At 47.2% G+C, this 65,946-nt stretch overlaps 1 protein-coding gene across 2 annotated transcripts; it reads left to right on the top strand.

Annotated features, from left to right (window-relative positions):
• The first annotated feature begins 15,865 nt into the window (after positions 1-15,865).
• Arhgef37 (Rho guanine nucleotide exchange factor 37) lies at positions 15,866-58,917 on the top strand. 2 transcript variants are annotated; one of them, XM_006985145.4, is made up of 13 exons: positions 15,866-16,114; positions 29,084-29,280; positions 31,959-32,082; positions 33,960-34,107; positions 42,172-42,371; positions 43,908-44,038; positions 44,682-44,786; positions 45,428-45,538; positions 46,584-46,913; positions 49,549-49,677; positions 51,830-52,025; positions 53,568-53,728; positions 57,201-58,917. In XM_006985145.4, exons 2-13 carry the CDS (start codon positions 29,095-29,097, stop codon positions 57,408-57,410), a joined length of 2,031 nt encoding a protein of 676 aa, XP_006985207.1. In that variant the 5' UTR covers positions 15,866-16,114; positions 29,084-29,094; the 3' UTR covers positions 57,411-58,917. The 2 variants fall into 2 exon arrangements, with proteins under 2 accessions (XP_006985207.1, XP_042119824.1); XM_042263890.2 differs by lacking the exon at positions 15,866-16,114 and adding an exon at positions 16,267-16,375.
• The last annotated feature ends 7,029 nt before the right edge of the window (positions 58,918-65,946 follow it).

The following is a 65,946-nucleotide window of genomic DNA, read 5'->3' as shown; positions in this document are numbered from 1 at the left end:
GCGTGCACTACCACCACCCGGCGTAACAAGGAGTTCTTAAGTATAAGCCAAACTAGGGTTGGCTGAAACATCCATGAGAGTTTTGAAGAAAGGAATCTTAGTGGAGATGTACAGATGCTCTCAGTTGGTGTGGTAGGGAGACTAAGTCACTGATTTTCAAGGGTATGTGTATGGACAGGTACAAGTCTAGCAAAGTCCATAAACTTACAGAAGAGCAATATAGTGTGTTTCATTTCCTAATCTAATTTCACATTGTACTTTATTGAAATTCTTATCTTCCTATATTTGTGTCCTCAGAATACATTTTTATAAAATGATGCTGGAGAGGTGGCTTGAGCTCTTGCAGCTCCTTTATGGACCCAGGTTCAGTTCCCAGCATCCAGATGGTGGCTCACAACTGTCCATAACTCCAGTTCCAGAGGATCAGATGCCCTCTGGTGTCACCCATAGGGTACACAGATAAATGTGCAGTCAAAACTCCTATGCACATAAAGTAAAAGTAAATTAAAACAATCAGATGGCACTGTTTTGTTCTTTTAAATCTTTATTTGGAGAGGTTTAAAAAAATGTCAACTTGGGCCAGGCAGTGGTGGCACACGCCTTTAATCCCAGCACTGGGGAGGCAGAGGCAGGCGGATCTCTGTGAGTTCAAGGCCAGCCTGGTCTGCAAAGCGAGTTCCAGGAATAGGCACAAAGCTACACAGAGAAACCCTGTCTTGAAAAAACAAACAAACAAACAAAAAAAGTTAACTTATATATCTAACCTTTTCCAAAATGAAATTGCCCATCCCTTCCCCACACACACAAAACTCACTTCTGGACCTCCTAGTCTCAATGACTTTTAGAAATGCTTCTGAGGCGCTATGGTTTTTACACAGACCCATGTAAAATAAAGTCTATATATGCAATTTGGTATGTGTTACTTGTTTCCAGAAAATTACAGTCACTATTCTAGTACTGACTAGGTACTAAATATTGTAAAATAAGTGAGTGGCCATGACCTTTGCAGCTGTGATTTCTATTGTGTCTAACGATTTTAAGAAGGGCCAATTTGGTGGGGTTTGTTTCGTTTTGGTTTGCTTTTCCAAGACAAAGTTTCTCTGTGTAGCCCTGGCTGTCCTGGATCTCACTCTGTAGACCAGCTGGGTCTCAAACTCAGAGTTTCACCTGCCTCGGCCTCCCAAGTGCTGGAATCAAAGGCGTGTACCACCACCGGGAGGCTGGTGGTATTTGGTTTTAGTGTGGAAACTGGTTTTTTTTTTTTTTTTAGGTATTCGCTGTGACTCAGTCTATTTGTTTTTTAACTCATGTATCATTCTGCAGAAACTTTCATCCTAAGTTATTGAAGACGACGTTATTTGGGTGCTGGTATTTAAACTGGCCAGTCATTCCATCTGCATTAAATGGGCAGCAGCTTTGCAATAGAAGGAGTTCATACGTGCCAAATACAGTTGTTGGCACTTATCAGGTGAATTCACTAAAATTATGTTGAAAATGCACACAAATTTTAGACCCAGGGGAAATTTACAGATCAAGATTGATAATTGCTATATTTCAAATACAATTTACAGAATGCTTTCACACATACTGTCTGTGCCCTCCTACGATGAACTGGCTTGCCAAAGGTCACACAGATCTTAGTGGAGAAGACAGGACAAGAACCCCAACTCTTAACCAAGAGAAAGAGAACTTTTGGGAAGAGTAGAACACAAATTTGCATGATCACATCCCAGTAATTATACTTGTATTTACTGACAAGTCTAGATTAAGTGGCTACAATCTTTTAAAGCCAACCTTACTCAAGAAAAGTTCCCTGGTAATCAAAGTGTATTTGGGGTAAAATAAGAACAACCACAAGAAGTTCAGGTGGATTCAAAAAAACCCCAAGCAGCTTGTCCATCTCTAGGATCGCAAACCTACAGATCAGTAGAAAACGCAACACCTTTAGAATGCACCAAGCCCTGCCCCGGGTGTTGACTATTAAACACGCCTGAGTAGAGTCAGTATCAGATGCAGGAGTCAACGGAGTGTTGAAAATTCGAGGAAAACAGAAATGTGCTTTTGGGCTAGCGTCACGGTCCATTCTGCCTGTTTCCCAGTGTTTGGCACTGGCAGCCATCTCACGTGTCTTTCTTTCCCCACTTCCTGTTCTTCCCACTGCACGGCTCACAGGGTGTTGTTGAAGTGGATTGCTGTGCGGTCGTGTCTTCTATGGACGACAGGCAGTTACAGCCGCGAAATCTTAACAATATGGTCACCTACACACGACCAGCTCAACGACAACATCTGTTAACACCCGACGTGGACGTGGGAAATCTCAAGTCCCCGCCTCTAGATGAAGGCAATTAATGGCGACTAAAAGAGGGAGAACCAGTCCTCTCTGAGGTCGAGCTCCCTGACAGGTTATCCAGTCCCAAGTGGTGGTCAGCCCTAAACACGTGTACATATGAGCAACGCTAAATAGGCGCAACAGGTTGTGTGTGAGAATGTGCGCGCGTGCGTGCGTGCGTGCGTGCGTGCGTGCGTGCGTGTGTGTGTGTGTGTGTGTGTGTGTGTGTGTTAGTCATATATATGTATATATATGTAGAAGTCATAAAGTTGAGAGGGAGCAGGAGTGACAGGAATGGAGCTGAAGGGGGAGAAGGGTAGAAATGATGTAAACACGGTACACAATACTCAAAGTTTCAAAATTATACTGAATAGCCCTTTACACTTATAGAGTATTTTGTAGTTCACAAGGCCCTTACTTTCTAGTGGGAAGTAAGCTCTGAGCTTGGCAAGAACTCCTAAAAGTGCTTCTCACCTCTATCCACTAGGCAAATGATATAGAGCTAAGATACTTCTACTTACCTTTTAGCTTATATAAAACTCACATTTTGATGTTTTTAAAGATTGTTTAGAGTTTCAAGTGCATGTGTATGTACACATGTTTAATTTTATTTCTTAAAATTAATAAAATGGTCATAGTTTTGTCTTGAGACCTGTTTTTTTCTCCTAATGATTTGCTGGGTGATAAGGTCCCATATAACCAGGCCTCTATAGTATCTCTTCTAATGTCTATGGAAATATGTATGGTATTGATGGACCATTGAACCAATCTCAGTTGAGCATTCTGCTGTTTCCCTGACTTTTCTAGTATAAACAATGCTATAATGAATATTACTCTAGTTAAATATTTGTTATCATGCAACATCAATTGGCAAGAATATATTTCTAGAAATGCTGCTGGCCTCAAAACCCTTGATAGTATAATCAAACAGGTTCAGCAAGACTGAGTCCATATTGATACAATCTGCAGTGATTTTGTTCACTCAAGGGCTATTCTAGCGTCTCACTTACATTTATAATTGCATACTTACATCCAAATCTTTTCATTTCATCTCCAAAAGGGGATGTTAGGTCTTCTTTTCTGAATAACATATTGGTAGAAAAACCTACTGAGTTTTAATTTTGAAACCCCTTTATTTCTTCACCCAGTTTTCAAGTGAGCTAGTGAAAATGTCCCCCTTTGACACAAATGACAGGACAGAGAAGACATTTGTTGTCCATTTGAGAAGCAGCCATTTGAGTTCTACCGTGGCTTTGAGTCATTTGAACAGCACAGGAAAATGAGTTTGCTGGGAAGGAATGGAGACCAACGAACCTCAGCAAAGCAGGAGGGGGTGGCCGGTGTGATGCGGTACGCTTTTTATCCCAGTCGGAGAGAGTTTGAGGCCAGCCTGGTCTACAGAGTGAGCTCCAGTTCTAGGACAGCCGAGGATATACAGAGAAACCAACACTGACTCCAAAAACCAAAACCAACCAGACAAAAAGAACCTCAGTAAAGACTTATAATGATGACATTTACTTGTGATGGACACATTCAGGAGCTGAGGCAAGGATGCTGCAAGCTTAAGATGTGGGAGACGTACGTAGCAAGGCCCTATCTAAGTATATGTATATTCAATTAAAAAAAAGAATACACTCGTGTAATCTCATATTTTGCATGAGCTTATCTTCCTACATATATGCGTGTGTATAGATGTGTGTGTGTATATGTATATATATGTAGATATATAGCTTAGTAGCATGAGAAGCAGGGTTCAAATTGATAGTTCAAACTTCTGTAAAAGTCAGGCAGGTATGACAGACCATCTAGTGCTTTGGAGGCAGGGCAACAGACAATCTCTGAGGCAAGGTGGCAAGTTAGACCAGTCAAATTGGCTCGCTTTGGTTGCAAGTGACCCTGCCTCAGTAAATAAAGTAGAAGGCCATTAATTAAGACACCTGGTACCAACTTTTAGCTCCACATGCACCCTATCAAAGTGTGCCCCCACACATATGAGCATGAAGTGCACATGTGTGCACACAGGCAGAGTGCCAGAAAACTAAACATGGAAAGCCTTGGAGATGGGGGAGAATTCCATTTGTTGCTGTTCTGAAATGAGGTTAATTCACACCTTAGGGCAGAAAGCGTCAGTACTTGAGTTAGACATTTCAGTAAACACTGTTAAATGAGAATGTATGTTCTTGGGCCTGTACAATGAGGAGGCCAACCGTTTCCTTTCAGAGTGTGTGGAGGACAGGGAAGATTTTCTAACTCAATAGAAGCCTGTGGGGCTAATACCAGTGGCAATGGCTTTTTTTTTTTTTTTTTTTTTTTGTCAAAAGAGTTTTGGGGAGTTGGAGAGATGGCTCAGCAATTAAGAGTGCCCCCTGGAAGACCCAAACTGGGTGCACAGCACCCACATCAGATAGCTCATAAGTGCCTGTAACTATCTCCAGCTGTAGGGGATCTGATAGCGTCTTCTGGCTTCCTCAGGTACGTGCACACGTATAACATACACATAAAGACAAACACACACACACATAAATTAAAAAAAAATTTTCAAGTAAAAAAAAAAAACCCAAAATCCACAGATTTGTTTTTCGTGAGAAAAGAAAAACCAAAAAATACATTGGTTGTGTATTTCACTCATAGGTTAAATATAAGGAAATGTGTTTGCCCTAAGAAGTCCTCGTGAGCTAGGTCCTGGATTCAATGACCAACCCAACAAAAGCAGAAACAAGAGCCAGATGGAAGAGTACATTTAAGCTGTGGCTTTACCTAACCTTGCGTATTATCCTAATCGTTCCCGCTGTAATCTCCAAAAAGAGAAGTTGCAGCTTAAAGTTCTAGCTGGCTTTAAATGTATTGTTATTTGCAGACTTTCCGGGTGATCATACAGAAGAAAGAGCCTGGCACACACCTTTCCTCTTACAGCTTCTTCTTTTATCACTGCCTATTCATTGTGTACGCTCAGTCTCTCCTTCTATTGGGTGGGTACTAGGGATCGAACTCGGGGAGTCAGGCTTGACATCGAGTGCCTTTGCCCACTGAATCACCTCTCTGTCCCCTTCAACAGCTTCTTAAAGTCGAGGTAAAACATAATTCAGGTGTCCAGATCCTCATTCATGATCTTCAGCCCTGAACTGTCAGAAAACCAGGTCCTCCGACACAGGAGGTGAGAATTAGAGGGCATGGGAAGTCTGCTCCTTTCTGGACATTTTAGAAAGACTGCAATTCTAACTTCATTTTCAGTATAATTTTCCCTGGAGGTAGGAGAGAGACACAGGTTAAACAACCTCTAAAAGTCCTTTTTTTCCCCCTTTCTGCCTAAAAATATTGCTTAATATAGATGGAAAGGAGAAAATGACTTATACTGCTTAACACAATAAAGTGATGAAATTCAACAATGGAGATCCAGCCAAGTCTCTCCCTTCCTTCTTAGGATTATTCTGAAACAATGCCGGAGGTTTTGACTTGTTTGTCTAAAATGAATGTTCCACAGTATAATACACAAAAGCTGGAAATACATGCTGACAAGAAGGTGACCTTCTCTGCATCCTCACTGACCAAAGCCAGGACTTGAGCATCGGATAACAAAGGACAGTGTGCTGTCACTGGGTAACTAGCTCTACCCTACTCCCATAACGCTGCTTACACCGACCTGACAATATTTAGATTATCAAATTGTATTTTTAATAGTTTGACTCCATTTACATGAGCCATTAGTTCCTGGAAATGTACTGCCCGGCACTTTGGGATGTTTGTTAGCTACTTTTATTGGGAAGACTATCCTTATATTCTAGAGTTTCTGCAATGTCGACGTGCCTTTCTTTCCTCAGTCCCTATTCTCTTCCACTGCATTGTTCACGAGCAAGGGCATGAAGCTGTGCTCCCCCGGGACTCACGGCTCACTCTAGTAATCCACTCTTCTTTGTGAGACTAAATTTGGAGACGCTTGAGTTACCATTCCCGGAGAGAGCTGGTCCTAAAGCCACATCCTGTTAACTCTCAACTCTCCATGCTAATGCCGGGAGGCATTGATGTTTATCGCAGGAAATGGAATAACCGCTCCATTTGGTGCCAGCTGAGATCAACACAGTTACAAGAAGACTTCGTGCAGTGAGCGGAGCCAGCGTGGTAATGTGTGGGTCTGTGGTGGTTTGGGTTGTAGGACCCTTATCCACCAAGACAAAATAGGCAATTATATTGAAATAGTCCTTTACACTGAAGAGTGTTTTGTAGTTTACAAGCTCCTTACTTCCTGTTGGGCTCTGAGCTTGGTCATAACTCCTAAACACAATTCTTACTCCTGCTGTGTCGGTGGGCAAATGAGAGACTTCCTGCTTACCTGGCAGCCCGTTTAGCCCATATAACACTCACATTTTGGTATCTATGAAAGGTTACTCAGAATTTCAAGTTCTGCTATCATTCTTTCTTAGCTTATATTTTTATCGCCTCCCCCCAACTGTGTCAAGGACCACATTGCTCTGCATCTATTGAAATAAGATACGTGAGAGCACTCTGTCTCAGCCACAAACCTCACAGAAATGTGTGCTGCTGTGGTTATTATTAGACCATTCAACAAACGAAAGGTGACATTCTCTAACCTCCTAGTGGGTGGAGACAGGCTGCCAGCTAGCTAAAAAAGGAACGCTACACTTATTGTTTGGTGTCTGAAACGAGAAAAGGCAGCAATTATGACATTTCCCTACCTCGTTGTCCACGTAGACAATTCTTGTTGACAAGGTCCTTGTAGGTGTCTAAATGTGTCACGGGAAACAAAAATAAGAATTTTTAACCTTCTTCCAAAGGCCTCTGAGCTTTTCTTCCACTCAGTGTGACAATACTGGGTGTTCACATGGCCTATACCTGGACTGATTTTTTTTTGTCCATGCTAAGGCAACCATTGCTTGCAAATACTTACTGTATTCATTTTTTTACAATATTTAAAAACTTCATACAATATTATTTTATTAGTATTTTTTTTTAGGCAAGGTCTCACTATGTAGTGGCTAGCCTGGAATTTACTATGTAGGTCAGGCTGGCCTCAAACTCACAGAGATGCTCTTGCCTTTGCCTCTAGAGTGCTAGGATTAGAGGCATTTGGCACTACATCCAATCTATGTGTAATATTATTCTTATACACATTAATTTATGGCATAAATATTGTATTTATTTATGGAATTATTATTATTCTTATGCACATTATCTTATGCCATAAAAACTACATAGGAAAATACTTTCAATGTATAAAACTTTTTGATAAGACAGCTGAGGCTCATCTTCTACTTGAATTCAATTTTTTTTTCACATCAAAGAGAGCATGCTTTTCATTACTCAAGTCCCTCCATTTCAGGATTGCAGAACATACCAAGGAAGGAAACTGAAATTTTATGTGATAATTGAGAGAAGCTACAAAATCAGACATCTACTTAATAGATTCTGGAAATACACCACAAAAGGGAATCTTTAAGAACCCACACAGCGCCTTGGTTTTTAATATTTATACAATGCTGCCATCTTGTGGGTATTTCCTATAGCCAGCTTTCCAGGACGTGCACAGCTAGATTGCCTAGCCTTATCTGAAGTCAAGCATTAGATGCACAGATACGGCCATTTGCACTTACCGAGAAGAAATGATCCCTGAGGAACTACAGTGTTGAACTCACTTTGGAAGAAAATCATGATGTTTATAGAACAGGGTAGACAAAAAAGACCACGTCAGAGCACAATTAAACACTATGCAGGAGGCTACATACTCCCAAAGAACCCTTCCATCCTCTTAATGCAATGCCGTCCCACCGTGTCATAATCACTGTGAAGCACATTCTGTCTCTCAGGAGACCATGATTGACGGCTATCAAGTCTGTTCGTATTTTGTGACTTATATGAGTGATGGACATAGAGCGCACAGGACCAATTCAAAATCAGAGCTGAGCCAGTTTTCTAGACGCCAAGATCAGTCAGTACTCTACCCATTAGACTACATATATTCATGAATAATAAAAGAATATTGGTGACTAAGAAAATTTAAAACATACTTAGCCCTCTAGGTGGCCACTAAGGAGGGTAGCCATTAGGCATGTGTCTGTCTGTGGCTGTGAGCACCGAGTTTATTTACCAAGTACCACTGTGGACCAGTCACTGTACTGAATGATAAAGCTCTAATTTCCTTGCTTTTAGGAGGTTTCCAGTCTAAATTTAGACTCTACTACAATCTAAATGGAGGCTTTCATTATTTGCTGAGGACATCTTAATCCAAGATATGGTCTGACTAAGAAATGCCATTTTGTCTATGGCTTCAGAATTAGTATAAACTCAATGCATCCCACATAATACTATGAGGTGGTTTTATGATCACTCCATTTTGTAGCATTCTGAAGTTTATATTTTCCTTATACATTACTTCATTTTTTTTGTCAATCAACTCTGTGAAAAACAGATTTAGCAGGGAGTGGTGGTGCACACCTTTAATCCCAGCTCTCAGGAAGCAGAGGCAGGTGGATTTCTGTGAGTTCAAGGCCAGCCTGGTCTAGAGAGCAAGTTCCAGGACAGCCAGAGCTACACAGAGAAACCCAATCTCTTCATCCTTTCTGTATTCAGTTGCTTGCTCAACCCTTAAATGTCCAGAGGATAATTTAAGAATTACTAACTTATACCATGGTGAAGCACGATCCTAATCCTAATTTGTCTTATCAATAAAAACCAGGAGTCAGATATCGGGGTGAAAGCTGAAAGATCAGAGAAGCAGAGCAGAAGCCACTAGAGACTTTTTACCTCTATGAATCCTCTGATCAAAAGGGGGCTGAGATCCTGTCTCCACCTGCCTTATATTCCCGTCTCCACCTCCCCAGTGCTGGGATTAAAGGTGTGAGCCTTCCCAGTGCTGGGATTAAAGGTGTGAGTTACCACCGCCTGGCCTCTAGTGGCTAGCTCTGCCCTCTGATCTCCAGGCAAGCTTTATGTGTCAGAACACAAACAAAATATCACACATTTCCCCCTTTTTGTCTAAACAAAAAGACAAGGTTTTAACTAACATAGAAAAACTATATACAATAAGTACAATAACTATATACAGATATACACAGGCAATAATTACATTAACAATGTCTAATCCATTAGCATTTGACAAATTCAGAGAAAATACTCCATTATTTATCCTATCTTGGTGAGTCCAAAGTGTTGTACCTAATTCACCTTCTATCCTAACTTGCATTCCCAACCCAAAACTATCTTTTGATGTCTCTCAACCTTATACACTTTACACCTCTTTTGTGAGAGTCTTTTCTGAATTTGTTAAAAAAGAAAACTTTAACTATAAAGTCTTAAACTCCATTAGAGACCTGAGAAAGATATAATAGTACCTGAGTAAACAGGAAGTGTAGGTAAGCAACTTCCAAAAATAAGAAATGACAGAAATAGCTGGCTGCCTGGACAGTCACCCAAGGTTCCTCTGCAATGTTGGGGCATCCATCTTCAGCCTGCAGGTCTAGTGTATCTGACAGACTTTATTGTGAAGCAGAATTTTTGAAGAACTGTCCCACTCTGTCTTGGTAAAGTTCAGCAGTCACTTTCTTTTCTGTCCTGCTTGTCCCATTTGGACAGCATACCGTCATCAGTCAAGGCAAGGGTAGTTTCTTGCCAAGTGGATAACTTTTGCCACAAAGAAAGTAAACTCTATATGGAATTTCTTCTATGCCTATCATCTTCTCTGTAGAGTAGATTGGTGTGACCAGGAGCAGACATGTCTAATTGTCATTAAAAAAAGGTTATTAAAACATCTTAAATGCCATATTCTGTAGATCTCTGAAGTGTTTGAAGACCACTTACCTATTTAAAATATATCTCTGTTTGACCTTAAAAACATACCTAACATAACTACAAGTTTGATTGTAATAGATGACTAACTATTAACTTGAATTTCCTTATTATCCTAAATAGTTCATAATAATAACTTTCAAGGACAGGAAATTCACATTACATTGTTAGATGAGCTGTATAGGTACAATGCCTTGAACAAGAGTAGAAACATATGTATAGTATGTTCTAGCCAAAATAACCTTAAATTTGTATCAATATACAAAAATCCATATAAATGTAAAATATTTAAAACTAGTAGTTGCTTTTTTGGTTTAAAAGTAGATTCAATAATCTACCATTTAGCCTATCATTTCTATAACAAATATACAGTATAACAAAAATAAACCTCAAATTTATATCAATAGACAAAAATTCAAGCTAATGTAAAACATTTAAAACTAATAGTTTCTTTTGAAAAGTAGATTTAGTAATCTACCTTTTTATTCTATTTCTATATTCCCCTTTTCTCTGTAGAATGAGATCCCTGAATCTAATCTTCTTTGTTCAGCTTTTTCCTTACCATTACCAACAACAACTTGTAAACAACCCCCCAAACGATGACAAATATCCATAATTCACTAAACAACCAAAAACTGCACACCCCACCTCTTGGGAATATGGGCACCATGTTCTTAAAATTACTTACTGCTGTCTGGGGACAGCAGCATCTTTAGGGGACCCTGAAAAAAATTGAGATAATTGTCAAGTCCTGGGAAAGCTAGCTGTATCATTTGTTGTCCAGTCTCTGTGTGATGGGAAAGTGCAGGGCTTATCTCAAGTCCTGGCTAGAGTACTCTGTGAGGCTGGATCATCTCAGCCAGCCACCTTGAAATTGTCCTGAGCAGTTTGTAGAAAAACAAACCTACTGATTAGAATTTAGTATTTATTGAAAATGTTTTTTTAAGACCTATTCATTTTATTTGATGTGTGTGAGTATTTGGCCTACATGTATGTATGTCTGTGCATCACAAACATGCCCAGAGGAGGTCAGAAGAGGGCACCAGGTGCCCAGAACTGGAGTTATAGATGGTTGTGAGCCATGATGTGGGTGCTGGGTATAGACAGGGGTCCTCTGAAGAGCAGCCAGTGCTCTTAACCTTTGTGGCCATCTCTCCAGCCCCTCAAATTGAATTCTTTATGTAAAATAAATAAGAATATCCATCTTATCACCATAGAAATTTACTTCTGTCATTAGTAAACGATATGAAGTTTATACTATTAAAATTTATGCCATCTGATTTCTGACTGTGTTCATAGCGTGACTAGCCAGAGTCCTGCTCCTGCGGTCATACCTTCCTCACCACGATGGTGTGTATCCCTTGGAACTATAAGACAGAAAAAAACCTCCCTTCCCTTCTTCTCTTTAACAAATTTATACCAATAAAAGTAAACATAAACTAGGGGCTGGAGAGATGGCTCAGCGGTTAAGCACTGACTGCTCTTCCAGAGGACCTGGGTTCAATTCCCAGCACCCACATGGCAGCTCACAACTGTCTGTAACTCCCCGATCTGACACCCTCACACATACATACATGCAGACAAAACACTGATACATGTAATAAATAAATAAATAAATGAAAAAGTAAATGGAAGCTAAAGAATTGTTTTAAAGTAAATTTATTTATGATTTGTTAACCTACGCATGTTCGGTTTGTGTAACTATTTTGTACATCTATATATTGGGTATTTTAGGAGAAAGGGGTCGAAAATGGAAAAAGTTTGAGACACCCTGCTCAAGATTCAGCCTTTGTGGCACATGCTTTTAATCACTGCACTCTGGAGGCAGAGGCAGGCTGATTTCTACCAGTTTAAGGTCAGCCTGGTCTACTTACACTGAGGACTTCATACTCACTTCAAATCTCCACAATTGTGTGAGCCAAGCTGTGGAAATAAATTTCTCCCTCCCTCCCCACCTCTCTCTGTGCTTGTGTCTGTACTTAACATCTACTGGTTGTTGTCATTTGGAGAACTCTGATTAATACATTGTTTTTACCTTTTCTACTTACTTTGTTTTCTTTTCTTTTTCTTGATTTTCTTTTTGATTATTTATTATGTATACAGTGTTCTGTCTGCATGTATGCCTACCTGCCAGGAGAGGGCGCCAGATCTCATTATAGATGGTTGTGGGCCACCCTATGGTTGCTGGGAATTGAACTCAGGACCTCTGGAAAAGCAGGGAATTGAACTCAGGACCTAGCAGTCAGCAGCCACTGCTCTTATCCTCTGAGCCATCTCTCCAGCCTCTTGTTTTGTTTTCAAGACAGGATTTCTCTGTGTAACAGTCCTGGCTGTCCTGAAACATGGTTTTTAGACCAGGCTGGCCTCGAACTCACAGAGATTGACCTGCCTCTGCCTCCCAAGTGCTGGGATTAAAGGCGTGCACCATTACCTCCCGGCTCTTTACACTTCTTGCAGATCACTGATAAAATGTTTTCTCCTTAGAGATACTCCCCCTAATATTATGCTTGGGCTTGATAATTAGTTTGACAGGATTCCCAGTCACCTAGGAGACACACCTCTAGGTGTGTCTGTGAGAGTATTTCTACAGATGAATAGTTGACAGGGGAAGACCTACTCCCCTTGTGAGTGACACCCTACAAAGAGTGGCCCAGGTATAAAGAAGTCTGAGGAAAGAGCAGTGTGAGCCTGCCTGTCTGTCTTGGTTGCCGCCCTCCTCTGCTAACATCAGAATCCAGCATTGTCAGCCTTCCAAAGTGGGTTGGTTCCAGCACCTCTCTAGAGTACTTTCAGGCTTTCAGCACTGGATAAGGACTTCAGAGACACCTAGCTTTGTGTACAGGAGCAACCCATCATGAAATGGACGTGCTACACACGTGATCAGGCTCAGGTACATCCTGCAGGCAGAAGTGAGTCACACGAAGAAGTGGCCCACATGCTTATGGTTCCTCTTCTTGCTATAGCATCTTCTACCCCCAAGTCTGTGCCTATGTCCTCATGAGATGTGCCATGTCGATTGCTGAGGCGGAGAAGATTGGTCTATAGATGATTCTGAACACTACACAGGCACAGCGTGGAAATGGACAGCTGCAATATCACAGAGTCTGCTGTGGTTTCTATGTGAAATGCTCCTCTATCATCAGTGCTCATGTTTGAACACTTGCAGCCAACCCCCTCCCGCTACCACCCCCCAGCCCGTAGTATTGTTTGGGAAGGTTATGGAACTTTCAGGAAGTGAAGCCTTGTTGGAGGCTGAGGAGTTACTGGGGACCTTGAGGCTTCATTGCCTAAGCCCCACTTCCTACTCACACACCCTCCCTGAGTACAGAGGGAAGGTAGCCAATCATCTTCCTGTTTCAGCCACCTTGCCTTCCCTTCCCATGCCCTGTCTTGCCTTTCCCGGCATGATGGACTGGATCTCTCCAAAACAGTAAGCCAAAACAAACTCTTTCTCCCATGAGTTGTCAGAATATTTTATCACAGCAACTATAAAGACAACATGAAACCACACTTTTGTTTTTAACGGGGGCGGGGCGGGGGACCGGGGCAATGGATCCCAAGAACTCTGACCTCCTCTGTGGATTAATCCGCTGATGAGTCCGTAGAAGAATAGGCTATCAGGAGGTGGGATCTAGTTGGAGGGGGTGGGTCTCTGTTCTGGATCCCCCTCTCCCTTCCTCTCTCTCTTTCTCCCACTCCTTCTTCTCTCCCTACTGGTTTCTCATAGGTAAGTTCCTTTACCGTGAACTTTCCTCCATGATACTTCTACCTTACCGTGGGCCTAAAAGCAATGCACTGAACAGCCGTTGACTTAAACCTACGAGATCGTAAACAAATAAAATGTCCTCTCTTAAGCTATTTGTCACAGCAGCGACAATAACAACAAACCTAATGCACAGTTCATCTTAGATTGTGATGCAAGAGAGAGGGGGAATCGAAGAGAGGGAGGCAAGTCATAAAATTATTCCATCAACTGTACTGAATTACAATGAGGTGTCATTTGGTCCTTGTTTGCAGGATGACAGCTGGGTCAGCTATAACAGCTCATCACCAGAGCCAGAGCCTGGTGATGGGATAGCCATACTGCCAGTGTTCAGATTGGAAGAGCAGAAGGTTTCTTCCGGTGGTGTGGTTTCTTCGTGGACCTGATCCTCTGGCTTAGTTGTTCTCAATATTCTTAATGCTGTGTGACCCCCAGCCATAAAATTATTTTGTTGCTACTTTGTAACTGTAATTTTGCTACAGCCTAGCTGGTCCATCATTTCTAGATATATTTAACCCCCAAAAAGTATGATCTTGCAGTTTAAATATCTCTAAATAATACATTTTGCAACTGGTTTGGGAGTTCTGTCTGGGTTCCTTTTAAGTTTTGTATGCCTCAGGAAAAAAAAAGAAACAGTCGAGGATGGGTAGCTGTCTTTTGATTCTCAAAATAGGTCCCATTTCAAATCACATCTCTCCCTGACTTTCACAATTCTTGCTTTGTACTCTCTTATCCACCCACTCAACAAACACTAAGTCAGCACTCACTGTATCTATGGCAGTCTGCCAGGTACTGAAGAAATCCAAAGATCAATGAGAAACAATCCTGAGAACATGCTTTTGAATTGTGAATGAGACAAGTGTGTTTTTCAGTAGGTAAAATTTAAAGATTGATTACTATTGAAGAAAGGAAGCAAAGGAGAATTCTTTTTATCTTTGGGTTGCTGTCAGGAGGGGCAAGGCGATGTTCATTTCTTTGTAAATGTTCAAGAAATCATTATTAAAACAAAACCAAAACCAAAATCTGGGCCAGGTGTAGTGTACACACCTTTAATCCCAGCACTTGGGAGAGGCAGGCAGGTCTCTGTGAGTCTGGGACCAGCCTGGTCTACATAGTGAGTTCCAGGTTAGCCACGGCTCCATAGCGAGATCCTGTCTTTGGATAAATAATACTAGGTAGAGCTGGTAAGTGCCATCTCCACACACAAGCTTAGGTTAGCCTGGTAATGTTCTGTGGTTTCACAGTAATTTGCACTTCCAACTATGAGTTCAATGTCTAGGACAGGAGGCTGAGGTTACTGGGGACCCTGTCTGTAGAATTAACGTCTGAGTCTTCAGTGTCTAGAAGGGACTCTCACTCAGTGTGATATGAAATAAAATACCAGCATGTCCAAGAAGAAACTGCTGGTAGCTTTGCATGCACAGAGCCTTGGGGCAAGAGCCAGTGGTGTTCCATAGGGGAACTCACAATTAAAAGTCCCAGCTGGTTAGGTTTTGGTTGACTTGACACAGACTAAGGTCATCTGGGAAAAGGGAACCTCAACTGCGAAAATGCCTCCATCAGATTGGTCTATAGGCAAGTCTGTGGGAGCATTTTCTTGATGAATGATTGCTGTCCTAGGGCCCAGCCCTGTGGGCGGTGACAGGCTTGAAACCCGGGGTCGTAGGGGAAAGCAGGCTGGGGAGAAAGCAAGTCAACAGCATTCCTCTACGGTCTCAGCTTCAGTTCCTGCCGCCAGCTCCCTGCCCTGACTTCCTTTGAGGGCGGACTGTGATCTTGACATCTCAGTCCTCTCCCCAAGTTACGTTTGGTCCTGGTGTTAATCGCAGCAATAGCATGCAAACTAAGACACGGCCCTCAAGCTCAGTGATTTGGGTCGCCGCACAGAGACCCTTTCCCAGGAGGAGGGCCCACGAGCGGGCTCGTCCTCCCAGTGCGTGTGTGTGTGTGTGTGTGTGTGTGTGTGCCTGTGAGCGGTCGGGCAGGTGAGTAGGCAGGTACGCCGCTGCCCCGCCCTCAACCGGCAGAGGCCAGGCCGGGGCACGCCCTCGGCTGCTGGGTGACTCAGGGAACGCGCGCGGCAAACAACCTGGCCTTAAGAGTGGCAACTGACAAAGGCGGGGGCGCGCCCTGCGCGTGCACAGCAGGCAGCGGAGCCTCCCAGGGCCCTGCAGCCGGAGCCCGGCGGGCGCGACTGACACCGGAGGGCAACCGGCGCGTGCGCGGTGAGTCCAGCCCGGCGACGCGATGCTGCCAGGAGGGCTGCGGGGTGTGTGTGTGTTTGTGTGTGTGTGTGTGTTGGGGGCGGCGGGAGTGGGGAAACAGCTGCTGGACAGATGAGGAACGCGAGGTGGGGGGCAGAGAGGCGGGGTGAGGCCGGATACCAGACCCCAAGGTGCTGGGTCTCCAAACTCTTAGGAGCTAAAGCCACCCGATCCAGGTGGCCTCACCGCGCCCCTTTCTGGGTGGGAAACAGGTCCAGGAAGGTAAGCTGGGCTAGAGCAAACGATTACCGTTTTGCTTTTTTTTTTTTTAAATCTCGTTGCTTGTGTTGGATGTGAGGCGGCTTTTCATAAGAAGCCATTCATTAAAACAAAGGAAAGATTCAAAAGGACGGTAAGGAATCCAGGCTAAAAACTACACTTTTGAGTAGACCCGCAAGGCCAGGGAAGAAAGGATCAGAAATCCGAGATGCATTGATTGAATTGGCCCGATAGAAAAATGGTATCAGAACTGGGTCCAGGAGGCAGAACTGTGGGTCCAGGAGGCAGAATTGTGGCTCCTGCGTGCTGGCCAGTTGGAGGTGGAGAAGCCCACCCCAGGCGCAGGTGCTGGTTCTTGGTCCTCTGGAGGTCAGTGGTCCGGAGGAACAGCTGTCCACTGAACGTTCAGACAGAACTTCCGAGAACAGCTCGTTCCACTGCAGAGAGGGAGCCGGTGGCGGAGCAGGCAGCCTCCTGACCTCCTATGTGAACTGGGAAAGCCCAGTTCGCCCTTTTCCAGGCCCAGCGCCTTGCCTTCCAGGTTGTTTTGAGTGGAAAGTCTGGTCACCTGGCACGCAGTACATGCTCAACAGAAGGGCTGATGCTGATAATGCTGTTAAACACGACTGTGCCAGTTAGGAACGACCTGGAAGGAGCTGGGCTTTATCCAAAGTAAAATAACACGGACACTTTAAAAAGTGTGTACATGAAGTGGAGCTGGGGAGGTCGCGCGACTCGTAAAGCCTTGCAAGCGTGAGGGGCTTGAAACAGGATCCCCAACATGATGCACTTAAAAGCTCGGCCCTTCTCGGAGAGTCTGTAACTCCAGCCCAAGGGGTGGGGCAGGCAGAGATAAAGGGCTCCCTGAGGCTTGCTGGCTGACCACCCTAGCCAAATAGGCGAACTTCAGGTTCAGTGGGAGATTGCCATAAAATAAGGTGGAGAGAGACCAAGGAAGACATCCTGCCAGGACCTCTGGCCCCCACTCACATGTACCACCCCAAAGACAAAAATGTACCCATGAAAGTTATAATAAAATCAACGATATCGTGACTAGCAAAACACAGCTCATACCCTGGTGAGAGTACATCAAATAAGGGTACAGTGAAGAACTCCATTCACTTTTATTTTTTTAAGTACTTCTATTTATTTTAATTATGTGTGTGTGTGTGCCTGTGCACGGGTATGTGCATGTCAGGGCAGGTACTCTCTGAGGTCAGATGCCTTTTATCCCCATGGAGCTCGAGATTACAGGTGGTCGTGAGCTGTATGCCATTGGCCAGAGCAATTGAACTCAGGTCCTCTGGAAGAGCAGCAAGCATTATTAACCTTGCCCCCTCTCCAGCCCCTCAGTTCACTCTATGACCCAAAGTCAAAAGTGGAAATGGAAACTACCAGATATTCTGACAAGGATGGCTCCTAGGCGTCCCTTGCCTCTTTCCAGTGGAGCCAGAACCTTATGGTGTGTTTTTAAATGAGGAAAGGAGGACATGAACTGGGACCTGGCAGCACCATTCTTGTTCAGACACACAGGCTCATTGAATTTCTTCCAGGGTGCAGGATTCACCAACAGCTGGCTCGCATCTCCCTTGGCTCAGCGGATTACCGTGGTAAACAGTGCCTCGGTTGATTCTGCTCCAGCTCAAATCAATGGCTTTTTATTTAACGATGGAGGAGGGGGTGTGTCCCAGTGCTGTCACCAAAGCAGCATGGCATGTATCAAGGTTGACACTCCACAGCCTCGTGCTTGTTTATTGACGGGCTGAAGAACTTTAAATCTGTGGATCTGGAATTATGAAGACACAGCCTGGTCAGACCCACGGATCTATAAAAAGACGTGCTCTTAAAAAAAAAAATACTGTATGGTCTCCTTTCTCTGTCTTTCAGCCTTCCAAGGAGAGCCAGGAAAGGGCAAATAGCTGCTGTTGTTTAACTTGGGTTAAGACCCATACCACCTGTCTGCCCTGTATTTACAAAGAGAAGAAAGTGTGTGTGTGTGTGTGTGTGTGTGTGTGTGTGTGTGTGTGTGTGATGTCTTTGCTCTTTCCCACCTCTGTATCACTGTTTCCTTAACTCGTGGGGGTCCCTTTTTCTTCGTCATGGTTATTTTGGTAACTTATGCTACGATTTTGTTTCACAGTTATTTCTTTCCTTTCCTTTTATTTTATTTTATTTTTTTGGTTTTTTGGGACAGGGTTTCTCTGTGTAGCTTTGCGCCTTTCACGGGACTCACTTGGTAGCTCAGGCTGGCCTCGAACTCACAGAGATTCGCCCTGCTCTGCCTCCCGAGTGCTGGGATTAAAGGCGTGCGCTACCACTGCCTGGCTCTTTCCTTTTATTTTATTATGTTGTGTATATGGATGTTTTGCCTGCCTGTATGTCTGTATACCATGTGTATGCAGTGTCCCCAGAAGCCAGAAGAGGACACCAGGTCCCCTGGAACTGGCTTTAAAGCTAGTTTTGAACTGTCATATGGGTGCTGGAGATTGAATGCAGGTCCTCTGGAAGAGCAGCCAGTGCTCTTAATAGCTGAACTATTGCTCAACCCCCTCCCCCCCACAGTGGTTTCTAACATTTTGAATTTTCTTTAGAGGACAATCTATAGCAAATATGCTTTGCGTTTCAGCAAAAGTCTCCTCCTTACTTGATAACTTGGTGTGTGCCCCACCATCCCTCCCCAAGACCCACTTACTCCATTCCCAGTAGAACAGAATTTCTCAAGAAATGATTTATAGAACACATACATCAAAAGCTCCTAGACATTTGCTAAGATGCTTCAGCCTAGCCCACTGAATCAAAACCTGCTAGGGTGAGTTCTGTACCTAACATGAATGTGTTTCTGATGATTCTCATACCCTGTGGTTACCTGTGTGCTGTGGGGTGGTGGTTAGTGTGGAGGACTGTGCCCTCTTCTTTACATCCTTCTGTGTGGTTTACTTACTTCTGTCATGAACAAGTGCCTCTTTCATAATTTAAACATTAAGAATTTAAATATCATACATTGAAATTCTATTTAAGTTTTCAATTGTATTTTATAATTTTATTATAAGTTTATTTAATTAATGAAATTACTATATAATTTAAATTTAAAGATGTTGTTCAAGAAAATAGATGAGTAGCAGTTAAGTGCTTGAGAGGGTACTCACGGTTATCAACCCCAGAGAAAGGAAAAAGATGGACTGTGCCAATGGTTACCAGGAAGCAGAGCGGATGAACTCACTGCTGGCGGGAATGTCAAACCAGAAGACTTTACAAAGAGCTTAGCATTTCCGTGTAAGTTAAGGAACCCTGCCATGTGACCCAAACATTCCACTACTAAGTCCAGCTCTGTGGTAAGAGAGGAACAAGTCAGGTAACAGGAAACAACAGGTTGTTTATCCAGTATGTTGGTAATCATATTGTACAGACAAACATACCCATAACATATGTATATCTATAGCAACACATGTACGTCCATAGCAGAATATTATGCAGTTGTAAAGAGTGGTGAGGTTTTACTACATGCTCCTGCATGGTCAGACCTCAAAGTAATTTTTCTGAGAGAAAGACAGCCATAGAGAGTATATAACATCTAGTTCCCTCTTGTATAAAGTTCAAGGGGAATTGCTATTCCTTTTCTGACCTCAAATTTTCCGGTGTCTTCCAGGAAGAACCAAAGACTTGTATAAGGTCATACTAGTCTAACTCTGCTTGCAGCAGCGTCATTGACAACTTCATCATGGTTCTTTGTGTTCATCTATATCACTTATTCAGTTTATTAACAGCACACATATCCTGTGCTAACTCTAGAGCAGACAATAAGTGATATGCTAATGAAAAAAATAAGACACGATCCCCTGCCCTGGAGAAGTTTATATTTTGTTTTATGAACCACTGCATAATAAAACAAATAAATACATTTGTTATTGAGGACAGGATTGACTCCTTGGAAAGGGAATTGGAGTCAAGGAAAACTGGTCTAGATTTTTGACTTTTAATACTTATTTGTGTGTGTGTGTGTGTGTGTGTGTGTGTGTGTGTGTGTCCAGGACAGTTTCTCCATGTTGGCTGTCCTGGGAGCTTCCAGGTGATTCTCCAAGCTCCACCTTGCATCTCAACATGAGAATGCTGGGGTTACAGATTACATGGGTTTCGGGGATTGAACTCAGATCACCAAGCTTGTAAGGTGGACTATGTTCACAATCCCTGTCTTTTAGGTAGAGGAACAAGGTGATCAATATCATGGTTTTCTGTTCTGTGGTGTGTGTGTGTGTGTGTGTGTGTGTGTGTGTGTGTGTGTGTGTGTGTGTGTGTTGGGCATCAAACTCAGGGCCCTGCACAGGCTAGGCACAAAACCTCCCCTTGAGCATACAGCCCAACTCTAAGTCTCCCCTTATGATTTTATTGAAGATGTATCTACTTTTACATTTTATTTATTTTTGTGTGTATGAGTGTTTTGCCTATTTGTATGCCTATACATCATGTGTGTGCCTAGTCCTGAGAAGGCAAGAAGGGGGTATTTATCCCCTGGGATTAGAGTTACAGACAGTTGTGAGCTGCCCTGTGGGTGCTGGGAATTGAACCTAAGTCCTCTGGGAGAACAGCCAGTGCTCTTAACAGCTCATCCATCTCTCCAGCCCCTATTAAAGATATTTCTCAAAAATGAGTCCTAGCTGTCACGTTTGAAAGACCATGGCTGCCATGAATCCGGTTAGGAGTCTGTCATACTCCTCCAGGAGGAAAGGTGGAATTTGAACTCAGATGGTCCCTGAGATAGGAAACATTGGAGGAATTAGTGGCTATTGGTAAATAGGACAGAACTAAGAAGTTTTTCCAGTTCTTTTTTTTTTTAAGAACTAAAAAAAAAAAAAAAAAATTAAAAAATAAAAATCTATTTCACCATTTCATATGTGCCTACAATGTATCTTGATGATACATGCACCTAACTCTCCCTTTCACTCTCTCTAGAACCCAAACCCCCTTCCTACTTATGTCTCCCTGGGTTTGTTTGTTTGTTTGTTTTTGGTTTTTCAAGACAGGGTTTCTTCATGTTGTTTTGATGCCTGTCCTGGATCTCAATCTGTAGACCAAGCTGGCCTCGAACTCACAGAGATCCGCCTGGCTCCGCCTCCCAAGTGCTGGGATTAAAGGCGTGCGCCACCGCCCAGCTACCTCCCTGTTTTTTAATACTCCTTGGTGTTTAGTTAGTTGCACCTGCATGTGCATGTGTATGTAGCCATCTGTTGGAGCATGTGCAACCTGCCAGTAGCCACACCCCTGGGAAAAAAAGGCAACAACTGCCAATAATTCTTCTAAGGGTGGGGCCTCATGATCCGCTCCCCGACTGACCGGGGATGGAATGCTGACTGTCTTGAGCTTGTGTGGGTGGCCCCCAGCTGCTGTGAGTTTGTGAATGCATATCATTCAGGCACGTCCTGTCCAGAGCAGACTTTTCACAGCGCCCCTCCCCCTCCTCCAGCTCTTACTCTCTTCTGAGCCCTGCAGAGTGTGATCTGGATGACGCATTTAGGAGTCAGCAGTCACTTATCCTCAGCCATCAGTGATGATTCTCTGCGTTCACTTTGGCCCACTGTAGAAAGAAGCTTCTCTTGCTAAGGTTGAGAACAGCACTGATGTATGGGTATAGACGTAGACATTTAGAAGGCAGTTTGACAACATGTTTATTTAATAAAGCAAAAGTAGTAGGATCCCCACTAGAGCTTATGACCTTCCTAGCCATGGGCTTTTGACAGGGTTACAGTGCCAGGCCTTAGTTCCTATGGGGCGGGCCTCACAGGCAATCAGAAATCAGTTGGTCACTCACTAACTGTCACACCGCTGTTGCACCAGGAGGCACATCTTGCTTGGCAAGTTGTATCATTTTTTAGGTGCACATGACTGCCTTTCAGTGCATTTTCCCCCAGCTTCCACAACCACATTTTTTTTTTTTCTTGTTTTTAAGGATGTCCTGAGAGAATCACAAGACCTGGCTGGGCCAGATTGCTGGACTACATAGGCTACAACATTCCTTTGATCTACTGATGCAGCTGACTGTCAGGAAGGGAATGAGGATAGTCTGGCATGACCTGTTTTTTTTTTGTTTTTTGTTTTTTTTTTTCTTAACCCTTTTATTAGTCCGTGCTGACTCCCAGTGACCTGCTTCCTTCCAAGGGCTAAAAAACCATTCATTTTAATCAAGTGGCAGAAATCCAATTCAGAGTGCCTTAAGCCAAGGTGGAGGTAGAGAAGAAAAATATATTAGCTCTTGTGACAATACCACCCAAAAAAAGAATCAGTCTCCATTATGACTGGATTGAATTACATCCCCAGCACTCAGTCTCTCTCAATCTCTCAGTTCGATTTTTGAGGCAATAGCTGCAATTTCAGGTTATAGCTCATAGTTCTTATTACCAGTGATGATGATGATGATAATGATGACGATTATCATTTTAGTCATGAGTAGCAGTTCTGACTCTATTTACCTGAATTTAAATGGTTACAACTAAATCAATCAGCAAATACCTTTATATAACTTTTCATCTGCTTGGCCAATGATAATAACTAGTTTTCTAGTTTAACCAAAAATAGTAGCAAACCCCTTCCCCCCAAAACCAAAAAAACAGACAAGAGCTTATTATGTTCCAGGTACTCTACTAGACATTCTCTGATGAAATCTTCTGAGAACCTAATAAGGACGGTTAGATAAGCATGCTGGGAAAGCCAGCAAATTGATCACAGAATCAAAATTTCAAATCAGCAGCTGGGCACGGTAGAGCAGCACCTGTAATCCTGATACTTGGGAGGGGGAGATGGGAGGGAGGGCCAAGAAGTCCAGGTCAAGAGTGGCTGTGTGGGAGCTCAAGTCAGCCTGGGCGACATGAGACCCTGACTCAAAAAGCCTTAAATTTTTTTTTTTTTGAAATTAGGTTTTCTTGGATCCAGGCCTGGTCTCCAAGCCTTCAACGGTCCCCTCTCACACAATCATTTTTAGGATCAAGAAGACAGAGCAGGAACCATCAAGTCATGTGCCTGTTTGGGAGTACAAATATTTTTCTCTTTTATTGAAAATAGATTTTTTTTTCTCTCATATGATGTATCTTGATTACAATTTCCCCTCCCTCTGTTCCTCCCAGTTCTTCTCCACCTCCCCTCCCATCCGGATCCACCCCCTTCCTGTCTCTCTTTAGAAAACAAACAAGCTTCTAAGGGATACTAATAAAATATACTGCAATAAAGTAGAACATAATAAGAAAAAAAGAAAAACTACTAATACATTGGAATAGGACCAAACAAGCACACGATAGGGAAAGGGCTCATTCATACACTCAGGAATCCCACAAAAACACTAAACCACAAGCCATAATGTATACACAAAGGACCTGAGGAGTAAGAAGAGAGAAAAAAATATAAATAAAATAGGAATTAAAAATAAGATAAATTTAAAGAGAAAGAGAGAAAAAGGAGAAGCCCCGACATGGGATTATGAGACAAGGAACCTCCAAAGATGCCTTCCAGTTTGTTTTCTGTTGACCCTCTGCTGCCGGGGACAGAGCGTGAATCTTAAGAACAGTTTTAGTAGTGGGATTTCAGAGATGGTTCATCAGGTAAGGGCACTGGCTTCGCCTTCATCAAGCCCAGTGGCCTCAATTTGACCCCCAGAACCCACTCAAGAAGCTGGAACGGCATTCACTGGGAATGCCGGCACCTCTGTGGTGGATGGAAGGTGGAGACCGGAGACTCTTTGGAAGCTCAAGGGTCAGGTAGCCTGGTGTACAGGGCCTAGTATCCAACAACAGAGACCCTGCCTCAAACGAGGTGGAAGGCAGGGACTGACAGCCGAGGTTGTCCTTTGACCTCTCTACCTGCGTGTGCCTGTGTACACACACACACACACACACAGACACACACACACACACACACACACACACAGGAAAACACTTGATAGTCATAACAGGGTAATTGTGTGATTTTTTTCAGTCTCAGACCCTTCTGAGTTTGAGAGTGGAAGCTTCTAGTATAGGATGTGACTTCTGACAGCTACAGGGATCTCATCAACCATGCCCTTTAGCCAGGGTCCCCACCTGGCCACTATTGATTGTTCTTATAGGTGTTCACTCCCTTTATTCCTCAGTAGGGTCTTTTACTATCATGGCTCCTAACCTTCACCCTGGACAGCCTCACGTGAGCCATCCCGTACTCTCAGACTTTAGGTCTCATGCTTTTTCTTTATTCTTGGAAACTGAACTCGGGTCATCAGGCTTGGTGGCAAGTACCTTTACCCACTGAGCCCTCTGGCCCTCCATCCCTGTGCTTATCTAGTGGCTATGTCTCATTTGAACGCTGTGAAATACTCAAGTCAGGAAATGAGCATTAGTATAATATTGTATATGAAGCCAGGCGGTGGTCAAACACACCTTTAATCCCAGTACTCAGGAGGCAGAGGCAGGTGGCTGTCCGTGAGTCTGAGGCCAGCCTGGAGTACAGAACTAGTTCCAGGTTACCCAGGGCTACACACAGAGTAACCTTGTCTTGAAAAGGAAAAAAAAAGTATGATTATTCCACACCACTTTATCGATTGATTTTTATTTTGTTTGCATTGGTGTTTTGCCTACATGCATGTCTGTGTGAGGGTGTCAAGATTCCCTGGAACTGAAGTTACGGACAGTTGTGAGCTGCCATGTGGGTGCTGGGAATTGAACCCAGGTCCTCTGTAAGAACAGCCAGTGCTCTTAACCGCTGAGCCACCTCTCCAGCCCCTGCACACCAGTTGTGAGCTGCCATGTGGGTGCTGGGAATTGAACCCAGGTCCTCTGTAAGAACAGCCAGTGCTCTTAACCGCTGAGCCACCTCTCCAGCCCCTGCACACCATTTTATCGTGTGATGGATTGCATTACCTCCACCTCAACTTGGATACAGACTCTTCCCCCACTGCATAACGCTCCTTCGTGTTTGTGGTAGTCCCATTCACTTGCCTTCTAGCCCTGTCCCTAGCCAGGCAGCCACGAATCTGTCCTCTCTCTCTGTCATTCCCTGTGTCATTAGGTGGAATCACCGAGTACAGTGACCTGCTAGGTTTTTTTTTTTTTTTTTTTTTTTTTGGTTTTTCAAGACAATGTTTCTCTGCGTAGCTTTGCGCCTTCCCTGGAGCTCACTTGGTAGCCCAGGCTGGCCTCGAACTCACAGAGATCCGCCTGGCTCTGCCTCCCGAGTGCTGGGATTAAAGGCATGCGCCACCACCGCCTGGCTTAGGTTGTTTTTAACAGTGCCATTTTCTTGAGAGCCGACCAAGCCAATGCCATGCATCAGTAGTTCATTGGTGTTCATTTCTGGTCATTCAGCGGTACCTGATGTACCAGTTTGCCCAATCGTTCAGCTGTTACAGGGCATTTTTATTGTCTTCAGTCACTGATACTGCAAATAAAGCTCTATGAGTGTATTCACATGCAGATTTTTGGATGGATCTACACTTATTTTCTCGGGGTTAGGTACCTGGTGCGTGGGGGGGAGGGGTTAATAAGTAGATGTCTCATTTTAAAAGAAACTTAGAAGTTATTTTCCAGAGTATTGTACCCAGGAGGAGTTGGAGCCACGAGGAAAAGGCAGATGAAGGGTACTTGTGGTGGAATGTTCTAGATCTTGGCTCTGTCAACGTCAGAGACTAGACTGGTAGCTGTGTTGTGTATGGTTTTGCAGCTGACCGTGTGAGACATTGTATAAAGGGCCCAGGTCACTTCTCCTCGTGTTTCTTTTTATCATTTAAAAAGTACATGTGTTTATTGCGTGCACGTGGAAGTTAGAGGATATCTTGTAAGAACCGGTTCCCTTCTTTCACGATACGTGTCCTGGGGACGGAACTTCCGTCTTCAGACTTGGCAACCAGGGCCTTTACCCACTGAGACACCTGCTCACTGGTCCTCTGTTTCTTGTCACTGCATGTGAATTTGAACTACAGATCCAGCTCATAAGTTGTTGTTTTTTTATTGTTAATTTACAGAAAAATTGAAAAATTTCACTTTTCCGGTTAATTTGCAGTTTGCATCAAGGTTATAAAAATGTAACTTGGGCTGAGAAGTTGGCCAAAAAGCATTTGTCCCCAGGCCTGACAGCTTTCACATTCCCCTCGGAAGGTGTGATACTTGAGTCTTCTGAAGTAAAGTGCCAATGGATCAACAGGAGAAGATCTCCGCAGGTGTATTTGGTCATAGTTTTAACCTGACATGGAGGCCCCAGACTGGGAAGCTATCTGACTTTAATAGCTATGTCAAGATATGACTGGAGAGAACAAGACAGGAGCCATTGAGAATACACCGAAGGGGAAGCCCGGGAAGCCTGTTCAGGCACAAGCTCTATGTGCACAATATTTCTCCCTCCAGAAATGGGACAAGATTCTCTTGTCTCTTCTGCACAAAATTGCTATAAAATGTTTTGATTTTAGTGGTTTCTTAGTTTTTTTTATGGCTTGTCTGTGTAAATGCCCCCAATTAAATACCAAATTCAATACTAATGCAATAAACCTGTTCCCAAGATATTTTCGAACCTTCCGAACTTCTCTAGCCCTGACTGGATGGAGCCAGCTGTCAACTCTAGTATCCCCGCCCCCCTGAGGATTCCTTTGGCTCCTCTCCAGTATGTCAATCAATATTCTCCAGCTTTCTCTTTCTGGATTTCTTTCTTTGGTGGGTGAATTCTCCCCCTGGACTCCTCATCATTTCACGGAAGGAACTTGTTTCCTGCTAAGTCCCGGGTTGGCTGAGATGGGCCTCCATGATTTCCTTGTCCCCCTCCACTGGGGACCACAATGGCAGCAGCTCACTCACCCCTGCTCTGATTTCGATCCCCGGAGATTTCTCCCATGCTTTTGTAAGCCCTGCCCTGCAGTTAAAGCTACATCTGTTTTTGGCATCTCTAAGTGTTTGGTAGTGGAAAGGTTTTTCAGGTCGTCTTGTTCATATGATTGCCCCATTTATATAGTTTTAAAATCTAGAGACAATGAATAGGGAGGAATTTCAGAGACTCAAAGGGTGAGGATCAGGAATGTGCTTAGAAAGGAGACATGCTGAAGGGCGGTGGCTTGGCGGGCAGGGGTGGGGTGGGGGGCACAGCAGGTGTAGAAGCACAGGGGTATAGACAAGCACTGCCTTCTTTCTGGCTGGAGGAGAGAGTGAGGCTGAGCAGGAGGGAGCCATGAATGCTGTGGGCATCAGGGAATGAATGCCATGAACACAGCTTGCTTCGGGGACTTTAACCCGGAATCACATCCTGGACAGTGAAGAGAGGTCTCCATTCAGAAAATGGTCCTGGAACCTTTGAAAACCACCTGGCAAAGCTGGGCGTGGTGTCTTAAGCCTTTAATCCCAGCACTCAGGAGGCAGAGGCAAGTGGATCTCTGAGTTTGAGGTCAGTCCAGTCTTCATAATGTGTTCTAGGACAATCAGAACTACATGGAGACCCTGTCTTGAAAAACCAAAAAAAAAAAAAGAAAAGAAAGAAAATCACCCGGCCATGGGCTTTATGTTGTGACTGAGAATGGGAGCCAGGAACCATGGGGAACAAAGGGAAGAGGACTTAGCTGATCCAAAAGAAATCTAGGTCAACAGCTCCGCCACTCCTGGGCATTCACCCACAATACTCGGAGTCAGCACCTCCCAGAGATCCGTGCACACCAGGGTTTACTGCGGCACTTTTCGTGGTAGCTAGGTTATGGAAAGAAGCTACACGCCCACCAACTGAGGGCTGGCATGGCTTAGATACAATAGGGTTTCTTTTTAGCCCTAAGGAAGAATGGAGTTGTGACGTCTGTGGGAAAATGAATGCACTTGGGGCTCTCACGTTAGGTGGGTCTCAGAAAGACAGGCATCATGGGCATTCGCTCACTCATGGGTCTTAGGTTTCCCATAGGTACAAAGGGAAAGACAAGATACTTATTACTGTTTAAAATGATAAGAGGCGCTGGTTACCGTGAGGAAAGGTCATGAGCCACGACAAAACCCAGTATCAGAGCTTTATTGTGGGGTTGGGGTGGATAAAAGAACCAAACCTGGAGAAGAAGCACGCGCAGAGAGAGAGAGTGGAGAGAGGGAAAGAGAGAGAGATAGTGGGGGCAGGAGAGAACAGAGCAGAGAGGAGGGGGAACCTGTGTCTGGCTTTTTAAGGATTCCCGAGCACATGCTCAGGTAGGCTTATGGAGCTATGCCATGCATGCGCTGATTGCTGATTACTGATTGCATAACCACGCCTCACGCACGTAATCACTAGCGTGCACTGATACAAGCTCCCTTGCTTAGCTCCTGAACTGGCATATGCAGTCATGCAGCTGGAGTGGGGGGCAGAATCCTAACAGTTACGAGGAGGAAATGTGATTAGAATACATGTTTATATCTGCATGGGCATGGCCTTATGAACCCAGCATAATATATTTTTAAAACGAATAAATGATGAATAAATGATTCTGGGTCAAACTGGGGGAAAAAAAATAAAAGAAATTTCAGGAAAGCACGTTGCCTGAGTCCTGGGAAATGAATTTCAAATGTCAGCAACAACCCGAGCTGTTTGTTTATCCTCTCGTATTGTCGAGACACTGCCCACAAATGCCAACAGTTCATTGACTCTGTTTGCAGCTAATGATGTTTCAGCCCACATGATGAGTAGTCTTCAAGTTAGGGGCAGCAGTTCCCAGGAGAGGTAATGAGGAGACCTACCTTACAAGTGAATGGTTTGGTTTGTTTTCCCTAGAACCTGTGAACATGGCTGACTCCGAAGCAGATGAGCCCTCCTCCAGGTCGGAGAGTCCTGAGCCGGAGGGCAGGAGCTCTGAGGACAGATCACTGCTCCATCAGAAGCTGGCCATCAGGGAGCTCATTGACACAGAGTTCTCCTACTTGCACATGCTCCGACTCTGCACCTCTGACATCAGGAGCCGCCTACAGCAGGTACTGATGCAGACCCTACCACCTGTCTTTATAGGAGCAGGTGTGGCTGCCTCTAAGATCTCTATTATTCCTGGGCGGGATTGTTGGAAAGGACCCTTGGTAGGCAGGAGCCTGGCAAGCCTGGATATAAGCCCCAGGACTTTATTTATTGTCCATGCAGCCTTCAGCAAGCCCTTGAATGACTTATATATGTCCAACTTATAGCCTATTGGCCATTTGAGGCCAAGGATAGCTGTGAACACAGCCCAACATAAAATCATAAACTTACTTAAAACATTATGAAAATATCATTGTTGTATGCTTTGTAACTCGATTTTTATAGGGTTTTTTTTTTAAAGATTTATTTTTATATGTATGTGCTGTGGGCTGCAGGAATATATCATAAGAACTCAGCTGGTTATGACAAAGTCACTACCTGGAGGGATCAAGGATTTCCTTCAGAGGAAGCCAAATTACAAGGAGTTTTTGGTGTTATTTGGCTTGTTATATATCAGCTGTATTATGTTATGAAAATCATGTGTGCCTTCATAGTTTTCCCAGTTGATTTTTCCCTAAAAAGAGCTAACAGTGTGGACTGATCACTCTCTGGACAAACACACCCAAGGTATTTGGAGAACAGCTTCAGGAAAGGCTCTCTCTGGAATCAGATATCTCCCTTAGCCACTTTCAGTAATAACAGCCCACATGCAAGTCTCCTGATTTAAGGTAAATCCCACAAGGAGACACCACGTACGTCAGGTGGACGTTAAGTAATAGCTTTACACAATTTAGCTCAGTCCCTCCCTTCTTATAGACCACTAACTCCTTACCTAACCACTTCTAGGAGTATTTAGATAACCTGTGCACTAACAGCTATGCTCAGCCAGAACCCCAGTTCAAGCCTCCCTGTAATTATCATCATTGGTAGCATCCAGCCAGCCAGGTCCATCCCCAGTTGGAGAAAGTACCTTATCAGAGATACCTCTGTACTCTCTAAGAACAGACTTAAGCGTCCAGGCTACCGTTTGAGAAGGCCTGGCAGATGTGCCAATTAAGCCTAACTTTCTCCTTTCCCAAATCTTTTTTTTTTTTTTTTTTTCTCAAGACAGGGTTTCTCTGTGTAGCTTTGTGCCTTTCCTGGAACTCGCTTTGGAGACCAGGCTGGCCTCGAACTCACAGAGAACCGCCTGGCTCTGCCTCCCAAGTGCTGGGGTTAAAGGCATGCACTACTACCGCCCGGCTCCTTTCCCAAATCTTACCTCTAATTCCAGTTCTCCCTTTGACTATCACCAGAGACAATTAGCTGTACTCAGGTTTCCCAGTGACCAAGCACATTTTCCCCCACCCTGCAGAAAAATAGCAGATAGCTCGGACAGATAGGAGCCACAGGGGGAAAAAAAGGCAGTTTTATTTTCTCCCATTGATTCTTAATATTTTCTACCAATCACATTTAAGGTTATAGTTGAGCAATGAGATCCCTCTTCTTAGATATTACCCGAATTTAGCCTTTAGTTGATTCATTTCCCCATTGGTCACTTCCCTTTTGGGGTTGCAAATGATAATTAACAGTTATTGCCCCTTTATGTGATTCAAATCACCCTTCTGTTTGACCCTGGAAGCCTGGCTTTGCACTGCCAAGGGATTACTGCTTGTAAATGTATATATACCGGGACTCCCAGGGCATGTGGAGGACAGAGAGACAGAGAACGGGGAGGAACAAGGAGGATTTTGACCAGAGAGTATGTGTGGACAAGATGAAAGATGAGGAAGTCCTAGCTGGGTAAGAACAAGGTGAAAAGGACCTAGATGAGGCAGAATTAAGACAAGAGAATTAAGATAGAACTTAGAGGGAACAATAGATAAATATAGAGAGAAATCAGGCAAGAAAGGAGCTAGGCACGAGAACAGAACTGAAGCTGTGTATGTAGGATGATATCCCAGAGGAATTAAAGCAAGTGGACTATAGAGCTCGGTGTGCTGAGATTCTATTTCCCAAAAATAGTCCTCGCCATTAGTAGTTCTCTCTCCTGAGCCCCTGAGATGTATAATATTAAGGCTGAACCCTCTAATATTATACAAGATGTTTACTTTGTTTGTGTATTATTCCCTGTGTATCCCTGGTGCCTGCGGAGGCCAGAAAAGACGTGGGATTCCCAGGAGCCAGAGTTACAGGTGGTCATGAGCCACCATGTTGGTGCTGGGAACCTGGGTCCTCTGCAAGAGCAGAAAGTGATGGATTAAATGAGCTACTGGATAGGCAAAAAAAAAAAAAAAAAAAGTAGGAAGCAGGCCATAAAACCTTCAAGTCTGTCTCCATTAACTAACCTACTTGCTCCAGCAAGGCTTACCTTCTAAAGGTTCCATAGCCTTTCCAAATAATGCCCCCAGCTGGGGAAGAAGTGTTTAAACACATGAGCCTCCAGGGAACATTTCACATTCAAATCACAACCCCAAACCACCCCCACCCCCACCCCCATCAGCTTTCCTTCCATGCTGGACTTGATGTCTCTCCTTTTCTTGTAGACTACCGAGGAGAACTGACTTACAAGATGCCCAAATCTTTCCAAACATTGCATTGGGCAGTCAGTCTTCCCAAGAGCAGCAGTAGGATCCCAGATAGCGCGAGTGCTCAGGACTGTTCCCTAAAGCACCCCCATCAGACGTCCAGTCTCTGCCCATAGCATTTTTCTTGCTTCCAGCTGCCACCAGGAGATCTGGATGTCCTGTTCTCAAACATGGATGACATCATCCAAGTGAGCAGCAGATTCCTTCAGGGGCTGCAGGAAACAGCCTGCAAGGAAGAGGACCAGGCGGACCTGATTGGTAAGCAAAGGGCCCCGGGATCCCTGCCTTACTTTCCCTCAGCTTTGCCCTTAGCTTGAGCTTGCTGCAGAGCTGGCTGGAGCTCCAGGGAAAAGCAGCAAAGGGGGAATTGGGGCATGCCAGAGGCAGCAGGGCCCTGGCGGGGTGTCTGATCCTCTCAGCAGCCTACTCAGCTCTCCCTCAAGATGAAGCTTTTAACACACGAACTTGGGAGGATGCGTTGAAACCACAGTGCCTCCTGGTTTAGTCTCAGTATGGTACTGATTTATTTTTATTTTTATTTTTTGTATGTATGAATATTTTGCCTGCATGTATGTCTGTGCACCACTTGAGTGCCTGGTGCCTGTGGGGGCCAGAAGAAGGTGTCGAGAATCTCCTGGAACTGGAGCTACAGATGGTTGTGAGCCCTCACGTGGGTGCTGAGAATTGAACCCAGGTCTCTGGAAGAGTAGTAAGTTCTCCTGACTGCTGAGCCATCTCTCTAGCCCCTAATTTTTGCTAATTTCTATAAGCACTGTTAGGCTTATAGAAAAAGCAGCCACGGTAACCAAGAATCAGAATTATCCTATCCCAAACCTTATTATTATTATTTTATAATTTATTTATTTTTAAAAAGATTTATTTATTTATTTGATGGATATGAATACTCCATCTGCATGTATACCTTTATGCCAGAAGAAGGCATCAGATCCTACTATAGATGTTTGTGAGCCACCGTGTGGTTGCTGGTAGATAGACCTCTGGTAGAGCAGCCAGTGCTCTTCACCGCTGAGCCATCTCTCCAGCCCAATTTATTTATTTTTATTTCATGTACATTCATGTTTTGCCTGCATGTGTGTCTGTGTGAAGGTGTCAGATCCCCTGAAACTGGAATTACAGACAGCCGTGAGCTGTCATGTGGGTGCTGGGAGTTGAACCTGGGTCCTTGGAAGAGCAGCCATTGCTCTTAACCACTGAGCCAACTCTCCAGCGCCCCCCACACTCTGAACCTTGTTTTTAATAAAGTCGTCTTCTCTGTCTCCTATCCCTATAGTACCGCCCCATTCCTTTATTCTTCCCAGCCTGTTCCTGCTGTTCCCTGTAAGTAACTGGTTTCATAAAGACACAGAACACTTTAGGATATTGCTCTGGGTCTGGTTCATCCCCACCATTCTACCTTTCCTGTGCTTGCTCTTGAAATTAAGCTGACGTGAGAGCCCAACTCAAGCCACTCCCATGGCTTCCTGCCACCACGGGAACACCAGCTGAGTGCCTGGCTGCGCCCCACTTACTCTGATGCCCCGTGCGACTTGGCCTCAGTGTTCCATTTGTTTCCTCCCCTCCGTGCCTGGCCCGCTCTGTTCCAGACACACCAGGGTCCGTGGCTGTCCTTGGGCCAGGGTTACCTGACTCTGGGCCTTGCCATTACCGGTTTGCTTCAGAATTAGTCTCGGGTTGCCCTGTGTTTGGGAACCTTTTACTCTCCCCCAACTTTTCTAGACCCCACTTTCAGGTCTGCAGCCAGCCCCCATCTGGGGGTCATGACCTACAGTTTAAGAACCTGGACTCAGCCTGGCGGTGGTGGCACACACCTTTAATCCCAGCACTTGGGAGGCAGAGGCAGACGGATCTCTGTGAGTTCGAGGCCAGCCTGGGCTACAGAGTGAGTTCCAGGACAGCCAAGGCTGTTAAATGGAGAAACCCTGTTTCGGAAAAACAAAAACAAACAAAGAACCTGGACCGTTACTCACCCACTCAGCAACTTTATGAAACAGATGAAAAACAGAAACAGGAAGGCTAGGTAGCTTGTATACAGTGACAGGCTGGCAGCCTCCCCATTCCAAGCAGGGGACTTGCACACTTGCCCTTGGTAACTCTTGCTGCTTGTTCGCCATCAGGTAACTTGTTCCTGGCATTCCAAGAGGAGTTTGAACAAGTCTACAAGGTCTACTGTGCCAACTACGACCAGGCCCTGCTGCTGGTCAAGGCGTACCGGGAAGAGCCGGAATTGCAGAAGACGATCCAGAGCATCATCGAAGCAGCAATGTGAGTAACATGTCCAGAGACAGCTCAAGTCTGGATCCTGCTCGGGTCTGCTCGGGTCTGCTCGGGTCTGCTCAGGCTGCCTCGGGGCTGTGTCAGCAGCCAGGCCCCTAGCAGTCAGGAAGGTTTTAGTGCCAAGCAGTGCTCACATGGTCTCAAGCAAGACTCCACATCTTTCTAACGCTCCTATGCATTACAAGTAGTTACAAATGTATAATCTTATTTTTTCTCTCTCTCTCCCTCTCTTTTATTTTCCCTTCGAGACAGGGTTTCCCTGTGTAGCCCTGGCTGTCCTGGAACTTGCATTGTAGACAAGGCTGGCCTTGAACTCAGAGATTCGCCTGCCACTGCCTCCTGCACCACCACACCTGGCTAAACTTCTAAATGGAAGCCAGCTATTTCTATCTCTTTCTTGGAGGTCCTTCCATTTAAACACCTGTCATTCATCATCATTTGACCCTCAGCATCCTCTTCCTCCAGGTGGTCATGCCAATTGTTTGGCCCATGTCTGTGGGTAGTTATTTGGTTTGTTTCCAGTCTCTCAATATTATAAGCGGGGCTACCGCGTTTTTTTCAGGCTCTGCAGTCATCCTACTCTGCTGCAAGGTACATTCTTCAGAAGTGGAATGGATAGATTAAAGGAGTTATGTTTGGATAATTTTGATAATTGAAACCTCCCCCGAAAGTCATGTCCTTTTCTGTTCCTGTCAACAGCAGTTGCCTGTCTCCCCACAGCCTTTCCAGAGTGGTGTGCTCGCCACCAAACCTCAGGATGCTTGCCCTGGGTTAGGTCAGGATGAGAATCTCTGTCTGGTTTTATTTTGCATTTATCTTATGATAAGTTGGCCATTTCTTTGGACATTTAAGGGTTCTTTATGGATATTTTCTTGTGAATCTTTCTGTTTCCTTTTCTATATTAAAAATTTGTGTGTGTGTATGTGAAAAACAGGTTTCTCAGCTGGGCGGTGGTGGCGCACACCTTTAATCCCAGCACTCAGGAGGCAGAGCCAGGTGGATCTCTATGAGTTTGAGGCCAGCCTGGTCTACAGAGTGAGTTCCAAGACAGCCAGGGATATACAGAGCAACTCTATCTTGAAAAAAAGACAAAAAACTAAAACCCAAACAAAACAAATCAGATTCCTCATTGTTTATTTGATTTATTTATTGTTGGTTCTCATCTGACCTTTTCCCCTTCTATCACAAATTTAGTAGTCCTTTAAAAAATTACATTTTTTGATAATTTCATACATGAGTGTTGTATTTGCATCATTTCACCCCACCCTCCCCTGCCTTCAGCTCCTTCTGGGTCCCATTTAACTCCCTTTCAAACTCATGACCTCTTCTTCTTTAATTATTATTGTTATATATATATACACACACACACATATGTTACATATGTATGTTACATACATGTAACAGTAATATATGTTGGTTTGGTTTGGTTTTTTCAAGACAGTTTCTCTGTGTAGCTTTGGAACCTGTCATGGAACTCACTCTGTAGCCCAGGCTGGCCTCGAACTCACAGAGTTCTGCCTCCCGAGTGCTGGGATTAAAGGCGTGTGCCACCACCGCCTGGCTAATATATGTTTAGATAACAATAATATGCATGTAGATAATAATAATATATGTATACAATACATATACACATATATATCCTGCTGAATGTATTTAGTGTTGCTCATATGGATATGAGCTGAGATCATGTGTATAAATGAGGGCTAACCTCTTGGGACTGGACAACCCAGCAGGGGCTCACACCTGGAGGAGTCTGATTCTTCCTCTCTTGGCAGACATTGGTTGCCTCTAACTCCTCATCTAGAGGGTTGGGTTTTTTTGTTTTGTTTTGTTTTTGTAAGAAGCCAAAGCAGGAGGATTGCTGTGAGTTCAAGGCCCACCTGGGCTACATAGCAAGACCATATCTCATAAAATCAAAACTTGTCTGGGTATGTTGGCACACACTTTTAATCCCAGTACTCAGGATGCAGAGGCAAGAGGATCTCTGTGAGTTTGGTTCCATAGAGAGTTCCAGGCCAGCCAGGGTTACATAGTAAGACCCTTTTTATAAACAAAACAAAATACTACAAAATCAATAACAATGAAACCCCAGAAACAACCACAAACCTCCAAACAACATTTTAAAAGCTTGCCAAGTGGTAATTGATGGTCAGTTTTTAGAAACCAGGCTGGAGGAGGGAGGACGGAGGGGTCATCGGTACCTTCCTCAGGTGTTCCTTTTTTTTTCTTTTTTCTTTTTTTTTTTTTGGTTTTTTGAGACAGGGTTTCTCTGTGTAGCTTTGTGCCTTTCCTGGAACTCACTTGGTAGCCCAGGCTGTGCCTGGCTCTGCCTCCTGAGTGCTGGGATTAAAGGTGTGGCCGCCGCCGCCGCCACCACCACCGCCACCACCACCACCTGGCCAGTAAATGTTTTGCTTTTTTTTTTTTTTTTTTTTTTCCCCCAGAGCTGACGCCGGAACCCAGGGTCTTATGCTTGCTAGGCCTTGTGCTTGCTCTCCCACTGAGCTAGATCCCCCAGATGTTCCTTTAAGCCCGAGAAAAAGAGGGTGTGTGCAGGTGACATCATTTCCTGTGAAGCCCCGCCAGCCTTTCTCATTCCTTATCGTCCACTTCTCAACCTCTGTCCTGCTATCAGAGTCTCTTTTTCAAGAACCCATGTCCAAAAAAAGAAAGAAAAAAAAAAAGATATTTAATTCTCATAGGTCTCGGAAATGTCGGCTTTTGCAGAGCCGTTATAGGAGTGAGGCAGATTACAGAGGCCGGGAAGCTAGAGCCCAGTATAAGGGTAGTGGAGACTGTGGGAAAAGAGAAACAACAGACCCTGTGTGGAGCATGGCATGGCCTTAGGAGATTGTTGCTGTCAGTGGCTGTCAGATAACCACCCCAAACAGTATCTTAAAACAACATGAACTGGGCTAGTAGGGTGGCTCAATGGGTCAAGGCATGTGGTGGTTTGAAAGAAAAATGGCTCCTATTAGGAGGTGTGGCTTTGTTGAAGTGGGTGTGGTCTTGTTAAAGGAAGTGTGTCACTGTAGAGGCAGGCTTTGAGCTCTCATATACGCTCAAGATACTGCCCAGTGTCTCAGACAACCACTTCCCGTTGCCTGTAAGATATAGGACACTCAGCTCCTTCTCCAGCACCACGTCTGCCTGCATGCCGCCATGTCCCACCATGATGACAATGGACTAAACCTCCGAAACTGTAAGCCAGCCACCCTAATTGAATGTTTTTCCTTTATAAGAGTTGCCGTGGTCATGGTGTCTCTTCACAGCATTAGAAACCCTAAGGAAGACAAGGTACTTGCCTGCCGCCAAACCTGACTGCCTGAGTTCACTCTTCAGAATATAGCGGAAGGACACTACAGACTCCCACAAGCTGTCCTCTGGCCACACACATGTGCTGTGGCTCACCCATGCCCGCATACATGCACGCACAAATAAACACAAAAATACTAAAAATAAGGCATTTACTTAGCTTACACTTTGCATATCATCAGCTTCACTGGGCTCAGCAAATGAGCCTTCTGCTCCTGGCTGAGCATTCCCATGTATCTGCCATCAACTGCAGGTCCGCTTTGCTGATTTTGCTGGGCTCCTCCAAGTATCTGAGACCCAGAGCCAGCTCAGGTCTGGTCATGTGGCCTGGCTGCTTCTTGCAGCTGTTTTGTTGATGGTCACAGGGCTCTAGAGCAAGGGGAAGGGCAAGCCATTGGAAGTCTTGGCCATTGAGATCAGTTTTATAGCCAGTCCAGAAAGGACTAGGGAAATGGACAGCATGGGTGGAGGGGGCTTCAAAGGAATGTTGCAGGAAATGCAACATTTGAAGCCTTTTTCCTTTGCAAAACCGTCTGTGTATGTTGTGTCTAGGAATGTGAGTCCCCTCTGGCCAGAGCCGCTGATGTTTCCAAAGCAGCAGGAACTTAGGTGGGACGCTTCCCACGTGTTCTGTTCTCTCCAGCCATGCGTGAAGCAATCACGAGGTGGCGGCGAGGCTGCTGTTTGCCCTGTTTCTGCAGGTCTGGAGCCAGGCTCGCATGGTGGCAGCTCTGGCTCAGCCCCTTCCAGTGAGAGCCATTTCACATCCCCAACCCAGTTTCCTTATGGGTCTGGCGGGAGTCCTAACGGCACTTGGTGGAGCGTAGACACACGGCACAGGGGACACTAAATATGTCCCAGCTATTCTAGTCAGCGCAGCCAGGCAGGAACTGTGTCACACTGCAGTGCTCCGTCTTGTCCATCCCAAAGCCTCCTTATACAACAGATATTAGATGTATTCATTATCCGGCAATAAATCCTGGAAAATGGACCCTACCTGTATGTGAACCAGGGAAAAGTCAATATAACAATAACTATGATATGAAGGAGGAAGAGAAGGAAAGCATTCTCTGGTCATGTGGGTTTCAGTGGGCACCCAGGCACCACAACGCCAGAAGCTGTGAGGAAGCGCTCTAAAATTAGCTTGCCTCTCTGCGTAGCAAGTTAGCCTGGAGGTCAGAAGAGAAAGTCCCGAAGCTGTCCTGCTCCAGAAGAACAAGCAAATGAAGGAGCGGAGGGGGGGTGTGCCCGAGGGCGGCAACCCACAGGGCAGGCAGTCCTGACTTCCTCGTGTAGGAGGCACTAAAGAGAATACGATGGCTCACCCGCCTGGGAGGTAGGGAAATGGGAACGGATGCTATCCTCGCCAATAGCCCGAGTCTCACATATAAAAAGGCTGCGTCAGAGGTCTGCCCAGTGTGTGACTGGACAGAGTCTGGAGTCCCAGAAGTATTCCGTTCTGGAAATCACAGCACATTTTGGGGCCCCCTGTTCAGGCGCGGAGTGTTTAGAAAGACACGTGAGATCCCAAGCCACTCTCCCTAGCACAGGTCTGTATGCAGGGCATTGCCATTCCCAGTTAGCTTTCTCTCTTTGCCTCCAACTTGCGGATCAAGATGTGAGCTCTCAGGCTCTTCCTGCTGCCATTGCCATTCATTGTTCTAACGCTCTACACCTGTGAGCCCCAAATTATTATTATTTTTATCCCGTAATTTGCCTTGGTCGTGGTGTTTTGTTGAAGTAGTAGAAAATTAAGACAGTGCTCAAGATTCTCTGTGATTTTAGAATGCGGACTGACGCCTTTTCACCTTTGTGTGGATTAGCAGTCGGGGTAGCCCGCGCTTTAAGACAGAAACACAGACTAGGCAGGGAGCGCTGTATTGGGAAGGACCTTTCACAGAGTGGGTGGGAAAGGAGGCTCGGCAGAGGCCGCTCAGCACTGGGAGCCGAAGTTGTAGAAGGCTGCCTGGTGCAGCAGTGTTTGCAGAAGGCAAATCACCTCTGTTTTCCGTTATCAGCTAGCTGTATTTATTTTAAATATGAAAGTCATATTCAAATCATACTCAAATACGTGAAGTCTGTTTTCCATTGGCTGAGGGGTTACCAGCCTCTGTTCAGTTTTCTTCTGTAGAGTTACAGACAGAGGGATGCAGAGGCAGGGAGAGAAGCAGCTGGAGGGGTGTTGTTATTTTTAAAGAGACTCCTATGCTATTCTAGAACTTTCATTTAATGGTTGCTGTAAATATTGTCTCACGACAGTGTGAAAAATTCTTCCATGGTCCTTCCAGGACAGCTCACACAGACTCTACCCACCCATTCTTTTACTGTTAGATCTTTATTTATGCAATCATAGAGTTGCTGAATAGCTTACCTCTATCCTTGTTTGCTTGAGCCAAGATTTCTGTGGGTAGATGTTGTGTAGGCTGGGGTTGGTAGAGCAAAGGATTTGTGTATTTCAAAAATTGCCCAACTGTCCAAGATCTCAGCCAGTGACGCTCCCATGAGAACGTAAGAGGCCCTCTTCTGTCACGCTCCCCCAGCCTTGCAGGGGCTATTGCGCCGTCCTTATCCTCTATCTGAGAGGCTGCATACAGTTTTCCTCCAAGTTACTTTAAGAATGTGAGTGGCATTTTGTACTGGCTCCTTGATAATGTTAGAAAAAAAAATGCAGTCATCTCTCTAAGGACCCCTCGGCCTCTGATTTATACTATGGTGACAGTTGTGCCTGGGAGGCAGCTGGCTCTTTCCCATGGATTGTCAGCATAGAATGGAGTTTCCGAAATGCCTGCCCACAGTTATCTGAGCTCAGGACACCCTCGGGGAGAGCAGATGGACAGTGCAGGCACAGTCCACCCGCTGCCACCCTGGGGCTCCCACCTGCCATGTCTATTCTTAGTCTCTGAGCAGTTTCTTTCCAGAGCATTTGGTCTGAAGGTTTTCCCTTAGAAAGGAATTGAGGGCTCCATTATAGGGTTCTGGCGGCTGGCCCCTAGGAGCATTTGTGGGGCTTGTAGGAAGCACACTGAGACAGTTAGGGGCTGGAATTCTATATGCCTGCTGGAGCTGCTCCCCAGTTGCCCTTGACCTGGGGAATCCTGATGAAACCCCAGACACCCAGCAGTAGGAATCTGGTGGTCACCTGCGCATTAAAGCCATTCCTCACAATGTTTTAAAAATTTTTTTTCACTTATTTTTACTTATTTTTTTATTTTTGGAGACAGTTTCTCTGTGTAGCTTTGTGCCTTTCCTAGAACTCACTTTGTAGACCAGGCTGGCCTCGAACTCACAGAGATCTGCCTGGCTCTGCCTCCCGAGTGTTGGGATTAAAGGGTTGCACCACTACCACCCGGCCAAAAAAAACATTTTCTAATAAAAATTCCAAACTTGGGGCTGGAGAGACGGCTCAGAGGTTAAGAGCACTGACTGCTCTTTCAGAGGTCCTGAGTTCAATTCCCAGCACCCACATGGTGGCTCACAACCATCTGTAATGAGATCTGGTGCCTTCTTCTGGTTTGTAGACATACATGCAGGCAGAACATTGTATACATAATAAATAAAAATAAATCTTTTAAAAAAATTCCAAACTTACAGAAAATGAGGATGATGTGATGAATATTCTCACACCTACCACCTTAAAAGAGAAAGAGTTAACATATAAGTATCTATTTTTATGTTAAACTGTTTAAAGGAAATTGTGAGTTTTCCCCATATATTCTAAAAATTATGCTCCCGGGGTTTTTCAAAACATTTTTAGATTAAAATTTTTACACTTATTCACTTATTTATATTTATTTAGTGCATGAGTATGTGTGTGTGTATGTGTGTGTGTGTGTGTGTACACACACATACATATGTCATATGTAGAGGTCAGAAGACAACTTGTGGGAATCAGTTCTCTCTTTCATCATGTGAGCTTTGTAGACTGAGCCCAGGTCCTCTGGCTTGGTGGTAAACACCTTTACCTGCTGAACCATCTCACTGGCCCGCAAATCTCTGTGAAGCAACAACCCTATTTTGTTAAGTAAAAAAATCAAGAGGATGACCTCTGAGAGTTGTTCTTGGGACGTTACCTGAGTAGAAATATGAAGTCACAGTTGAAGGCAGTTGAACATGTGAGTCTGGAGCCCTGGGGAGAAGGTAGAGATGGAAATGGAGGCTGGGTACATTAAAAGCTGTAGGACCGCTGGGCGGAGGTGGCGCACGCCTTTAATCCCAGCGCTTGGGAGGCAGAGGCAGGCGGATCTCTGTGAGTTCAAGGCCAGCCTGGTCTACAAAGCGAGTTCCAGGAAAGGCACAAAGCTACACAGAGAAACCCTGTCTCAAACAAAACAAAACAAAACAGCTGTAGGACCACATGAAGTCACCAAGGAAGCATGGGGAGGAATGCTCTAGCATCCAGCAGGAAGAGTAGCCCATGGAATGAGAAGACACTGGACACAGGGTCTCTGGGTCCTCCTGAGTAACACCTGCCAAGGAAGAGTGTGTGGTCAGCCATGTTTGCTCCTGAGAGAGCGGATAGGGCTGATAGATCACTAGATTTTGTATAGACCGGGAATCCAGTCCCAGGAATGGCTCTGTCTGCCTGGTCTCTAGACTCTGTAAATTACAGAAAGGACCACAGGGAGACAGTGGACTGCCTGACCTCACACACTGAGCTAAGGCCTGGGCCACCACCCCAAGCCCCTTAGTCCCCTAAAGGATGGTTTTTACCCACCTAATAGCAACCTTCTCCCTCAGGCCGCAAGCTGGACCTTCAGGTCTCAGTTTCTTACTTGTAATTCCTCTGCAGAGGATTACCAAGTACCCCCTCCTGCTGCAGAAAATCCTGGAGAACACACCTATGGATGCCAGTGCCCACCCTGTCCTTCAGAGAGCGACTTCTGCCCTCCAGGATGTGAACAGCAATATCAATGAATACAAGATGCGCAAGGAACTGGGTAAGGACTTGTGTGCAGGGGTGCATCAGGGACAGAATTTCTAGTTCCAAAACTCATCCTTCGATAGCTTCATCTAGAATGAGAATGTGGGGCTTGGGTGAAGTTCAGCTAATGGGGTGCCTGCATGTGTGAGGCCCTGGGTTTAATTCCCATCACCGCTGGGAGGTAAAGTGGTGTGTATAAACAAATGGGGTGCATCCACCTCTTAGGTTGCTGCCCTAGAAAAGTTTGCAAAACGAAGCAGTGTAGCCAGGCGGTAATGGCGCACGCCTTTAATTCCAACATGCAGGAGGCAGAGGCAGGTGGATCTCTGAGTCTGGGGCCAGCCTGGTCTACAGAGCAAGTTCCAGGACAGGCTCCAAGAGCTACACAGAGAAACCCTGTCTTGGAAAAAAAAAGGAAGCAGCTACCATGCATCAAGGAACTCAGTTGCCCACTAAAAGCATGATCCTGAAAATTGAGCTCATGTTTACTTTTTAAAAAGTATTTTTTATTTTTTGTGTGTGCGTGTTCTGCCTACATGTATGTCTGTGAACCATATACTTGTCTTGGAGGCCTGAAGAAGGTGTCAGCTCCCCTGGAAGGAGAGTTACAGGTGGTTGTGAGCCAGCATGCATGCGCTGGGAACCAAACCCAGGTTCTCTGGAAGAAAAGCCAGTACTCTTCTATCTCTCCGCCCCTCATGTTTAGTTTTAAGATAATTACCTCAAATTCACAAATACCTGTGGGGCAGAGTGTGATACTTCTTTGCACATATGCAATGTCCAGGGATCAGATGGAGTGGTGCTCAGTATGGTTTTTTGTTTGTTTATTCTGGTTTGGGTTTTTGTTTTTTGTTTTTTTCGAGACCAGGTTTCTCTGTGTAACCCTGATTGTCCTGGAGCGCGCTTTGTAGACCAGGCTGGCCTTGAACTCAGATATCTGCCTGCCTTTGCCTCCTGAGTGCTGGGGTTAAAGGCCTGCACAAGCACCACCCAGTTGTGTGTGTGTGTGTGTGTGTGTGTGTGTGTGTGTGTGTGTGTGTGTGTATTTTTAAGGCTACTTTTGCTATGCCTTTTTCCTTCAGCATCTTATTTGATCCTTGCAGCTGCTGAGGTCAGCTCTGTTAGTCCCACTTTCTCGCTTGCTTCATCACCCATGTGCAGAGGGAGAGGTGCTGAGTGGGGAGAGAGGAATATGGTTTTGGTTGGCCTTGATAAAATTGGCTGGGGAACCCCAGAAAAATGTCCCTTTACACCTACTGTCTTGGGTGACCCTCCCAGCAACTCTACAAGGTGGAGTCCTCATTTTACAGAAAGGAAAACCGGGGCCCCAAGGAGTGGTGACCTGTTAAAAGTCCAGCAGGCAGAACACTCCTCAGCCAGGGCTCATACCTGGGACAAAGAGGAGCTGGGTCCTGGGTTTCCCTTTGAGACTTACCGTTCTGCTGGATGTAACTTGGTGGAGCAGAGGGTCAAGTCAGGAGAATGTGGGGCTGTTGGCTCACTGGGTCAGCCTCAGTCACCCACCGTGCCCTTTTCTTCCGCGTCGCGGCAGCTTTAAAGTATACCAAGGTGGAGCAGCTGAGCCTCCGGGAGCGGCTGGCCCGTATCAACACACACACTCTTTCCAAGAAGACCACCAGACTGAGCCAGCTGCTGAAGCAGGAGGCGGGGCTGGTACCCAGGGTGAGTGTGTGTGTGTTGGAGGGGAAGACCCAGGGATGAAAGCAGGGGGAGGTACCTTTGGAAAGCGAGACAGCTGAGGCTGAGAGTGAGGGACCACCAAAGCGGCACACCACCTTTTTGCTTATAGAAGAGCTAGGCTCCGAGCGTGGGCGGAGCGCCAGTCTGAGCGGTTTCTAGTAGCTGCTCAGGCTGAGCGAGTACTTCTTCCACAGCGGTAGTGTTGGAGCCATGGGGCTAAGTATGCATTCTTATCTCATTTTCACAGAAAGAAGCAGAGCCTCCCCCCCACCCCCACCCCCCAGCCACACAGCCAGGAACCAAGTGAGCCAGGACTCACTCCAGTGTCTGATTCCGTGGTCCGAATGCAAAACTACCAGACCACACTGCTGTTTGCTTTGGAGACAAGGCCTTGCTGTGTCGTCCAACTGACCTCACCATCCTCCTGCCTCAGTCTCCTAAGGGCTGGGCTTACAGGCGCACGCCACCATATGCGCTTTACACAGCGTTTTCACTGTCCCACTCAGTTGTAGAACTGGACGAACCAGCTTTCCACCGTCCCAGTAGCTTTCTGAGGCAGGGCGAACAGCTGCACACTGCCCCCGTGTGGATCTTCTTAACCTTACACGCATGGCTTGACTTACAGACAGAGGACAAGGAATTTGATGACTTAGAGGAGAGGTTCCAGTGGGTGTCTCTGTGTGTGACGGAGCTGAAGAGCAATGTGGCTGCCTACATGGATAATCTGGAGGTGAGAACCCTCCAGAGTTCGAAGGCCAGGCCCACAAGCTGCAGGGACTCTGGGGTGAGGTGCCAGCCAGGAAAGCTGGCAGGCACACTGTGACCCGTAGCCACAAAACTGGGGTCTAAAGGCAGCTTCTCAGCCCACTGGAGTTTCCGTGGGCCAGGGTCGAGGATCCCCCTGGAACTGGAATTACAGATGGTTGTGAGCCACCACATGGGTGCTGGGAACCGAACCTGGGTCCTCTGCAAGAGCAGCAGGCGCTCTTAACCACTGAACTATCTTTCCCGCCCCTGGCCTTTTCATGTTTAATGCATTGATTTGAATAGGAGCAGCTCATTGGCTTACAGAAAAACACGACTAGAATCTGTAGACCACGCTCCTGGCAAAAGAATCACCCAGGGGCATACAGATAGGTGTGATGATCACAGGCCCCAAAAGGAGGGAAGAGATGAGGATTCCAGCTCAGAAAAGCCCTTCTAATTCCCCAGGGTGGGCAGGGACAGAATGGTGTATGTGCTTGCTTGTTATAGGACAGTATGTAGAGGGCCTGGAGAACTGTTTGGGAGGGCTTCTGAATTGGGGGTTAGGAGTAAGAAGGCCACGGTGGGACCTAACCACCTGTCTCTGTTGGCTGGCCCTGGGCTCAGGCTTTTCTCAGCTTCCGGCCACACGAAAGGAGTCTGGACATCCCCGGGGGACCTGCGGAGCAATACTGCAGCCTAGCAAGGGACCTTCAGCTGGGAGCTTTCCTGCAGTTTGTAAGTGGGATTTCTATCTCCCATTCCCCACGCCCCTCCCCGTGCACGCACACACGCTCCTTTGATAGGCAGGTGGAGGAGCTGACAAGAGCAATATTTGGAAGTCAGGCACTTATACAATTGTCATATCCAGCAGGGAGGGAGTGCTGTTCCTGCACTTACTGATAAAAATAGCCCAACCGATGTGCAGTGAGCTGCACCCTGTACCAGGCACCATGCCCACCTCTTCCATTCTTGACCTCATTTACCCCTCGACGCGTGCTTTGGGTGAGACACTATTAATAGCCCCATTCTGCTAATGGGAGCTCAAGGCCCAGAGAGCGCCATCTTCTGGGTCATTTACACAGATGGGGTTTGATTCCCCAAGTATCATTCTATGCAAAAATCTATTTCAAGCTCTTTACATAATAACAACACTAAGAAGTGCCAGGGATTGAGAACTTCCCTGGGCTGCACTCTGTGTACACTACGTACCATCCCCATTCTCAAACCGTAAGCCGAGACTCGGCGAGGTTAAGCAAAGGCTTCTGAAGCTTTTTCATATCAACCTCATTACCCGAGGAACTTTGATGTGCTCTGGATATATAGGTATATATAATAGGCATACAAATTTACTGATAATAAATTGTAAGGCATTTTATTTGAAAACAATTATTTGGTATGCATATAATTTGATACGGATATAAGATCTCTAGACACAGAACATCTCCAAAGGGATTCGGAGTTGATGAACATTTTGATTTTATAATCATCCATGCTGAGACCATCACTTCACATAAATACACATTCCAGGATTAATTTTGGGTCATTGTACGTTCAGAAAACTTTCTCTGTTGCCAAATCTTTTCAGCACCGGTATTCAGTCACAACCCTCCATGGATGGCAATCCACAGGTTAGGCAGCCGGAGATGAGGATACGCTACAAGTTACAGCTTGTCACTGGAGGGGGCCTGGAACCCCAGCTCCCTGCCTCCAGCACCCTCCCGCCAAGCCCCTACCCTTTACCACCTCCTACCCCAGCTCCCAAGCTCCCCTCTCCTTGCAGAAGCAGCGCCTGAAAGGCTTGGTGTGCCAACCACTGTGCAGCCTGGCCAGAGCCCTGGCTGGCCCTCAGAACTTGATCAAGAAGCGTCTGGACAAAGTCTTGGACTTTGAGCGCGTGGAAGAGAAACTGTTGGATGTGGGCAGTGTGACCTACGAGGAGCAGGCGGCCCGGCACACGTACCAGGCACTCAACTCCTTGCTGGTGGCCGAGCTCCCACGGTTTAACCAACTAGTCATGCAATGGCTGAGCCAGATCCTGTGCACGTTCGTGGTCCTCCAGAAGGACCTTGCCGATCAGGTGCTACGGAGGGCAGAGAACAGCGTGGCCCTGGTAAGGCTACCGGGACTAAGGCCGCTGTGGAGCCTAGCCAGGCAAGGCCCTAGCTGTTGTCAGGGCAGAACTAGAGATAAAGGGAGCTAAATAGGCTGCTGGGACCCCAGGACCCAGCGGGGACCCTCGAGATGTCTCACGTGCCTTTTCTCTCTGCTTCACCAGAGGCCAGGCTGGACTCTAGGCCATCCTAGGTCATCCTGGGACTCGGGAGCAAGAAAGTTCTGCTGAGAAAACAGCAGCAGACCCATCCCCTGGAGGTTATGGAACGAGATAGTGCCAGAGACAGGAGTCTCTTCTATATCGTCAGGATTTAGATGTGTCCAGCTGGGATCCCCAGCAGCACTTCTAGCAGCCGTTTCCTGGAAAGCGCTTGCTCTATGGCTCTTTGGAGCGGTTTCCAGGCGGTGCCTCACTCAGTCCTCAAAGCAGTTCTATACAGCATGTGGTCCTTTCGTAGCAAGCCAAGGCCCAGAGAGGTAAAAATGGCTCATGCAAAGATTTGCAGGTGACAGTAGGTTCTGGTCCCTGACTGTGTAGCGACTGAACTCTGAACACAGTGCTTTCAAAAGGAACTATCAGCTGAAGGCATGAGTAGATCTCAAAGAGCTCCTACACCAACCCCCACGTGCAAACGCGCAGTGGAGAATTTAGGTCTGAGTTGGTACAGGAGGGAATTGGCGGCGGTTCCACATCTTCTTAAAGTTTTTTTTTTTAGATTTATTTATTATGCATATAGTATTCTGCCTGCATGTATGCCTGCAGGCCAGAAGAGGGCACCAGATCTCATTACAGATGGTTGTGAGCCACCATGTGGGTGCCGGGAATTGAACTCAGGTCCTTTGGAAGAGCAGCCAGTGCTCTTAACCGCTGAGCCATCTCTCCAGCCCGCGGTCCCACATCTTGCTCTGTAATGTCTATGTCAGAGCTGAATGGCACACAAGCCAGGCCTCGGGAGCCATTTCCACGCTCTCCATTCTGGCATTTGATTCCCCAACCCCGACTCTCCCTCATCCCCACTCCTTACCTCCCCCCACTCCTGCTAACTTTCCAGTCCAGGGCCCTCATCCCTCCCTCCAAGACACGGCTTGAATGTCACTGTGCCTCTTTCTACTGACTCCTCTTCAGCTTGGAAATAATACCTCTTCAGCTGCCCTCCAGGCCTCTCTCAATGCCTGGCACACAGTGACAGATGAGGCAGCCTTTTCAGGAAGCATTCCGAACTCTTGCGGCTCTGGAGCGGTGGGAACTGTTCCCCTCCCCACCCTCAGTACACCCGCAGAACTTAGGACACATTACGGCTTGGTGCTTGCCAGAGCCTGCCTTCTGCTGGAGCGATGGGGAGTCGTGGTTTCCCTCGGTCGGGGGCAGGGGGGAGGGCAAAGGTGTGAGTGGTTCCTCTTTTGGCCCTCAGTATTTAGTATGTATATATATATATATATACACATACATATATACATATATACACACATATATGTATACATACATATACATATACATACACATACACACATACACACACACACACACACACACACACACACACACACACACACACACATATATATATATATATATGGCTCTGCCTCAGGCATACTTTTCGAGTTTAAGTAGGCGCAGGGCTGTGCAAAAAGAAGAGTGAATCTGATTGGATAATCCTTTTACTATCTTCCAATTCCTCCCCTCCCTACCAGTCTGCAGTGTGGGTGGGCAGGGCTAAGGATGCCAGCAGGGGGGAGGTTTGCAGCCATAGGAAGTGTGTTGGGGGGAGTGATGGGGGGCAGCGGTGTCGGTGTCACCTGATTGGTCTGTGCTATGGACGGCCTGGGCCCGCCTAGGCTTGCTGCCAAACCTCCCTTGAATGTGTCCAGTGGGTCACTCACCCGGCCCCACTCCTGTGGTGCAAGGCCTGCGCGGTCAAAGCAGTCTTCTCTCTGCAGCCCAGGAGAAAGGTTCCGCGTCACAAGTAAAAGCAGCGAGTCTGGCAATAACCCAGAGGGCTGGACACGTCTGCTGGCTGTGGGGTCTCACTCACTCTTGAACTGTCTGATGAGAATGTGGGAGAGCCTTAACAGGGTGGGGAGGACCTCATGGGAGAACTCAGAACTCCCTGGGTTGTAAGCAATATAAGCCATGCCGAAGTAGCTGAAGCAGAGAGAACAGAATGACCTGACCCTGGGAAGGGTCAGCGCTCAAGCCGCTTGTAGACCTGTAATGTCAGGACTCTGCTTTTCTCTCCCTCTCCTGCCTGTTTTCCTCTCTGGCTAGGCTGGTTTTCAGGCAGGCTGTGATTCTGTGTGGTGGAAGACAGGAAAGGCTCCACGCCCGTACCTTTACCCCTTGGAATCCGAAGGAAGCCTTCACACACTGCATCCGACAGAAGGGGCCTGGTCCAAGTCCATTGTTCTCCCTTGATCTAATCTCAGTAGCTTAGGGGAAGGGATGCCAGACCTAAGACTAGCGTGCCATGACGGCAGAGTAGTCCACCCCTATGGACAGATGCTTTCTTAATAGAAAGGGGCTTGGTAGGCAGACAAAAACAGCAGCCAGACGTCTGGGACTAGAGGGTAGGTGCCCAGGGATCCCTTGGCCCCTTCTCCTGCCGAGGCTCTGCTGATAACATCTTCCCACCCAGTTGCCTCACCACCACGTCTCGGAGCCGGACTTCCAGAAGCTGCTAGAAGACATGCAAGGCCAGAGCAGCAGCCAGCTCCGCCTCTTTCAAGAGAACTTTGAGAAGGTGCTGCCGCCCCCCACCACTCAGGTGTGTGTCTCTCATCCCTTGACGTCAGCTGTTCTCATGACGTCGTGGGTGAAGCGTCATCCGCTCTTCTCTCTTATTTCTTTCCCCCGTTACACATGGAAACATTTCTTCTTGTCTCTCTTTCTGTGAAAAGAAAACCCATATCCCAACACACGCGCACACACACACACACACACACACACACACACGCACGCACGCACGCACGCACGCACGCACGCACGCACATGCACAGTATCTTCCAATCTACTTGAACAGCATACCTAGGCACCCTGTGCTATTGCCTTTTATTTTACGTTCTGTTGGTTATTCTTTAAGGATAGGTTTCCATATCCCTCGAGCTGGCCTTGAACTTGCTACCTAGCTAGGGCTTAGGACAAGACAGCTGGGATAGGGCTCCAGGAGTCTGGCAACATCTGTATTTGAGGAGACGGAAAGTGCATTTCGTCACATACGAAATGTGAAATCCCACGCCAGCACCATGGCTCCCCAACAGGGACCAGAGGCTCCAGGGTGCAGAGAAGCCAGGGGAGGGCCTAGCAGAGTGGGGCAGGTAAAGACGGCCTTCATGGCTGTCAGAGGGCAGAGGGTACAGTGTGGAGGGCTGAGGGCAGCCACTCGGGGGAGGCTACCTCCTGGGGCCCTCTACTCCATCCTCATTCCTCAGTGAGGTTAGCGGAGTTCTCACAAGGAGGCCACGGGCCCTGCAACCAGGGGGAAAGGGAGGGGACGTGACTTCTTTCTCTTTCCTCTTAAAATCTTTCTGGTTGGAAAAGCAATTCATCCTTACTGCAGAGAACAATTACAAGTCACGTGAAAGCAAAGCAAAAAGAAGAAACCCAGGATCCCCTGTGTTGCAGTCTGTAGGGAGGGACACCCCTCTCCATCCTCCCTCCCCGCACCACAGACCTCTGAATTCTTCCCTGTTCTGACTGCAGGCATAAAAGCCAAGGGAAGTGAGGTGGCCCTGGACAGGAGCAGTCCTGGTTGTCTTTGTGTACCTTCTCTGGGGACTCCCAGGAGCTGCTCTACTCTGAACTGGTTGAGACTGGATGGATTTGAGAAAGAAGGCACAAAGTCTTATGTCCCTGGTTTTGTGATTTGTAGTGACTGGTTTTTTTGGTGGCTTTTGAGACAGATCTCACTCTGTAGCCTAGGATGTCCCTGAACTCAGATCCGCCTGCCTCTGCCTCCCGAGTGCTGGGATTAAAGGCGTGCACGCTGGTTCTTAATGCTGACTCTTCATCAACACTAGGACGAGGGTCTATGCCCAGATGTCTCTGGTGGACATGGATGTCTACTTGCCCTATACCCGACCCCTCCCTACTCCAAAATAGCCATATGGAATGCAGTGAGTACACACATACATACATACAGTGTAAGTAGAGAATATGGTAGATGTATATATTCACACATTTGGGTTCTCCTTGGTTTTACAAAAGGGGATGATCACACCTGAAACCCTTCTTGATGGTACTTTTGATGAAGATAGTGAATGGAAAAACAAAGGAAATGCAGCTTGGGAATGAACTGAGATAGATCCTCATTCCCAAATCTCTCTCCCCAGCTAGATGGTAACTTCTGTCTGAGCAGAACTCTGCTGTCTGTCCCCGCTGCGCCGGTGTACAGTGTCCTTCCTGCGCTGGTGTATAGTGTCCTTGCTGCTGCACTGGTGTACAGTGTCTTTGCTGTACAAAATCTACTCTGGTGCCTTGCACACAGTAGGCGCCCAATACTTGTGGAGCGGAAGCTCCCCGAGTCACAGCTAGCTGTCCTTCACCCATGGTGTGCCAGCAGCTAGCATGGTCCTGTATTGGCCTCTGAAGATGCCAGATGGCTAAGGCCTGGCATACCATGGAGCCCACAACCTGGTGTGGCTCAAAGACCTGGATAAGACATTTCCTGTGGAATGACTTAGCTTGGGGCCTATGCACAGAATTTAGGGCCCAACCCTACCAGTTCTGTAACTGACAGATATCCACACTTAAATTAATTGGAAGTTTCTTCTAAAACGCCATTGGAAACCACAGTTGTCCCCATCAGTGGACCCTTCGGTGACAGCGCCAGGGCCGGACAGGATCCCCAGCTCTCAGCTCATGTTGACACCAGCCTTGACTCTTAACTCAAGCTCCTGTGCCTGCCTCTGTCCTCCCAGCCGCTCCTCCCAGGCTCTGAACACCAGCTCCAGGCTCTCCTGAGCAGATACGGCCCCGGGAAGCTATACCAGGTGACGAGCAACCTCAGTGGAGCTGCGACTCTGGACCTGACGCTGCCACGGGGCCACATCGTGGCCCTTCTACAAAACAAGGATACCAAAGGCAACCACGGTCGCTGGCTGGTGGACTCGGGGGGTATGTGGGCCTCTGTAAACCCCTTCATCTCCTTTTGAGAAAGCCAGCTGCCGGAAGCTGGTGGTAGGGAGGCGTGGATGCTCTGGTGTGCCAATCTGGCTGTGCAGATCCAGGAGGGATGAGCCCAGGGACAGGACGCAGTAGCTCAGTCAGCTCATAGTGTCCCAGTGGTGCATGGAATGTCGATAAGAATCAGGGTAGCCTCTCCCGTCCAGTTCGTGGGTGCTGTGCAAGCAAGACCAGCCTTAGAGAACCTACAAACTGTTGGGTAATACAATGTGTGGAAGGGACTCGAAGAGTACCTTGAAAAATACAGCTGTGTGCTGAGAAGGGATGCTTGGATTGCAGCCACACTCTTAGAATCTGAAATAGGGCCGGGACAGTAAGATCTCTACTGGTCATGGCCTTGGCATGTGCCACTAAGGCCTGGGGGGTCATGTGTAACTGGGGTGAAGGGAAGTTGTCCTGTGAGCCCAGGATAACAGAATAGCCCAGCAGCGTATTATAAATGTGGGGGTTGCACAGGATTATTGACGGAGACCCACAGGCAGTCGTTTCACGGCTTCACGGTGATATAATAGTTACTTAAGCACTTTTATGTGTGTTATAAAAAAATGCAGCTAGTCCATAAGCTCATGATTACATTGATATTATTGTATGGCATAAAGCCAAGCTTTAAAAAGCAAGCCAGTTTTTTAAAAATTGGGTAGAGCCATGTATGGTGGTACGGACCTATAATCCCAGCATTTGGGAGGCAGAAGCAGGAGACTGACCGTAAGTTCAAGGCCAGCCTAGCCATGTAGAGGGATCTGGGAACTATACAGTAAGACCTTGTCTAAAATAATAATAATAATAATTTTAAGAAATAAATAAAGTAGAAAGTGCTACAGTTGAAAAACACGTCAGTGGGGAAATACCACAAGGAGTATTCAAGGGAGATCTGGGGCCCTCCTAGTTGGGTGAGCTCAGGGAGCGTGGACCTTCTCTGAGCTCAGCTGCATGAGCAAGAGACAGAGGCGGTGACAGTGTCACAGCCTGACCCCAGATTGGTGTGAAGACTGTGACCATCTGGGAAGCAGGAAGCAATGGATACTCATGATGGCAGCATCTGGCCAGTGTGAGGGTAGGTGCTGGTGAGAAGGAACCCGGAAGGGACAGCATCACCAATCCTGGTCCTGAGGGGAGCTGGGGAAACAGCCTTGCTCTGGGTGGCCACTAGGGGGCCATGAGCAGTAGCGCCACCAATGGGAAACAGCTGTCATTCCAGCCCAAGGGTGAATTTCAGCCGTCAGGTGCTTCAGATCCTGTCGGTGGGCGGTCCCAGTGGAGAGAGCCTCCGTCACTGGGGATGAGCAAGCAGCAGCTAGGAACAGCGAGAACAGAGTGAGGTGGGGGTGGGAGGGAACTCGCAGGGTCCCTGGATGACCTTGAACTGTCTCTTTAATGCTGGGGAGCCAGGCACTCACATTTACTAGCTTCTCCCCACCCGCTGAAAGCATAGGGGGTGACTGGCAGCCACTGAACCCTCTGCACGTTTCCTAGGTCATCGGGGGTACGTACCAGCAGGAAAACTTCAGCCATACCACCATATCATTCCCAGTGAGAAGGAGCCCAGGGGCCAGCCAGACAGACATGAAGACTACTGCCTTCCAACTGCAGAGCCCACCCAACCCTCTGTCCCCACTGTCCCAACCATGACCCAGGTGAGTCTGTTAGAGGGCTGAGGCCTTGCCCGCCTCATCTGCTTAGACGAGGGCTCCGATTTTTCCTCTACTGTTAAGGGGCCTGCTCCCTGTGGGCCCCCTCCTTGTGAGGTCCAGCCGTGACCAGTGATAACAGTGATAAGTTCTTATCCTGGCCAGGGGTGGGACCCAGAGAGAGGGACTTCTTCCCATGTAAATCCCAGGGAGTTAATCCATCACCTCCATCAGCCCAGCAGAGGGGAGTCCTCCATTCACTCAGCACTTGCCAGGTGTGGTACTAAATGAGGGCGAGAGTGATAGACCAGGAGTCGTGGTCCTGCTCCAGCTTACAGCCTCAGGGAAACAATAATTCGATTATCATTGGTGTGAGTAAATGCAAGGTTCCCTGCTGTGGCCAAGTTCAGAGTTCCAGGAATAGAGAGGCCTTCCTAAGAAGAATGTGTTTGCCTCACCTAGGAAGGGTACAGAGGAGTTAACTGGATAAAGGGGGTCAGGTGGGGTGCCTGGGTATGAGTTCTCAGAGAGCACACATGGTACATGAAGAGGCCCAGTGATAGGCGAGGAATTGATGAAAACAGAGCCTGGGGGCATAGAGAGGACAGGATGTAGTGAGGCGCTCCAGGTGAAGACTGTAGGGCCAGGCTAGCAGGACCCTGTGGTCCTTGAAGAAGGTGTCAGTCTTCCACACGGAAGCACTGGGGAGCACAGACACACTTGTTCATGGAAGCATTATTCATAAGAACCCAAGATTCCATCAATATAACCAGGTAAACCAGCTACGGTAGAGCCATGTGTTTTTAGAACTCTTTTCCTGGAGAGGTGCCAGCAAAAGTCTACTCCCTCCTCATTGGCAAACCAAAGTCTAGTTCCACCAAAGTCCAAAGTGAGGAACTGTGACTTTATTGGACTTACTTATAGGAGATGGATGAGCTGTTGCTCTTAGGAATGTGGGTGGTCCCAAAGCAGCTGGAAAGTCTCACCCCACTGTAGATGATGACTTCCCCAAAGCTGTAGAGATAGAATCCCCCCTTCAGTTAACGGTCCCCTGTCTACATACTTTAGCACCTCCAGACACCATGAGACCACATGCAGTTAGGGCAGAGTCACATCCAAATGGCTGCGAGGTATGGGGGAAAGTCGCTGGAATCTCAGAGGAGGCTCCAGGGTTCTTCCTCACACTCCTATGAACTTGTGTGCCTCTTGCAAGTCGTTACAGCTGCTCTGATGAAGACAATAGCTCTTATTACTGGGGGATAGGGGTCTATTTTGAAATAAAAATGAACAAAGTGGGTCGGTATTGGCATGTTACGACAAGGATGAGGATGCTAAGTGAAAAAAAGGCCAAAACACATGGGTAGGATCCCATTCGAGTGAATGTTCAAACTAGGTAAATTGGTGGAGAAAGAAAGTAGGTTTTGTGTGTGTGTGTGTGTGTGTGTGTGTGTGTGTGTGTGTGTGTGTGTGTGTGTTGTTTTTCGAGACAGGGCTTTTCTGTGTCACATCCCTGGCTGTCCTGGAACTCGCTTTGTGACCAGGCTGGCATCAAACTCACAGAGATCCGCCTGCCTCTGCCTCCTGAGTTCTGGGATTAAAGGTGTGTGCCACCACACCTGGCTAGAATGTAGGTTTTTGGTTGACAGAGGCTGAGGTGAGGGGGAGTGGGAGAGATTGCTAACTGGTATGGACTTTCTTTTGTCACGATGTGTTTTGAAATGATACAGTGGTGATGGATGCATGTATCTGTGAATATACTAAAAGCTACGGAACTGTATACTTGCCAGGGATGGCTATTATGGGATAGGAATGCCATCAAAAGGAAAGAAGGAAAAAAATAGAAAGATGTGTGGTAGAGGTTCTGCTCAGTGGCAGAGTGCTTGGCCTGGGCAGAATAGCCCTTCAGATCTGGGGAGGAAGAGGCTACCGAGGCCCTGGCGCTCAGTCTCCAGTCCCCAGTGCACTGAAGGGTTTGGCTTTGCAGGGCCAAGGACCTTGACCCCCTCAAGCAGCCCCTTAGGGTGTCTTGGGAGGACTGGGCAGACCAGTACAGCCAAATGGGTCCAATCGTAGATGTTCACAGGGTCTGCTTTCAGCCACCCGCAGTCAAGGGAGAGCCGTACAGGCAAGGGATGAGTGACAGAAAGACTTTGGACAGAGTGGGGTGGGTCTGGAGATGCTGAGGATGGGTACGGGATGCCTTGGGTCAGGGCACTGTCGAGCTGAGAGCCCGTGTCTGGGGAGGTACACAGCTCCCACCATACCTACCTCCTTCAGTGTCAGCCAGACGTAGTGCACCAAGGACAGCAAAGAATCTTACTAGGGACCTGCCTAGCCTGCTCAGCGCCCCTCCCCCACCAAGGAAAGTGAGGTAGCCACCATCATCCAATCGTCCAGCTCTGGTGCACGTGGATGGAATCTCCAGGAAGCTCTGCCTAGGATCTCAGTGGTCCATCTGGCCCTTCCTCCCTTTCTGGATTCTCCGTGGGACTCTTAGGGTACCTTCCCATGATGCTTATTGCTCTGAGGCTTGGCCAGCATCAGTCACAAGAATGGTAAAGGGTTAAAGGAAGCTGCATTGACCGGGCCCCTCCTTATTCTGCAGCAGGCACTGTGAAAAGCCTGCTCGGGCACTCATCCGTTCTGCTTCCTCAATAACCCAGAGGGTAGGATGCTGTTATCGACACTTGGAGATGATGCAATGAGGTATAGAGAAGTCAGACAGTGGTTTGTTTAATGCCGTCCCTTCTTACTGTTTTTTTTCCTGTTCAATGCTTTTCCCTAAAAAGGAGCCATGTCTCCAAAACCTCACTACTCCTTGGTTAGAACACTGGATCTGACAACCTCCCTAGATCTGGGTAGGGAGAGGCTGCTGAGGCTACCCACTGATGTGGCTGCAGGGGTTCAAGGACACCTCTTCTGCCAGCAGGTGGTGTGGTACACACCTTTGATCCTTTAATCCCAGCACTCGGGAGGCAGAGGCGGGAGGATCTCTGAGAGTTTGAGGCCAGCCTGGGCTACAAAGGGAGTTTCGGGACAGCCAGGGCTGTTACACAGATTAACACTGTTTCCGGGGGGGGGGGCGGGGGGGGGGCCACGGCGGCGGGGGCGGGGGGGGGGGGGCGCCTGTTCTGAAATCAGGCAGGCCTGACTTTATGGCTATGTGATTGGTGTAATTTGTGAGGAGTCCCCTGACTTCTCTAAGCCTCAATTTCTGGGGAAAAAAAAATGGGGGCAAATACAGGGATGTAATTGTAAAAACCAAAGCCTAGAAAAGTGCTGGACCAGTGGTGGCCACACAATAATTATCAGCCAGAGTCCTGGCGGGCATGGCGTCTTTAGTGCTAAGAATGTGCTTGGGAAGTGGTGTATGACCTGCAGTAGAGACGAGGTGTGTGAGAGAGTGGGACACCCTTGATGGACTGAGCTCCCCTATCTACCACCCTGAACGTTTCCCGGTCACCCCCGTGTGTTTCAGGTGGTGGCAGCGTACCCTTTTGTGGCCAGAAGCACCCATGAAGTGAGCCTACAGGCAGGGCAGCCTGTAACCATCCTAGAAGCCCGGGACAAGAAAGGGAACCCAGAATGGAGCCTGGTGGAAGCGAACGGACAGAGGGGATATGTGCCTTCCAACTTTCTGGCCAGGACTCCGAGCCCAACTCCCTGGGGCTGGAGTCTGCCCTCCTAGCATGCCCTCTTTGGAGACACCCCCCCCCCCAGCCCCCATTCCCGACGAAAGGGAGAGGCGTCAAGGCTGGGTGACCTAGCGGGCATGATGCAAAGCACGGTGGGAATGGGAGAGGTGAGAAGGGCATTCAGAAGGCAGCAGGAAGTGGTGACTGGGCCTTACAGAATGTCTGGTGTGGGTGGCCACAGTGGGTGGCGCCAGCATTATCCTGTCTACACAAGGAAGCCGTCTATCTCAAAGCCACCGCTGATTAGCTAGGGCTTGTCCCAGCTCCAAAGCTGGTCCCACCTGTGCCTCTCGCCTCCTTTATGTCTAAGATGAATGTTGCCATGTGTCAGGTCGTTGCAGGTCGGAGCATCCCGGAAGAAGAGCTGCCTGGCCTGGTGGCACGCTTGCCCCGGCTCTGCCGGGAGCCACCATTGCTCCCTAGTCACCTCTTCGTTCTTGTTGCCTTGGCTTGAGCTGCTGCCGACAGTGAACTGTGGAGAATCCTGCTCAAACGGGAAGCCCTGGGCCCAGGCGATCTCTGCCGGCTCTGGGAGTGGGTATGACCGATGCACAGTTCCGGAATGTGTGTACAAACCCAGAGGCGATTCCAGGGAAGGGGGGGGGGTTGAGGTGGATTAGCGGGCTGTGTGAGGCAATGGTGTATTCTACTGCTGTTTTCTTGGGACTGGGAGAAAAAGGGACTTGGCAGTCACTCATGGAGGAAGCCCTGTGAGATACGTGACTACTGGCCTGTTGGGTAGGTGAGGAATAGATTGGTTTTCCGGTTCGGGATTGAAGAGCCAGGGGAGCCCAGGTGGCCTAGGTTTCCCTCTGAGGCTCTGGAGGCAGCAGAGAGCTGAGGTTAGTGGATTTGGGCCTCAGACATAGGACGTAACCGCAGTTTTCCACCTAGAAAGAACTAAGTCACAGGATGCAGTAAGGATGACACGAGGCTGAGGATGCGGAGCCCCCTTGTCAACCAGGAAGTGTGACACCAATACCAATATGGTTAGCAGTGTCAGGATGGCCCGGCCATTGGCTGGCCTGGGTTAGCAGAGTAGAGCAGCCATGTTGCCCCCTCTTATGTCTATGCCAACAGTGCCCTTTCTCTTCACCCCAGGCTCTGTCTCAGGTCCAGTCAGCATGAATGAACACTTTGAGACATGCCCTGGGAGGGGATTTTGTTTCCGTGAACATCATGGAGTGTGCAGGCTAACAAACTTATGACACCACTAGGTGATATGATCTCAAGGGACCATGACAAACACGCAGCCATTGTCTGTAGCTGGCTGCCGCCTGGCACACGACAGGACTACAGTCTAGGTAGCTCTAGTCCCAGTGCCTAGTGCTTGGTGAGCAAGGCATTTCTCAAATCTGGAAACGGAAGCCCCTCAAAAAAGGAGATCCTGTTCCAGGATGGTAGACCCACTGGGGCCGTGTTGGGTGTCGTCACTACTGGGTGATGTCGGTAGGCTGTTGCTTTAGGCCAAGAGTCATTGGGAGATCCCAAGACAGAGGGGGGGGGGAGGGGGAGAGGGAGGGAGGGAGGGAGGGAGGGAGGGAGGGAGGGAGGGAGGGAGGGAGAGGAAGAGGGAGGATCCACTGTGACCTTTGTACAGCTGACAAATTTGGAACCAGCCCTCTTGAGACAGTGTAAAACAGGTAGCTATTTCAATGCTGTCAAGACTACATCTGTTTTACAGCTCAAGTGCCTGTTTGTTAGCGCTGGCTTCTGAAGGGCTCTTGAGAAAGACGTCCTTGTCTGTGTCAGACGGTCTGTAGCATGCCTCCTCTGGGCTTGTTAAAGCACGAAGATGCCGCAGGATGCAAGAGCAAGACTCCCTGGTCCCTTTCCTGGTCTCAGGTTCACGCAAAGATGCTCTCGGCTCACTTTTCCTTTCCGTTTCCTTCTCAGCCTCCTGATAAAAATAGGAAGCACAAACAGTTGACAAAGCAGGAGCTGTGCTTGCAGCTACCACACATTTTTTCCTGACAGCTCACTGTGCATGGAGCCTCTTGCTTGGGGTTCTTAGCATGGCTGCTCACTGCAGTTACCTAGGTAGCTCTAAACTGTGGCAAACCGGGAGCCCGCCCAGAAAAAGCTGATGTCTTTGACCTGGGCATGGCTGTGGCTTTGGGCTTCGGGAAGGTAACCAGGTGAATCTCACATGCAGCCACCTTAAGGACCTCTGCCCTAGACACGCAGAGGTAACCAGCTAGGCCTGGGGGCAGAGGTAGGAAAGGGATGTTAGATTGTGCTCCAGCTGAGCTTTGTGCTAGCTGTCTAAACAGGAAGCTTTAGAGGCCGTTTGAAATAGGACAGCCTGTTCTGTCAGGTCCCAGAATATGTATTTATTAAGTGCCATTAAAAGGGACCTGAACGAAATTGGATGTTCTTGTAGGCATAAGGGAGAAAAATGAAATACACTTAGAACCAAGGCTATCTCATGAAGGGGAAATAAAAATGGATTCGGGAAATGTGGGTTATGGTTTCTCAGACCAGGGGTGAGATTAAAAGTCACTGGAGAGTGAGCGAAGGCATGCTGAGAAGATGGAGCGTGGCCTGGATTTTCTCCAGGGGACTCTGTGTAATGTGCCTTTTTACCCCCAATGCCTAGAGCCATTGCACTGTGTCTTATTTATTTCCCTCTTGGGCTGTCACGTGCAGACTCACAAAGAGAGTTGCCTAAGAATGGAACAGAACTCCCAGGAGTTGAAGGATAGTTCTCACGGTATCCTTGCTTCTCCAAGTGAAGTCAGAACTCGTTAACCCTTGGAGCACCGACGTAGTTCAGGACACAAGGAGACGATTGTATTATCCAAGGGGAGATGAATGAATTCTTGATGAATGTGATGAGCATGATGTAAACTGCCAGCAATAAAGGACTTTCTGTGACTCCTGCCATTGGCTAGTACACCATTCATCCCCCGGTCTTTCTAGATTTGAAAATGGCATCTTGTTCATTCATGTGTTTACTTGAGTGTTGATGGCACACCCTTAGTGCCTCTAAGATTTGGGCATAGATGCCAGGTATATAGAAAGACATCAGACAGATGAGCTGTGTCATTTCTGAACCTACAGTCTGGGCAGGTTGGTAGACAAGACAACATTCAGTTCTGAGTATAAGTGTCAGGATAGGAAGCCCAAGGGAGGTGTTGAACTCTGACCTGGACTTGGTGACCAGGGAAAGCTTCCTAAAGGAAATGATATATGACCTCTGACCCAATGGACGTCTGAGGTGACCATCTGAGCTTAGGTGGTCAGGAGGGCAAATGCAAAAGCCAGAGGCAACAGCAGATCACAGACCTGAAATACTACAGAGCCAGAATGCAGGGATGTAAGGGTGTGGCAGAGGCGGTAAGAGACACATTTGTCGGGGGTTGGAGAGACGGCTCCGAGGTTAAGAGCATTGACTGACTGCTCTTCTAGTGGTCCTGGATTCAATTCCTAGCAACCACATGGCGGCTCACGACCATCGATAATGAGATCTGATGCCCTCCTCCGGCATGCAGACAGAACACTGGATACGTAAAAAATAAATAAATCTTGAGAAGGAGAGACGCGTCAGTCAAACCACCAAGGTAGAGAGCTCCAGATTGTGCATGGGAGCCACTGAAGCAGCCGAAGGAGAGGAGTGAGGAGCTCAGGGCTGCAGTCTTTGGGAAATCACCTGGTTCTGGCTAGGTGCCTGCTGTGCCCATAGATGATTACACTCGACAAGGACAGGGCGTGCTACCTCCTTCGAGAACCTTCTAAGCCTCTGTCATGAGCCCCATGTTAGAGGTGTCCAATACACATTGCATTGATAAATGTCACCGAAGGTGCAGGAACACTGAAACTCTGACTTTATGAAATTCCCCTCCAGGCTGGAGGTATACTAAGGTCATGCAGCTTTCTGGCCCTGCAGGGCTCAGTGCTATTGGCGTCATAGAACTTGCTTGCACCAGGCTTAGCGGTGCTCAGACATGGGGGGAGAGTTGAGAAGGCTGAGGTGGTCACGAGGAGCTTGCTGGAAGAGATGGGGATAGATTCAGGATCTTGTAGGGAAGTAGGATTGGGGAACGAAATGGGCAAGAGGTTGTCTCCAGGTAGAGGAAGTCTGGTCTTAGGAAGCCCAGTGCAGATGCATCAGAGCAGATGTGCACACCAACTCACAGACTGGGACAGTGTGCACAAGACCCACACAAACTCAAGCCAGACGAAATCCCAGCATGGAGGAGGGGAAGTGAGCACAAAGTCCCATCCCTAACCAAGAAGCTATTTGAAATTGATAGCCATTAAGAGAGGGAAACGTCAGAGCTAAGGGGTGGTGGCACATGCCTTTAATGCCAGAGCTTGGGGTCAGAGGCAAGTGAATGAATCTCTATGAGTTTGAGGCCAGCCTGGTCTACAGAGTGAGTTCCAGGACAGCCAGGGCTACACAGAGAAACCCTGTCTCAAAAAAACAAAACAAAACAAACAAAAAAGAATTAAACAAGAGTCTGAGAGATGTCTCAGCAGTTAAGGACACTTGTTCTTGCATAGGACCTGAGTTGGATTGCCAGCACCTACATGGCAACTCACAACTGTAACTCTAGTTCCAGGAAATCTGACACCCTCTTCTGACCTCTGAGGGCACGCAGGTGATACACATATACATGTGGACAAAACACTCACACACATAAAATAGATAATTCTTTTTTTTTTTTTTTTTCGAGACAGGGTTTCTCTGTGCAGCTTTGGAGCCTGTCCTGGATCTTGCTCTGTAGACCAGGCTGGCCTCGAACTCACAGAGATCCGCCTGGCTCTGCCTCCCGAGTGCTGGGATTAAAGGCATGCGCCACCACCGCCTGTCCAAAATAGATAATTCTAAAAAAAAAAAAAAAAAATTGTTTTAAACAATTAATGAGTGTCTTGAAAAACCAAAAAAAAAAAAAAATTAAATGAGACAAAAAGAGTGTGAATGGTGTCGGGGGTGTGTGTGTGGGGGGTGTGTGTGTGTGTTTGTTGATGCCAATGGAGGAAATGTGTGAATTGTGACCACCAGGGGGCAGCAGGGCTCTTCCATTCATCCATGGAAGGTTCGGGGGGGCACCTTTGGGGTCAAACTGAAATGCCTATGCAGCTAGCTGGGCAAACGCGGCAGAGGCGAAGGCTGGGAGAGGGACATTAGGGAAGAGTGGGGACCGCACTGGATTGGAGCTTGCACACCGCTTCTGAAGGGCTGCAGCTTCCTGGCTCCGAGCCAACGGCTGCTACATCTGCCTGTCGCTGGTGGCTTCAGACGGGCTGACTTGTCAACAGAAGCCAGAGGCCGGAGGTTTTGTTTGGCTCTTGGTATTTTTGTTCGGTTCATTTTCTTGTAACCCAGGCTGGCCCCACGCTTGCGGCAATGTTCCCTCCTCAGCCTCCGAAGGGCTGGGATTCCAGGCATGCGTGGCCATGCCCAGCCTTGTCCTCCTTTTCATATGGAAATCTTTATGTGGTCTACAACAGGCCCACCTTTGTACCTGTGCCTGAATGTGGGTTGACTGCCCTGGGTGGAGAATTTTCTCTGAAGAAATAGTTTCGTGTCTTGACTTCACTGGGCATGAATTTCTCTCCCTCGGATCTCTGGGAAGTGTGATTTCCCTTGATGTCATTTCTCTTACGATTATTCCTGATGTCAAGTTTCTGTCAGCTCCTTGCAATTACCAGCCGAGGGCCCCCACAGAGAGCTAGTCACCAGGATTCCCTGAGAAAGTGAATGGCACACTGATCCATCCCCTTGCCAGCACTTGGCTCGTCCATGCTCAACAACGTAATTATCATTGTTGTGGGGGGAGATGCAGGACATTTGTAAAGGTTGTAGAGCCTGTCTGCCTCCTGTATGTGCCATGGCAGGGAGGAATGGCCACACCCCTGGGTAGAAGCCCCTCTGTGTGTTTGGCACGGGTCCTCAGGGATCTGGGTCTCTTTGGAGCCTGAGTGGCATCTGAATGAACTCTTCACAGTGGCTGCAGGCTGGGGGGGGGGCATCCCTGATTTGGGGAGGGGACGCTTAGGCAGAGGGACAGAAAGTGCAGCCATGCTTGCTGAGAAGCTTGCTCCCATCTGGTGTCCTGTCCTGGCAGATGTGAACTGCAGGAAACCTTTCCAAGGCTCCTTTGCCCTCTGCTCAGCTGGTAGGTTGGATCCACGGGAGGCCCTGGCCAGTGGGAGGAGTCAAGGTCACCCCTGCCCATCTCCGCTTACCTGCTGGAGGGTGGTCCTATCTCATAGTCCCTAGTCACTCTGAACGGGCCTGGCTAAGCTTCCAGTGTCTGCTGGGTGACTCCAAATCCTGCGCTACCAAGGGGACTCTCTTCTCAGGGTTCCTCAGTCCAGGCGCTCAAATGCCACGCTCTTGCTAATCGCTGGAGTGTGTCTTTTCCCTGTGAAATCCACTGCCTATGATAAATTCCTCCTAACTGAAAGACACAATAGAGTAGTTTCTGGTTTCTGCCTAGACTGATATATCACAGAAGCCCAGGTTCAAGGAGAGGCTGGGTCTTCAACTACTTCGGCCTCTCAGATTAGCTCATCCGATGAGGGACACTAGGGGACCTTCACCAGCTCTGCCTGCAGTGTCCGGGGCCAAGAGAACATCATCCCTCGTCGCCTGGAGCTACTGAAGTGTCTTCAGCCACAGACAGCTGAGGAACGGCTGGAGGAATCTGCTGAGCTGGTCCCGTCTCAGACAACGGGGCCTATCACTGCAGAGCCCAGAGCAGACAGACATGAGAAGACTTATGGGCCGTGGTGTCGGGGCAGAACTATGGGTGAGGCCAAGCTCTGGAGGAAAGAGACAGGAGGACCAAGAGTCCGAGGCCATCGTGTCTCAGGAGGGGCAGCGAGCCCCAGATCTGAGAGAAAGGAAGCACGTACGGCAGGCTTCTGACCAGAGAAGGGGCTGCTGGTCTTGATTCAGGGTCTCTGGCTCCTGGACCCATCAATAGAGTATCAGAGCAGTCCAGCATGGTAGTAGCCTTAACTAGCTTTTCCTCATCACTCACAGGGGTCTGGGGAGGTTACATGAGGGAATCTCCGTTATCTGGTTAATCCGGAGCCTGTCACAACAGTCTTAAAACAAACAAACAAACTTCAACAGCAACCATGGCAGCCAGCCACTGTGGAGTTCTTTCTGTAGGTACCCCAAGAGACAGGCCTTGGGATTGAGCTCCGGGCCTCTCCCCTGAGGCAGGGCCAAGCCCAAGCATACAGATCTAGTTGCCAGAGCAAGAAGGGTTGGGTCAGGAGAATGAGCAGGGAGAGGGGAGGATACTGTGACCTTTGGGCACTCTCCCCAGGGAAGGGGAGCAGCAGGTGTCCAGTGGACGCAGCTGCAATGGGACATTTGGGGACAGGCATCTCATGGCATCCAAACAAGACAGAGGTCAAAACCAGGTTGCAGCATGGGCAGCAGGGTTCCGGGCTTTGGGCCCCGGTTCAAATCAAAGGCTATAGTGTCGCCACCGTAACGTCGGGAGGTAGTATCGAGAGAGGGTCCCACTCGCTGTGCAAAGGACTTTGTATTGTCCCTGGAGACCAGCCTGGAGCTGCCCCCCAAAACCCTTGCATTTGGAGACAGGCTGGTTTTCAGAGCCAAGGAAGCTGGCTAGGGGAAATAGTATGGAAATAAAGAAATGGAACCAGCAGGAACCCTGATTTTTTTTTTTTTTTTTCTATGCAAGATGCTTGTGCTCAAACCCCGACCCACCGTTGTGGGCTGAGTAATCGCTTTGAAACAAGTCACTTAATCTCCTTTTAAAACCTCGTTTTCCTCTGTGCAGATAAATCACAGGGTTGCTGAGGTGCTGGAACCGAATAAAGCATGGTAGTCCTGAGCAGTGTGTCTGGTCACTCCCCGGTCACCAAGCCCTCTCCAGCTTCTCCTCCAAGTGTCACAGGCTCCGGACCCCCACACTGTGCTTCAAACTAACCTTGACACCGGCCTTTCCCCTGATGCCCCTGCTCCTGACCACTCACTCTGCTATGCTGAAATGCTGCATGAATGTAGACGTCTCCAGAGGCCAAGGGTTGTTCCCCTGGGAAGTAAGTGTGCCCTGTCCTCAAATGCTCTGTGACTCGAGTCAGCCATCTTGGGTTGTTTCGGCCTTTGAAGGGCCTCCTCAAGCTGCTGACGGTGCAGTTGTAGACAGTTTAGCTGTTGTGGAAGATGGCAGGGAGAGTGTGGTGATCTATTGTGTACCCTAATAAACTTGCCTGAGGATCAGAGGACAGAGCTGGCCACTAGATTAGATAAAGAGGTCAGGCAGTGGTGGCATACACCTTTAATCCAAGTGCTGGAAAGCACACACATCTTTAATTCCAGGAAGTGATGTCTGGGCAGAGAAAGGTATATAAGATGTGAGGAAACAGGAATTTACTCTCTTTAGGCTGAAGATTTCCTAGAGGTAAGAATTAATGGCTGGCGCTTTGCTTCTCTGGTCTTTCAGCTTTCCGGCTCTGGGGTTTTTTTTGTTTGTTTGTTTGTTTGTTTTTGTTTTTTGAGACAGGGTATGTAGCTTTGGAGCCTTTCCTGGAATT

Source organism: Peromyscus maniculatus, chromosome 19, assembly GCF_049852395.1.
Source record: "Peromyscus maniculatus bairdii isolate BWxNUB_F1_BW_parent chromosome 19, HU_Pman_BW_mat_3.1, whole genome shotgun sequence".
NCBI lineage: Eukaryota > Metazoa > Chordata > Mammalia > Rodentia > Cricetidae > Peromyscus > Peromyscus maniculatus.
Note: the sequence above shows the minus strand (reverse complement) of the source record. Positions and strands in the feature narration are given on the sequence as shown.

Excerpts from the sequence above, each read along its gene's own strand:
- Arhgef37 (XM_006985145.4), top strand. The coding sequence starts at position 29,095 with ATGGCTGACTCCGAAGCAGATGAGCCCTCCTCCAGGTCGGAGAGTCCT. Across the intron at positions 34,108-42,171 it reads AGCATCATCGAAGCAGCAAT|GCCGCAAGCTGGACCTTCAG; the intron begins GTGAGTAACATG and ends CTTCTCCCTCAG. Across the intron at positions 52,026-53,567 it reads CTGGCTGGTGGACTCGGGGG|GTCATCGGGGGTACGTACCA; the intron begins GTATGTGGGCCT and ends CACGTTTCCTAG.